The 72089-nt window shown below is 37.9% G+C and overlaps 1 protein-coding gene across 3 annotated transcripts; it reads left to right on the top strand.

Moving 5' to 3' along the window:
• The first annotated feature begins 43489 nt into the window (after positions 1-43489).
• LOC103929079 (indole-3-acetaldehyde oxidase) lies at positions 43490-55539 on the top strand. 3 transcript variants are annotated; one of them, XM_048571263.1, is made up of 11 exons: positions 43490-43819; positions 45912-46076; positions 47559-49238; positions 50339-50595; positions 50739-50948; positions 51200-51418; positions 52311-53276; positions 53806-53901; positions 54081-54179; positions 54566-54755; positions 55028-55539. In XM_048571263.1, exons 1-11 carry the CDS (start codon positions 43657-43659, stop codon positions 55243-55245), a joined length of 4263 nt encoding a protein of 1420 aa, XP_048427220.1. In that variant the 5' UTR covers positions 43490-43656; the 3' UTR covers positions 55246-55539. The 3 variants fall into 3 exon arrangements, with proteins under 3 accessions (XP_048427220.1, XP_048427221.1, XP_048427222.1); XM_048571264.1 differs by having other exon boundaries at positions 43681-43819; positions 45883-46076; XM_048571265.1 differs by having other exon boundaries at positions 43707-43819; positions 45886-46076.
• Positions 55540-72089: the final 16550 nt, after the last annotated feature.

The raw sequence follows: 72089 nt of genomic DNA, 5'->3' as shown, positions 1-72089 counted from the left end.
CCATTTCACACAAGTGGTGTTCGAGCATAAGTAAATTGGACTAAAATAATAGTAAGGACATTTATACCGGAAGGAAAAGTCTTCTACATGAAAAATTTTACCAGCAATCATCATCGTCACGAAACCTTTGCCTCTAAAATCCTAGAGGGCCGAAAAACAAGGGTGACTGGGCTAGAAAATAAAGTTTTGTAAAACATTTTCAAAAAGTGTAACCCCTCATTGTGAAACAAGTATATAGTTTCTCGAAAATATAATAATAATGTGTAATAGTAACCTGTAACACAAGTGAGTCAAATGATGTAGGGTAATACAACATGGTATCTCAACATCAAATCCCAATTCGTTATCACAAGAAATCGATGCTCATTAATTTACGTAGACACACAAGTCCATTGTAAGATATTCAGACTATGGAATAGGCTGATGTAGGTTTTACATTCTAGTACTACATCATGTGAGTTGCATTAGTCATATCGCATACGAGTCCAAAATATCACACACAATGACAGGCTAGCACCTAACTCTGGATCCAGAGCGAATGTAAACGGTGTATGTGAACTACACATGAAGTTGGTCCTTGGCCTAGAACAGTACAAATAAATAAAAGACACCATGCAAACATGTAATAATGAGCATATAAGATGCAAGGATTTCATGCCACAAGTTTATGCTCACAAATAATATTATAAATATAAAGTGTACGAAAAGTCTATTTGTAAAGCTAAACGTGGCATGTCACATTAACTATATGTAAACTGGTATCAAGGAAAACCATACATATATATATATATATATATATATATATAATACTCATCAAAACCAAAAGACCCACTCATAAGTACATGCAGGTCGTAACAGCGCAATTATTTTGCCTGCAGTTTGGATGGTCCTCATTTAAAGTATGACCAAAAAATGGCCGGAGGTGGTCAAAAAAAATATTCCTTAAGGCTCTCAGACAAAAAGGGTTCTTTGTCAAATTCGAGTGGATTCAAACTTGCAATGCTCAGATCCTATGTTTTGAGCCTCGAGGAGAAGGTTTGTGACCTTAAGTTCGACCAAATCGATGTGGTTAGCCGGACTTTGTTCGAGAACCTATAAAGCTTGCCTGAAAAACAAGAGTTAGAGATTTGTCCTTCAAATGTGCTGAAAAGTGCATGTATGTTAGTAAAATATATTGGAAACTCAAGGAAAAGCTTATGGTGGAAATCTCGAGCTTACCGTGGTCGAAGGGTATTGGCGAAGCCACATAGGGGTAAGGATGGGAAACTACCCCTCCACTCACCAAAGATCCTTCCTACAACTCAGGTTTCCGTCCCTCTCCTCTGGTCTTGCTACTCTAGTGCTTAAGTGCTACGCTAGTTTTCTGCAGCAGCGCTACTGCGTTCTATTTTTTTTTTCATCAAATACCCAGGCCAAACGACATCATTTTGGATAGGAAAAAATGGAAAATTTAAATGAAAATGAGTAAACGACGTTGTTTCATTCCAAAATGAATAAATTAAAAAACTAAACAGTAGAGGACAACTCGTCCCCAGTATACACACACCTACACGAATTGAATCCACCCCTTTGATTAAGGAGATATTGAATAGGGGATGGGTTGCATGGGAGGACCAACTTCTACAGATATTGCAGATGAGACTCTATTTTGTAGTTTTAACAGCTAAAATTCCATTTTTATTGTAGAATTTCTAACAAATAAAAATTAAAATGAGATGGTCAAGAAAGATAAAGCATATGGGTAAGGAAGTGAGGCTATAAATGGTAGTTTAAAGGCTCTTTCTCTGGCTTTTGAGTTCTTCCTAATTTGGGTAGTGGAGATGATGGGAGAGGGAAAAACATACAAATACTTAATATATTTTTAAAGTTTTTGTGCTCCCAAAACTACAATGTTAATGGTTAGAAGCAAGGACTTCGACCGTCAAGTGAATTGATAGGACTCACTTTTTGGGTGAGTTGTTAGGGCTCACTTTTTGAGCGAGACGGTATCCTTAACATTCTTTTTCATAAGTTTTTTTTTTTTATCTCTAAATTATGTTTTGCTTGCACTCACATATTTGTGGTGACAAGTACTATAAGATTATGGCAAGAAAGGAGACCATATATAAAGTAAGCTCAAATGTCTACGTAAGATTCCACTTAATTCAACAGGGGCATTTCGCACCCGAAAAACAAAGCGCAAAACTCCAAGACTCAGCCCCTCCACCCGACAATTCCTAGCTTCGCCATTGTCGGAGGGGCGAACGTTTCACCGTCATCCGTTGATTCTCGAAATGGGAAAACTCCGATTTTTCTCCCTCCGTTTTTGTTGTAGCCAGAAGTTAGGTAAAGTGATAGGAGCATATTTAGGCGACTTACTTAGTTTGTTTTCTTGCATCTATGTTGTTAATTCATAGTTATTTTAGTCCTTTATGCTTCTTTTGTGTGTTTTCAGGTTCTAAGGGCTTAGGGAGCAAGAAAGTGCATTTTGAGGCTATTTGGAGCATTTTTGGGCATGGATTGGATAGCTTATCCATGGAGCCAAAAGGATGGATGAAATTAAAGGCCATTGATGCACTTTAGGACATACAACAAAGGGCCTAGCCCATTCTCTCTTATTCTCTCCCTTATAGCCATGCAAAGAAACCATCCATTCCATAAAAAACAACCCTATTTTAAGCCCATTCTAAAACCTTGCCATGCATCACATGCATTCCTTCAATTCAGCCACTATTCATTCTTTATTCCACATGCAATCATCATCACACACCCTAGCTACCATTCACATGCATTCACATGTATCACAACCCCAAAACCATCAAGAAATCTTCCCCTTGCCGTGTACATTCACTCACCACAAACAAGCCACATGCATTACACCCCACATGTCCCTTTAATCCTTCAAACATGCACCCTTTATTCTTTCATTAATTAAACTTCAAATCAGCCACACATTTACCCACATGCACCCTTTAATCATTCAACCATAAAGCCACATGCACATTCACCCCTTTCTCCACACCAAAACCGTGCATACACACTTCATTCCATTCATTCATCATCCCATCTCAGCTGCACCATTTATTCCACCCTAGAGCCTCATTATTCAATCCATCATTCAGCCATCTTCCACCCCCTTTAATCATTTAACCCACATACATTCACACACACCTCACCACAAACAAACCACATGCAAAACAGCAACCATTCCAACACAAAACAGCACCATTCACCCTTGTGCCGTGTATCTCAATCCCTTTCCAGCATTTCACATGCATTTCCACCTTCCTACTTCATCATTTCAGCTACATAAACAACCCACATGCATTTTAATCATTCAACACATGCATTCACACACCAACAACAACTCAATGCCGTGCAATCCCATTACCTTTCCAGCTTGCTTATGCAATTCTAGCATGCATTCACATGCATTTTCAGCATCATTAACACCTTTGCCGTGGCATTCATTCCCCTTTCCAGCTTTCCCTTTCATTTCCAGCTCTAATTCTACATCATTGCTGCCACCTACATTCATTATTCATTAACCTTTCATCATGTAGCCAGAAAATCAGCAAGAAAACATCAATGCCGTGGGCTTTCAATGCAATTCCAGCACATACACATGCCAACACATGCCATTTCCAGCTTTCACATGTTGTCCTAGCTGTTTTTCCATCATTCCTCCACACAAACACCTTAAACAAACAGCCATATAACCTCCACTCCTCCTATAAATACCCTTGCATTCCCATTCATTCAAATCATCTCATTTCATACACAACACACCACAAACACATCCCTTTCTCCCTTGTGCCGTGTAGTCTCCCTTAGAATCCAAAAACCATTCTTCCATTTCCACCACTCCTCATCCACTTCCATAATTCCACACTTCCATCCCCCCAAACAAACTATCCTTAGACCTTGTGCCACAACGAAGAGGAAGATAAGAGGGCCTAAATGTTCATACAATTCAAGTTTGAGTTGTTGGAATGTTTAGGCATTTCTTTGATTTCAATGTTTAATTTCAATTCTCTTTGTTTTGTACGTATGAGGAACTAAACCCCCCTTAGCTAGGGGGTGATTCGAAATATATGTTTATGCTTGCAATATGATTTGATTACTTTTAATTACGTTTCATAAGTTGTGAATTCAATTTGTTTAACTATTTGATTGATATCCTATTTATGTATGTTTATTAAGAATGAACGCTTAATTTCCATGCATGAATTTGACGCTAGAATATAAGTGAGTTTCACGTAATAGTTATGAACTTATATTCACAAGTAGTGGAGGTTGCTTATAAACAATTGCGTTAAACAAATTCTTGGCATAAGTTTCATGCAATCATAGTAACGAATGCCTCGTCAACACTTATAGTTTTCATGTTGCTTAATGATTCTTGCTTGTATCTCTATTATGCAATTCATGTAGGGAACTTGTGAGGAATGCTTTGGGTTGTCGTATGCAATCATCCAATTCATTAACTTAAGGAAAACTTGACGGTTAATTTAAGCGGACCTAATTAACCCGGAGCGTTGAGAATTCATGGTTTATTGAAAAGCAATTAGAAATCTTTTTATTATCCAAGTGTAACATGTGTGGAGATGAACCCCTTGGCTAGCATCCATTCATTCCATTTCATCAATTTCATATTTACATTCTGTTTAGTTTATTAACTTGTTTCGTTATTTCAATTTTCGTCAAACCTCAATCCCCCTTTTGCTTTAATGTTCAATTTAGTTAGAAATCAATTTAGTTTGTGTTTTTAAAGTATTTTGAGTCTTTTGGTTTGTCTTAGTGTTTTAACGTTTAGTTTCACATTCTTTGAGTCTAGTTTAGTGTTTTATATTGTTTTTACGTTTTTTGAGTCAGTTTCCAAGAGATTAACAATCCCTCCTAATCCCCGGTCCAGAACGATCCCTACTTATACTTATACTACAATTGACAAAAAGAGGGTTTAATTTGTGTGCGTATAATTTCCGCATCATAAAGTTCAAGAGGACCTTAGGAAAATTTAGGGTGTTTTTGGGTGCGTTTGAAGGTGGTATTCTGGTTGCCTGGGTTGTGTCGACATAAACAAAAAAGTGCAGGGAGAGGGAGAACTATGGGAGAAAGTTAAGAGAGAAAAGAGCAGAGATAGTCTGTGAGGGAGTGAAATAAGAGTGATTGAGTGAGGTAGTGGAGAGTGCACATGGGGAAGAGGGATAGAACCATGGGGAAAAGAAGATGTGGAAAATAAAGAAATCAAAAGAAATGAATGTAGATGATTAAAATAAGAAAAATTTGCTACAATTCATAGGTAATCATGATAAGGGATTTCAAATCCCAAAGTTAGGGAAATAGACAAAATTGGGACATTTTCTTAATCTTGGGATAGAAATAGGACAACTCGGCCATGCACAAGTCATGCACCTCATGCAAAACTGAAATTACTTAAATACCCACATATAAATACTAAAAATCATCAGCCTATTGCATCACTTTTTTCATTTGGAAGAGAAGGATGTCAAGAGACCTTTATGAGCCCTGAATTTCTGGTTGAGCTCAGATTTTGAAGAGATGGAAGTCCAAAAAGAGGTGAGAAGGGTGAGCTGGAGTTTGGGTTAATCTCATACCTCTAATTTCGAACAAAGGGATGAGAAGAAGAGTTGAGAAGAATAAGCTGGGTTTTGTCCCATATTTTCTGTTGTGGCTTGAAAGTTCCATTTTTTGGCGACTAAAGCTTCGACAGGCATAGTAAGGTAGGGTGTTTAGTTCTAAGTTTCTACATCGATGATTTATGGAATAAATGAGTTGTTTATAAGATGAATTAATACTTAGAAGTTAAATTAAGGTTTGTGTTTCATGTTAAGGCCTATGGGTTGTGGAATAAACTTTACTTTTTGACGTGCTACAAAAATGGGATGGAACAATTTCTAGTTTAAGTGTTCAATTGCAAAAATTTGTGAAATTTTTTTCTTAATGTGCATGTGGTGTGCATATGGTGTGCACAGATACAACTTAATATGAGAAGCATGAATGTTCACTAGTTATAATGCACATACATTGGGCCCTGGAATTTAGCGAGTATGACCACACCCTGGTTGGGCTCGGTCAAAAAAAATTAAGAAAAAGATTAGAAGACATTAAGGGTCATGCTTGTCTATGAAATAACAATAACGAGTATCTTGTTTTCCACATGCACGGTTAAGCGATGGTTGATATACGTAACAAGACTTTTCAAACTACCACTGTAACCTTATCTACGTAATGATTATGTTTTAAGTGTATCCACTATACCATTAAGTTGCCGTTAAAGTTTCTTATTCATGCGAAAAGTAGCTCATTGCTCAATCTTCAATTTTGTGCATATGATGTGCATGTATTGTGCATATAATGTGCATGTGTGTGTGTATAGTGTATATAGTGGTGACATCACAAGTGACGACGTCATTTTTCTAATTTCAAAGAGAGAGTTGTGAGCTCTAGGTTTTTGGGTTAGCTCAGATCTATTAGCATATCATGTGAATGTCATGTTCTAGTCAAAGATTTATAAACTACAAATCTCTAAGGGATTTCTAGAATCTAGTGTAACGACCCAAAATTTCTAATTCGGAAGCTAATTACTTAGATAGGCCCCAAATTCATTTTCTTAGCAAATTTCACTAAAAGATTAATCTCAGGTATTTTATTATGGCTGCATCTAACCTTCTCGTTAGATTGCCTACGTACCTTACTAAGGGATCAAGCCATTAGTAGTTCACATTATGCTTCTAGAACAGCATACTAAAATTTCATTTCGATCCAACGGTCTGATCTCCGCCAATCACAACATTAGAGTGGCGGTCGACGTTTTAATTTACTAACTTGCAAATCCAATTCGGGAAAATCCGTACGTCGGATTCCCGATCCGTAAGTTCTTAAGGTCCTCAAATATTATGTACTATAATGTCTCAAAGTTTGGTGACGATCCAATGGTTGAATGGTTGTCAATTACGAAAAATCGTACGATGGTACAATTATCCAAAAATTTGAATATTCGAATCATCGCATCAAATTTCAACGAACAGACTTTGGATATGGGCTCAGGACATCAAGGATGTCCCATTGACCAAAATCCATGTAAACAAATTCTCCCCCTTGCGTCGCCACATACGCCGCCGCGCGTGGTGGTTTCTGGCGACTGGAAACCCACTTTTTCGTCGAACTCCAAATTCTACCAAAATTTACAAGAAGATAAAGCTCAACAAGAGGAACAAGTTTTATACCTTCAACAAAGTCCAAAAGTGGATGGAAGAAGGTCAATTTAATTGATAAAACCAGCGGGTGCCTCAAGCTTCCCGATGTTGATTCGTCACCCACGGTGGTCTAACAGGATCAAAGCTAGTCGGGATTTACTCCTGGGATGATGGGCTACAAAACCCAGGTGGTGGCATCGGCCATCGCTTTGCTGATTCATCGGAAAAATGAAAAGGGTGGTCGAAGCACCATTGGTTTTCATCGGTTTTTATGGCTTTATACTGCCACATACGGTGGCTTATCAAGGTAGTTCTTGGTTGGATGTTGTAGAAGGGAGTGAGAACTTTAAGACTGGGTCACAAATTGGGTTGGGGTTTCTGGGCCTTTTGGGTCAGTTTTCCTCTTTCTGGAAACTTCCTAATTTTGGCTGTCTAATTATAGAGACTTACTACTAATAGTAAGTCCACTTGACTAAAAGGTTTCACTACTTCCGAGGCTCGTAACTTCTCCGTTCTAACTTGGAATTAAGATCCGTTTGCACCTACACGCTTGTAGGGTCGTCCTCTATTCAAATATATCAAGAATTACGATAACCAAATAGGGCATTTTTCGTCATTCCCCACTTAACGAAAAATTATACGACATAATTAATTGGGTAAATTGCTGTTTACTACTCTCAAGTTTCGTGGTTTTCAACATTTATTACATGAAGTTTTTTTCGTCCCAGAGTCATACCTAAAGTGTTAATTTTGGGACAGTCTCATACATCCGTTAGTGTGGCTATTAAGTTTTCCATTAACTGATGACGTGGCACCCACGTGGACAATGATTAGGCGCCATGTGTCATTAAAAAATTAAAAAAAAACTTAAACTATTAAAATAATTAATTAAATAAAAGTTAAAAAAAAAAAAAAAATTATTCCCCAGATCCCCTTTGTCTTCCCCACCCTGATCCCCTTCCCTTTTCCCTTTGCACCTCTGCACATCCGCTCTCACCTTCACTCTTCGTTCTTTCTCTCTCTCACTCTCTGCTCTCTCACTTTCCGCTCTCACTCCCCAGATCCCTCTGCACCTCTGCATATCCATCATTCTCCAGATCTCATTTGTCTTCCCCACCCCGAGTGACTTGTTGTGACACGTGTGACAATAAAGGCCTTTCTGTGGAAGAGAGGTTCACCGTGCTTCCATCCGAGGATGAGGGACTTGTTGGGTTCCTGGCGAGGTTTTGAGAGTTGAGGATGGTGCATACGGTGTTGAGTTCTTGGATGGTGAAGGGGTCGAGAGGGTGGTGGGGGTGTCGGAGCTGTGGTCTTTGAGGCTGGGTGTTGGGATAGGAGGTTTGGATTGGATGCAGTATTTGGAGGAGCACTAGGTGGATTTTATTGTGCAGTTGAGGAGGTTGAAGTCGTACGGGCGGCGCGTAAGGGAGGTGAGACCAAGTGAAGATGCGGACTAGGCCTATGTAGAGGGAAAGGGAGAAAAAACGCAGGAATCTTCGATCTTCCATGGATTCTGTGTTTCAGAGTTGGAGGGATGGGGAAAGATGGATGTGCAGAGGTGCAAGGGGAGAAAGGAGAGGAGTTGGGGTAGGGAAGACAAAGGGGATCTGGGGAATATTTTTTTATTTTTAGTTTTATTTAATTAATTATTTTAATAGTTTAAGTTTTTTTTTAATATTTTTAATGACATGTGGCGCCCAGTCGTTGTCCACGTGGGCGCCACATCATCAGTTAACGGAAGACTTAACAGCCAGATTAACGGATGTATGAGACTGTCCCAAAATTAACATTTTAGGTGTGACCCTAGGACGAAACATGTACTAAATGTTGAAAACCACGAAAATTAAGAGTAGTAAACAGAGATTTGCCCTAATTAATTCTTAATCTGGAAGCGGGATTTCACATTTTCCCCATTCGAATTTCATAACCATAAATCGATCTATTTCTGATTTCCTCCACCTAAACAATAACATGAATATCCACATAATTTCTAAAATTTTCAAGGTATTACATTCAACCCCCATTAAAATAAATCTCGTCCTCGAGATTTCTACCCTCGAAAAACGAAAAAGGAATTAGAGCTAATTCCACCATTCCGTTTTTACTGAATAAAATCATAACCTAAATCTACGATTTTATTCAAGCTCAAAATAAATAATTCAACGAAGCAAGTATCATGATTCTCACACATATCTCAGATTTCCAGCCACATTAATTGGTGGAAAATTTTCAAAAATTCTAGCCACACACGTTAGCAAAATAAATATCACATCAAGCCATAATTCGCATTGGCAAAATAAATATCACAATCATTGGTAAACTACTTACCATCATTGGATATACGCAGCCATCACCATGATTCTTCCTTGAAATTTCTAGCCACAATCACTGGCGATATCAACATCAGAAAATTTTGCCATTTTCATTCTTGATAAACAAATATCATAAATTCAAACCATAGCCCTCATCAACCAAATAATTATCAAAATACCAAGCCATAATCATAAGTGGCTAAGTGCATATCCCAATTTCAAGCCAAAACCACTCAAATTGGCAAATCAAATATAAGAAATTCCCATCAAATCATTGGAATTTCAAATCACAATCACTGATAAAATCACTTACCATTATTAGTTATACACAGCCGTCACCACGATTCACGTTCAGAATTCGTGTGCCAACATAATCCAACCTGATGACTGGTCCCGCGGCCGATTACCCTCACTTCAATCTGACCACAAGAGCATGAAGTAGGGTAATGAGATTTTCCATTTAATCCTACACCTCAGAACCAAGTACCCTCCCCCACAGGATATGGTACAAGTCTGACCGTGTAGGCCTCCAAAGGTTTAGGGGATCGAAACCCAAGGTAGTGCATGGTGCCTCTCACTCTTAGTAACTCTCAATCTAGGAGTGTCCATTTCCAAAGGCTATACCACATAGACTATCTCGCAGGAGTAGCCTGACCGTATAACACCCTTTGAAGGTTTAAGGGATTGAAACCCAGGGGAACTTCACAGTCTCTTTCACTCTTAGGTCATCAAAATCATCATGGGAACCTGCATTTACAATCCACAGGAACCTGTGCTCGCAACAACACACATGAGTAATCCATCATACATGTATGTAACTCGCATATTCATAGAAATTATGAAATAAGCAACCACAATGCAATCATAATTTCCACCAACTGGACTCCATAATCACAATGGAGTCACACCATATATATATATATATATATATATATATATATATCACATGAATGCTAACTCATTCACCAAAATTGTGAATAATGTATTCACCATGCATGTCACATGAAAGCCACTTCATTCACAAAAATTTTGAGATAATGCATTCACAATGCACATGCAATTCACATAAGTGCCTTATGATGCATAAAACTGATGAAATATTGCAATATCACAGCAATCACATTTCACATCATCAAACACGATACTATATATAAATATATGTATATATATTCCCTCTTTTACTAGTGCGAGATTCAAAACACATATATATCTCACATTAATGCCACATTAATCATAGAAATTATGAATAATGAAAAATCAATGCAAATCAAAATTCACATAGCATATTGTTCACAAAATTTATGAAATAATGCATTCACATTGCATATCATTGTGAACACGAAAAATTCCTGTAAAACAAGAGACAAGAATAACGTGTACAAAATAATATTTTTTTTGTTTAATGATTTTGGGGTTACGATCTCTCAAATTTGGTCATCTGATTCGATCTCCGTAAGATGTAGATTTGTTGATCCAAGGGCCGTCGAGGCTTGATCTTGGATGAACAGTTGTAAGTTTCTTCAAGGGCCTTCGTGGCTTTGATCTTGAAGGTTGATGGAAGTTTCTTCAAGGGCCTTCAGGGCTTGATCTTGAATGTTGATGGATGAGCGGATCTTCAAGGGCTTTTGGGCTTAATCTTGAAGAACGATTAGATGTGTGGATTTGTTGAGGTTGTTGATCCAAAGGGCCGTTGGGGCTTGATCTTAGGATGAACGGATGAACACTTTCTTCAAGAGCCATCGGGGCTTGATCTTGAGTTGGTGGAAGTTCTTCAAGGGCCGTCGGGGCTTGATCTTGAAGGAGGATTTGACGAAGAATGAAGAGTGCTTTCTCCATTCTTCGGGATTCTTAGGAATTTGGGGGTTGGATGCTTGAGAGCTTTAGAGTTTCAAAGCTTCAAGGATTTTGGATGTGTGGGGAGTATTCTCTTCCATTTTGGGAGTAGAGAAATGTATTTGTGAATTGGTATCTTGTGGGGAGTATTCTCTTCCATTTTGGGAGTAGAGAAATGTATTTGTGAATTGGTTTTTTGGTGTCTATTCCTCTTGATGGAGAAGCCTATTTATAGGCTTTGAGAGTGAATCACCACCATCCATTTTTTTGGTGAAGTGAGTGGAGGTTGTAGGTGAAGTGATTGGAGGTTGTAGGTGAAGTAAGTGGATGATGTAGGTGAAATGAGTGGAGGTTGTAGGTAAGGTAAATGGATGATGTAGGTGAAATGAGTGGAGGTTGTTGGTGAAGTGAGGGAATGATATAGGTGAAATAAGTGTTGTATTGGTTAACATTTATTTCACTGAAATTTCGATGTTTACAAATGCCCCCACTTCAAGGCGCGTCATAGACATGTGCTTGTCACGTGTAGAAGATGCATTTTGAAGTCCCTTAATGTAGATGTCAACCCAAGGGCCATCGAGGCTTAATCTTGAATTGGGCTGGAAATTTCTTCAAGGGCCATCGAGGCTTAATCTTGAGTTCGACTGGAAGATTTTCTGGTTTCCTCCAATCGTTGATTTTCCACAGGCTTAATCTTGAACTGGGCTGGAGGATTCTTTTGGTCTCCCCCGAAGGTCTGAACTTACTCCTTTTATCTGGAGTTGAATTTGGTTCAAGGGTGGTGAACACTTGATTTTGAACCGGACTTGTGATTTTCTTCAAGGGCCATCTAGGCTTGATCTTGAGTTCGACTGGAAGATTTTCTGGTTTCCTCCAATCGTTGATTTTCCACAGGCTTAATCTTGAACAGGGCTGGAGGATTCTTTTGGTCTCCCCCGAAGGTCTGAACTTGACTCCTTTTATTTGGAGTTGAATTTGATTCAAGGGTGGTGAACACTTGATTTTGAATCGGACTTGTGATTTTCTTCAAGGGCCATCGAGGCTCGATCTTGAGTGAAAATAGGACCATGAGCGGTTTCAGGATTCAGACACATGGCAGGCAAGCACGAGGTGTGATGCGAGATTTATACGCGCACAAATTAAACCCTCTTTTTGACAATTGTAGTATAAGTATAAGTAGGGATCGTTCTGGATCGGGGATTAGGAGGGATTGTTAACCACTTGGATTTGACTTCAAAAACGTAAAAACAAGTTTAAAACACTATACTAAACTCGAAGAATGCAAAACTAAAAGCAAGAAAGATTAAGACTAAAACTTAAACAAAATAAAGGGGGATTGGATTTGGACGAAAATTGAAATAAAATGGATACTTGGAAACAAAATAGATTGTAAAGATGAATGTGACGGAAATGAATGGATGGGAAGCTAGCTAAGGGGTTCATCTCCACACATGTTATACTTGCATACAAAACGATTTCTAATTGCTTTTCAATAAACCATGAATTCTCAACGCCCCGGGTTAATTAGGTCCGCTTAAATTAACCGTCAAGTTTTCCTTAAGTTAATGAATTGGATGATTGCATACGACAACCCAAAGCATTCCTCACAAGTTCCCTACATGAATTGCATAATAGAGATACAAGCAAGAATCATTAAGCATCATGAAAACTATAAGTGTTGACGAGGCATTCGTTACTATGATTGCATGAAACTTATGCCAAGAATTTGTTTAACGCGATTGTTTATAAGCAACCTCCACTACTTGTGAATATAAGTTCATAACTATTACGTGAAACTCACTTATATTCTAGCGTCAAATTCATGCATGAAAATTAAGCGTCGACTCTCAATAAACATACATAAATAGGTTATCAATCAAATAGTTAAACAAATTGAATTCACAACTTATGAAACGTAATTAGAAGTACTCAAATCATAATGCAAGCATAAACATATATTTCGAATCACCCCCTAGCTAAGGGGGGTTTAGTTCCTCATACTTACAAAACAAAGAGAATTGAAATTAAACGTTGAAATCAAAGAAACGCCTAAACATTCCAACAACTCAATCTTGAATTGTATGAACGTTTAGGCCCTCTTATCTTCCTCTTTATTGTGGCACAAGGACTAAGGGATAGTTGGTTGGGGGGATGGAAGTGTTGGGAAATTATGGAAATGGATGAGGAGTGGTGGAAATGGAAGATGGTTTTTGGATTCTAAGGGAGAGAAATTCAAGGCTAAGAAAGTGTTTGTGGTGTGTTGTGTTGTGAATGAGATGATTAAGTAGGAAGGTGGAAATGCATGTGAGATGTTGGAAAGGAATTGGGTTAAAGAATGGGAGTGCATGTGCTAGGTTGTTGTTGTGATAAGTGATAAGTGATAGGTGTATGGTTATGATAAGTAGATGAGTGTATGGTTATGATAAGGAGATGAATGAATGATATGTTAAGTGATAAATGAATGATATGTGGTGAGTGATAAGTGAATGTAAGTGATAATAAGGCTAGTTTAAAGGGCTAGGGTTTAAGTACATAGAATGGGCCTAAAATAGGTTGGTTTGCATGGCATAATATGTTTGATTGGGCTAGAGGTTTTCCATGGCTCAAAGGATTTGTTTGATTGGGCTAGGCCCTTTGTTTGATGTCCCCAAAGAGTATACAAGGCTTCAATTTCGTCCATCATCTTTGCTCCATGATTAAGCTATCCAATCCATGCCCAAAAGTGCCCCAAATAGCCTCAAAATGCACTTTCTTGCTCCCTAAGCCCTTAGAACCTGAAAACACACAAAAGAAGCATAAATGACTAAAATAACTATGAATTAACAACATAGATGCATGAAAACAAGCTAAGTAAGTCGCCTAAATATGCTCCTATCAAGGTGGATGTGATGACCTGTTTCTTTGTTCAATCTTTCCAATTCGTATTGAAGAGGGTTAGAAGATGACTCAACATATATAGTTGTTGCGTTTGCTGACGATCCATAAGATTGATGTTTCATTGTCACTCGTGTTAGCTGTTTTCCAAGCAGATGTGGTCCCTTCTTTGGAAGTGTATCAACCGTTGAAGATGACTACTCGAGAGCAACGCTAGGTAAGCAACCAGGGAATAGATTCCAGGAAGTCGGTTCCAGATTGGAAGACTGACTCCAAGTGCCGGCTGATTGCTCTCTTTCTCTTTGCCATGCGAGTAAAAACAAGGACAAAGGAAAAGACAGGGAAAGAGCATGATATAAGATACCTTTGCTTTCGCCCTTGATGATATGAGATACTTTTTCTTTTGAAGAAGCAGCGAATGAATCAGCACATATATTTGTTGCGCTTGTCTCCACATGCTTCGATCTACCGTTTCCTCCTGCCTCATCTGTACTCCAGGCATCTGGTATCTTCTTTGGGGGTACATCAATGGTTGAAGATGAGTACTTGAGAGCAGGGCTGGATAAGCAATCAGGGAAAGGATTCCAGGCAGTTGGCTCCAAACGGAAAGCTTGATTCCAAGTGCCGACTGATCTCTCTGTCTCTCTTTGTCTTTCAGGGAAGAACAAGAACAAAGGAAAGGATGAGGGAAAGGCATGCTATGAGATACTCTTGCTTTCGACCCTAATGATATGGGATACGTTTGCTCTCGAAGACTTGGTTGAATAGGTGTTCTCAAGGGAAGAAGAAAACTGAGCATGTTGAGAGGTTTGGTTGCAGCTACATTCTCGGCCGAGAAGAAGAGTTATGCGTTTTTGGATGTATGCCTTGCCATGAATGTTGACGTATATAGGAATTTTAATGGCAAGTAGTAGTGCGGATGCGGCTTTGTCACCCACGCTTGTCGGCAAAAGTGTGGTAGTTGGGATAATGACCTCCACGCATTTTCAACTTTGTCAGAGATCTTTGACAAAGTTGCACGCGTTATCTGAAAAGCCAAGATTGCGGCTTTGTCACCCACGCTTGTCGGCAAAAGTGTGGTAGTTGGGATAATGACCTCCACGCGTTTTCAACTTTGTCAGAGATCTTTTGACAAAGTTGCACACGTTATCTGAAAAGCCGAGATTGTGTCTGAAAAGTGTTGACGAACTTTACGCAGGAAAATCCGGCTTTTAAGATTTGAAGAGTGGTGTCTCTTCAATTTTTTTTTGAATCGGTGGTTGTGTCGCCTCTCCTTTTATAGAGGTATCGATCACCTCCAACATGCACACTTTGAAGATTGCCCATTCGTGAAAATCGTCTCCGGCCCTTTGAGATTTTACTCTATCCAACCCTTCTCTTTTAACATCTTTGAAAATGGCTAACCCATCTAACATTTGCTTAGATTTAAGTCTCAGCAGTGATACGGGTGCGCCGCGTCAGGGTAATGTATGGTGCCCGTCTTTCTTATCTTCTAATGGCCCTCTTACAAGTGAAGACTCCGTGATGAAGGATGCAACAACAGCTACGATAGTAGCTAGGAACCTCCTCACTCCTAGAGATAGTAGGTTGCTTTCAGGACGGTCCGATGAGTTGGCCATTCAAGAGTCCTTAGCTCTCAGTGTTCAGTGTGCGGGCTCTGTGTCCAACATAGGCCAACGCCTACTTGCTCGATCTCGTCAAGTTGAATCATTGATGGCGGAGGTGGAAAATCTTAAGCAAGAGATCAAACAGCTTAAGCGTGAGAATAGAGGTTTGCACATGCTTGCAAATAATTATTCGACGAGCATGAAGAGGAAGCTTGATCAGCTGCAAGAATCTGAAGGTCGAATTCAAAGTGACCGTCAAAGGCTTGAGGCTTTCTTCCAGAGGCACCTTTTTCCTTCGTCATCTAGCGTTCCACCAAGTATTGAGGCCTCGAATGATCTATCTTCGATGCCTCCCGCTCCTGGAGTTTTGCCAAGTAGTGGGGCTTCACGTGAACAACCTTTGTGAAAGCTCCATCTTTCTTTCTTTTTTTTTTTTTTTTTTTTGTACGCACTTGTAATTTCTCGGAGATCAATGGACATGCTTTATTTTATTCAGTGTATTGTGCTAAATATAGAAACATATATATCACCAAGATGTGTTATTTCCTTTCTTTCTTTTTTTTTTCTCTTTTTTTTGTTCTTTTTTTTTTTTTTTTTTTGGGTGATTTTGATGATTATTTTGCCGTACACAGTTTATGCTCTTGCGGGCCAGGAGCGTTTGGTGCCGTTTGCAGTTTCAGCTCGTGCAGGCAAGGAGCGTTTGGTGCCGTTTGCAGTTTCAGCTCGTGCAGGCAAGGAGCGTTTGGTGCCGTTTGCAGTTTTAGCTCGTGCTGCAGGCAAGGAGCGTTTGGTGCCGTTTGCAGTTTCAGCTCGTGCAGGCAAGGAGCGTTTGGTGTCGTTTGCAGTTTCAGCTCGTGCAGGCAAGGAGCGTTTGGTGCCGTTTACAGTTTCAGCTCGTGCAGGCAATGAGCGTTTGATGCCGTTTGCAGTTTCAACTCGTGCAGGCAAGGAGCGTTTGGTGCCGTTTGCAGTTTTAACTCGTGCAGGCAAGGAGCGTTTGGTGCCGTTTGCAGTTTCAGCTCGTTCAGGAAATAAGCGTTTGGTGCAGTTTGCAGTTTCAGCTCGTGCAGGCAAGGAGCGTGGTTGTCACCTTTTAGGCTCGTGCGAACGAGGAGCTTTTTGAATTTGTCAAATGATCTTAGAGAGGCATTCCTTGCAATCTTCATAGCAAGGAGTCTTGACTGAGTGATTGAAGAAGTCTTTGGGGAAGAAATCGCGCATCGTGATGGCAACGGACGATCTTTGTGTCGTAATTTCATCATCCTCAACACTTTCATGTAGCTTTGAAGGTTGACGGTAGCTGCTTTGCCCCCTTTCCGATTGGTGAACTTGTGCAACCAATAGACACGACTTTCCTTCAGACATCCATGGTGCTGATGAAGAACCCCATTGGCCATTTTGGGGTGTCATCTTGTGCGCCTCAATAGCATGCTTTGGTGCCCCCAGCAAGGTCAGGTTGATGACCGACTCGCGCCTTTGATGCTGCTCTTGCTTGCTTAGCGGTATCTGTTGGAAATATGCCCTGAAAGTCAATCTTTGGAAGAAACCTTTTAGGACAATGAATTGATGTATATATATGACTCTTATACATCGGAAGGCAAAGATACTAATTAGGACTATCTCAAAGAACAAAATATGTCCTAAATAGTGAATCCATGGACAATGGATCGATGGAAGAAGTAACCTAATGATGTTAGATTACAGAGACCTTCTTCTCATAACCATCATGTCCATAAAGGTTCCTGGTCATAAGGATTGTCGGAGGGATACTGACAATCCATAGACTGGTACATACTATGTCCGCTTCAATTGGAAGGATGGAAAGTCTCATCCCATTCGTGTAGCGACACTAAGACAAGCATGTAGGTGCTCATTAAGGGAATGAGTTCACTGAACACAATCGAACGAGAGTACTTGCATGGAGGTCTACTCACATGTCAAGCAAGTAACTCTAATGGTTGGAATAATGTAAGTAATCCTTTGACCTGAGGCATCGTCGTTGTCTTGTGGTTAAGTACTTAATCTTTGATTATGTTAAAGTCATTCCATTCGCGAGTGTCCAAGGCATCGTTGGGGTTAAGCCACTTAGCCATGAAGGCAAGTGAATGCGCAACAAGGAATCTCTAATCCTCGATAAGAGAGGATGAATACACTAAGATATGATTCGGGAATCTTCGGCCGAAGTATCAAGCGTAATAAAGGAAAGCGTTCCTATACGTCTCAAATGAATCGTATAAGAAGGAATAATCACATTAGGGGTTTGACATTATAAATCCATACCCTAGTAATGTGATTAAGAGTATTGTTTTAGAGAAGGATCGAATTACATTGTAATTCCAATTGAATAGGTTCTCCGAATAACTTCTACATTAGCTTGGGTAGCCATGATATATGGTTAGATGTCACTCATGGCTTGTGAGTTCTTCTAGATGATTAAATGTAGTCATTAAAAGGAAGGTGAATTAAAAGTAAGTTTTGATTCGCTAAGTGATTGGATAATCAATTGGATTGGTGCCAATCACCTCACTGCCTTGCTGATTAGAACCTAAAAGATTGTTCACCAATACACTCTTGTAGTGAGTAACTAATGGATGAAGGAAATAATTAATTGGATTAATTAAGTGTTTTGATTAATTTAGAAAGTCTAAAGAAATCATAAAAGCGATAAAGATCGTTTTGGGCTTAAAGAAACGTTCGGGTTTAATTAGGCCCATTGGGCCAAAACCCATTGGGCTTTTATTCAAGCATTGGATGACTTGAAATAATTAAAAGCCCAAAGCCCAAACCAAACACAAAGGGCCGGCCACCAAGGGAGAGATAGGTTAAAATGTTGACTTGTTTCTTTTGTCTATAAAAGGAACTTTATAACATTTTGATCATTAAGGGTTTTTATGTTCTAAAATAACAAAAAGGAAAAAGAAAAGCTCTCTCTCTTGAACACAAAGGGCCGGCCACCAAGGGAGTGATTTAGCTAATCATCTATACACTCTTTTGTTTATTCCTTCATCTTTCTCATTACAAAGTGGGTGAGGATCTTTAGAGGTTTTCATATCTTTGGAAACTTGAAGAGAACCTAGGAGCACTCATTCTCAACAAAGTGGAGGAGGCAAGGAGGGAGGCTATGCTCAAGGAGTTCAAGGAGCAAAGAGCTTGGAGGTGGTCAATCCTTGGTCTAAGATCTAGATCAAGAGGTACAAAACTACTCCTAAACTTTGTTCTTCAATAAATTGTTTTGATGCATCATATATAAACCTATGCATCTTGAAGGGGATTTGCATGACTATAGCTTTGATAAAATGTATGACATGCTTCCGTTGCTTTCATATATAAATTTTGAATTGTATATGCATGCTAGTCACTAGAAATCCCACATAAATCTCATATTTTCCCTTCAGTATCAACTTTGCAGCGGCATGTTGAGGAGTGGTTGTGGTACCAATGGATGCTCCATTTGTGGCGGAAGTGCTCATGCTTCTTCCCTTGGTGGTTGCAAGAACGGCTTGTCCCTTGCTTGATGCCATTGATTTTGGAGGTGTGCTTTGGTTTTCTTGAACGGAGAAAAAGATGAGAGGTAGAGATTGTCCCACCGAGCGTGCCAAATTTGTGAACACGAAAAATTCCTGTAAAACAAGAGACAAGAATAACATGTACAAAATAATATTTTTTTTGTTTAATGATTTTGGGGTTACGATCTCTCAAATTTGGTCCTCTGATTCGATCTCCGTAAGATGTAGATTTGTTGATCCAAGGGCCGTCGAGGCTTGATCTTGGATGAACAGTTGTAAGTTTCTTCAAGGGCCTTCGTGCTTTGATCTTGAAGGTTGATGGAAGTTTCTTCAAGGGCCTTCAGGGCTTGATCTTGAATGTTGATGGATGAGTGGATCTTCAAGGGCTTTTGGGCTTAATCTTGAAGAACGATTGGATGTGTGGATTTGTTGAGGTCATTGAGCCATCGCTTTACGCTTTTGGTGCGAGAATTATACGCGCATAAATTAAACCCTCTTTTTGTCAATTGTAGTATAAGTATAAGTAGGGATCGTTCTGGACCGGGGATTAGGAGGGATTGTTAATCTCTTGGAAACTGACTCAAAAACGTAAAAACAATATAAAATACTAAACTAGACTCAAAGAATGTGAAACTAAATGTTAAAACACTAAGACAAACCAAAAGACTCAAAATACTTTAAAAACACAAACTAAATTGATTTCTAACTAAATTGAACAATAAAGTAAAGGGGGATTGAGTTTTGGACGGAATTAAACTAAATGAACAAATTGCAATTAAAACAGAATGTAAATATGAAATTGATGAAATGGAATGAATGGATGCTAGCCAAGGGGTTCATCTCCACACATGTTACACTTGCATAATAAAAAGATTTCTAATTGCTTTTCAATAAACCATGAATTCTCAACGCTCCGGGTTAATTAGGTCCGCTTAAATTAACCGTCAAGTTTTCCTTAAGTTAATGAATTGGATGATTGCATACGACAACCCAAAGCATTCCTCACAAGTTCCCTACATGAATTGCATAATAGAGATACAAGCAAGAATCATTAAGCAACATGAAAACTATAAGTGTTGACGAGGCATTCGTTACTATGATTGCATGAAACTTATGCCAAGAATTTGTTTAACGCGATTGTTTATAAGCAACCTCCACTACTTGTGAATATAAGTTCATAACTATTATGTGAAACTCACTTATATTCTAGCGTCAAATTCATGCATGGAAATTAAGCGTTCATTCTTAATAAACATACATAAATAGGATATCAATCAAATAGTTAAACAAATTGAATTCACAACTTATGAAACGTAATTAAAAGTAATCAAATCATATTGCAAGCATAAACATATATTTCGAATCACCCCCTAGCTAAGGGGGGTTTAGTTCCTCATACGTACAAAACAAAGAGAATTGAAATTAAACATTGAAATCAAAGAAACGCCTAAACATTCCAACAACTCAAACTTGAATTGTATGAACGTTTAGGCCCTCTTCTCTTCCTCTTCGTTGTAGCATAAGGTCTAGGGATAGTTGGTTGGGGGGATGGAAGTGTGGAATTATGGAAGTGGATGAGGAGTGGTGGAAATGGAAGAATGGTTTTGGATTCTAAGGGGAAGTGTTTATTTGTGGTGTGAGAATGGAGAGATGGAATTGAATGAAATGGAAGTGTGGGATGAATTGAATGATGCAAATGAATGAAGTGTGTGTGGTTTATATAAGGAGAGAATGGATGGGAGAGCATGTGAATGATAGCTAGGAGAATGATTAAAGGGGTGTGAATGGTTGGAAATGCATGTGGGTGAATTGGTGGTGCAATGATGAAAGAATAAGTGCATGTGCGTGTTTTATGTTGGAATGAATGTGGATGCATGATGAAGAGTTAATAAATAATGCATGTAGGGTTAGCTAGGTTGGCTTTGTTTGGGTGCATGTGAGTTAAAGAGGGAGAATGTGGTGAAATGATGAAGTAGGAAGGTGGAAATGCATGTGAATGCATGTGAGTGCATGTGTGTGTGAATGGGTGTTTCTTGATGGTTTTGGGGTTGTGATGCATGTGACTTGTTTGTGGAATAAAGAATGAATGGTGGAAATGTGAGTGAATGATGTGCATGTGTGTGAATGCATGTGTTGATTTAAAGAATAGGTATGCATGTGAATTAGGTTGGAAAGAGGTGGGTGTGCATGTGAGTTGAAATGCATATGTTTGAAATGTGTAGATGATTATGAGTATGATAAGTGATAAGTGTATGATAATTGAATGGAAGTGATAAGTGATAAGTGTATGATATGATAATTGAATGATATGTTAAGTGAATGATATGATAAGTGTTTAAAATAGGGAACAAAGCCCTTCCTTGCATGGCAAGGAAGGGAGACACAAGGAAACACACGACAATGTCCTAAGGTTGCAAGGAATGTTGTTTTTGTGTTCTAAAATGCGTAGGAGTCTTCAATGATGCTTAAACATGAGGTCTTTTAGGATTTAACTTTCCTACTTCAAGTCTTTAATTTCGTCCATCCTCTTGGCTCCAAGCATATGATATCCATTCCAATCTCTAATTTGCTCCAAAAGGCTCCAAAAGGCATCCTTTTGCATACCTTGCCCTTAGAACCTGAAAACACACAAAAGAAGCATAAAGGACTAAAATAACTAGAGAAACATAACGTAAATGCACGAGAACAAGCCATTTAAGTCGCATGAATATGCTCCTGTTAGCTTTGCCGATTGGATGGGCTACAAAATCCAAATGGTGGCATCAGCCATCGCTTTGCCGATTCATCGGAAAAATGAAAAGGGTGGCCAGAGCACCACTGGTTTTCATCGATTTTTATGGCCTCACACCGCCACATACGGTGGCTAATCAAGGTGGTTCTTGGTTGGATTTTGTAGAGGGGAGTGAGAGCTTCATGATGGTGGTGGTGGCTTTGAAAAACTCCACCGGAGTTGGCCGGAATTGGCGTAAAAAAATGGGATGTCGCAGGAGTCAACTGGGTACACGAATTGGGTTGGGGTTTCTGAGCCTTTTGGGTCAGTTTTCCTCTTTCTAGAAACTTCCTAATTTTGGCTGTCTAATTATAGAGAGTTACTACTAATAGTAAGTCCACGTGTCAAAAAGGTCTGACTACTTCTGAGGCTCGTAATTTCTCCGTTCTAACTCGGAATTAAGATCTGTTTGCACCTACATGCTCGTAGGGTCATCCTCTATTCAAATATATCAAGAATTACGATAAACTATATAAGGAGAAAATATGTCCTCGTATAGTTACACTAAACGAATAGGGCACTTTTCATCATTCCCCACTTAACAAAAAATTATACGACATAATTAATTCTTAATCCGGAAGTGGGATTTCACATTTTCCCCTTTCGAATTTCATAACCATAAATCGATCTATTTCGGATTTCATCCACCTAAACAATAACATGAATATCCACATAATTTCTAAAATTTTGAGGGTATTACATCTAGGCCCCAACATATCCTCCAACACTGCCAATTGCATGATGCATGTTCACCACAAAATCGATCTCGTTGCACGTATTGATACATATAAAAAATTTGGGATTTTTTTCAAACTTCGAGGTAAAAGGCGTTCATCAGCAAAGGAGAGAGAGAGAGAGATTGCAACAGAAAAAATAGTGTCTTTAGTTTTCATAATGGATTTTCTTTCAAATTTGAAAAAAAATTAGACTGCAAATTGGTTTGGACCCAAATGGGTTTTGAATGGGATTTCGAATTTGAGGAAGAAGGTGATGATTTGAGGAAGAAATTCTCAATCTGCAACTGCAAGTCATAAATGTGTTCATTTATCAAAAGGGCCAATCAGCAAACACCAACTATCTCCAAATAAATCAAATCTTCCAACTAGGTTGCAAAGAAGCAAAATTTGGTTGTTGTATGAATTTCAGAAAAATTAGAGGGAGGGGGAGGGAGGCAGAGAGAGAGAGAAAGAGTAAAGAGGGAGTAGAAAGAGGGAGAAATCAGAAAATGGAAGGAAATAACTCATTTATATACGAGGGCAATTTGGTCATTTCAAGGTGTAGAAAAAATTTTATTTATTTCCGATTGTTGTGCATGGAGTGTACATGCTGTGTGCATATTAAAAAAAAATTCTATTTATGTCTCATGATTAAGAAAATGTCTATTTTGTCGATTTCCCAATTAAAATTAAATGTATTGAATTTATTTCTTTTAAACGTAACTAAATCATATGGACTTCGAATTTGGTTCCACTCGTGCCCACACGATGACGACCACTACTAGAATACGTGTGTGTGTCTTCGGGTCAAGCCCAAATAATACTTAATTAGGCACGAGGCCTAATTAATAAAAGGGTGACTTTGGATGCGGTCCCTAGCTATCAATATTTTTTTACTGAAGCCTTGCTGGTTTTCAATTTTTTATCGAAGTTCCTGAAATTAATGTGATAATTTATTTCTACGTATGTTACTATATTTTTTAAATTAAAATTTGAAATTTATAGTTGTTTATATTAATGAGATTTTAAATAAAAACTCATAATTTGTGGGATTAAAAATATTAAAATATAAATTATACTATTGTGTGTGTGTGTAAACATGGGTACATTCATCAAAATTAACAAAAAAATTATTGTACCAAAACATGGGTAAATTCTTTAAAACCACAAAAAAAAAAAAAAAAAAGGGATATTAGGCTTAATAACATTAGTAAATTTCTTCGTTTAAACTTGACATGGATACATTCTCAAATCAAAGGAAAAGAATGTCCCCATTTAAGTTAAAAAATGGAGTAGAGAAAAATTGAATAGATTTTAAATAAAAAAAGGGTACATTTTACATATAACAAATTGGTATATTTAAGAAAGGGTACATTTTAACATTAAAATTTGAAAAAAATTACATGAAGGATGCATGTAAGATTAAAAAATTGAAGAATATTTTATAAAAAGCTAATGGCTACAAACTTATTCTAATTTTTTATTTATTTTGGAAATGTTTTGAATTGAAAATTAGTTAGGAGTCTAATAAAGGTGTGAGTATTAAAATTCTATATCAATTATTAATTTTTATTTTAAAAAATTATGTAACATGTTAATTCATCATTACATCTTGGATCAAAATCTGAAAACCAATATGATTTCAGTCAATGAACATTAGTAACTAGGGGCCAGCTACTAATTTTTCCTTAATAAAATACTAACAGAGACAGGCCTACTTGCCCACTTGCCCACTTGCTTAACGAACCCAACGAATAAATCATTGATATTACATTCTGCAACCCGTAATACTGGCAACTCACTGTTGTTTGGATAAACAAGTAATGGAATCCCGATGGTGCAAAATTATCATTTTGCCCCTCTTTGGAAAAAGAGCATAAATCGTCCAATTTACACCTCCTTCGTGCTCACGTGTTCATAAGGACACGTACTACCTAGAAAGACGTGAAAATGGACAGAGAGTGATAAAGACTCAAATGTCCACTTAGGATTTCCACTTAGCCAACCAAGGGCATTTTTTAAAAATTTTTGATGCGTTACGAATGTGACACACAAATTAAACCCTCTTTTTATCAATTGTAGTGAAGAATGCAAGTAGGGATCGTTCTGGACTGGGGATTAGGAGGGATTGTTAATCACTCGGATTTGACTCAAAAACGTAATAACACAATATAAAACACTATACTAGACTGAAAGAATGCAAAACTAAACTTTAAACACCAAAACAAACCAAAAGACACAAAACAGCACCAAAACACTCAAAACTGCCTTAAAAACACAATCTGGGCAGTTTTGAGCACTTTGGTGAATTTGGACAAATTTGTGTAATAAATTGAATCAAAACACTTATAAACACAAACTAAGACACTTTCTAACTAAATTGGACACTAAAGTAAATGGGGATTGAGGTTTTGACGAAATTAAACTAAATGCACAGATTGTAATAAAGGGCAGATTCTAAATATGAATTTGATGAAAATATGGATGATGGAATAGCTAAGGGGTTCATCTCCACACATGTCATACTTGCACACAAAACGATTTCTAATTACTTTTCAATAACCCATGAATTCTCAACGCCCCAGATTAACCGTGAATTGCACTAATTAACCCTCAGATTTTCCTAACGTTATTGAATTGGATGATTGCATACGACAACCCAAAGCATTCCCCACAAGTTCCCTACATGAATTGCATAATAGAGATACAAGCAAGAATCATTAAGTTCTTTGAAAACCATAAGCATTGACGAAGCACTCGTTACTATGATTGCATGAAACTTATGCCAAGAATTTACTTAACGCGATTGAGATCATCAACCTTTACTACTTGTGAATCTAATTCCATAACGATTAGGTGAAATTTTCTTATATCCTAGCATCCAATTTATGCATGATAATTAAGCGTGCACTCTCAACCAACATACACAAATCAATGTAACTCACATAGATAAGTAAATTGAATTCACAACTTATGAAACGCAATTAGAAGTAATCAAATCATATCGCAAGCATAAACATGTATTTCAAATCCCCCCTAGCCAAGGGGGGGGGTTTAGTTCCTCATACGCACAAAACAAAGAGAATTGAAATTAAACATTGAAATCAAGGAAAAGAAACACCTAAAAATTCCAACAACTCAAACTTGAATTGTATGAACGTTTAGGCCCTTCTCCTCCTCTTTGTTGCGGCACAAGGTCTAAGGATAGGTTTTGGGGGTTATGGATGGTGTAGAATGATGTGTTTAGGATAGGGATGGATGTAGGGGACTTCAATGCTTATTTTTGGGCAGAAAATATGAAGAATGGTGAAGTATGGATGTGTTATAGAGAGGGGATGAATTTCTGGCATGAATGGTGAATGAATGAATGGTTGTTTTGTGGCTGCAATGGATGTTTATTTATAGGTGGATGAAAGATTAAAGAGGGAATATGACAGCTAGGTTGGTTGGTGGCTGCCATCATGAAGAGTGCATGGATGTGGCTGAATGGGTTAAAGAGGGAATGATGATGGAAGAGCATGTGGGCGACAGCTAGGTTGGTTGGTGGCTGCAATGGAGGTGTGGAATGATGATGGGAGAGCATGTGAGTGAATTATGAATAGTGAATGCATGTAGGGTGCTGCTATGGTGGGAAATATTGGGCAAAAAATATCCTAAGGCTTTATTACTTAGTTTAGGAAAGGATGTAACTCCAAATTCTCCTTTAGGTCTTCAATTTCGTCCATTCCTTTTGCTCCAAGCATATGCTATCCATTCCAAGCCCAATTTTGCTCCAAAATGCTCCAAAATGCATCCTTTTGCATACTTTGCCCTTAAATCCTGAAAATACATAAAACTAGCTTAAAAGACTACTTTACTAAGGAAAAACACTTTAAATGCACAAGACAAGCTAAACTAAGGTGCATAAATATGCTCCTATCAAAATCCCCCACACTTAGCTTTTGCTAGTCCTCGAGCAAAACAAAACGATAACAAACAAACAAAACGACACCAAACAAGTAAAACACAACCTAAACCTTCCAACAATCGTCTTAGGGATTTCCAATGCACATGACATGTTAAAAATCATTATTCCCACAGATTTTAGCCATCTTTACACTCGAGCACATGCTTAATCATAGTCACTACTTACTAGTTCACAAATAACCACTTAAAACGATGTTTTGAATGTAGTAACATGCCTTAGAGAATTTGCTCAATTCCTTACAAGATATGCACTCAATTTTCACTCAAATTTTCTACTACACACCTTAATCTAGTTATATGTGAGAAGATTAATGAAAACGAGCACTCACATATATATATATATATATATATATATATATCACAAAGAAAGCAATTTCTGGAGTTAATAAGCATGTTTAGATATGATCTCATGAATGGAATGCTACGACTTAGATGCGAGAACCAGTGACACCATATGCTCATACCATCTTCAAACTCCACAAATTGAAATGCACAACACTCAAACTAGAAGTCAAGGGTTGTAATGGGGCTTGGGATATTGGTTAACAATGGAAGGATAAAGGAAAACAAAGGTTCTTAAAGCAATAGCAAGCGAAGTAATGAAATTGAGACTTAGAACTCACTTTAAAACACAGAAATCAACTTTTAACACAAAGGGAAGATCTAAGCAACACTCAGGGCCATATTCAACATTTTGGACCCTTTCTTCAACTACCACAAACATGTGAACTTATTTTCATTTATTTCATACTCTTTTTTCTTTCTTTTCACAACTTTTTCTTTTCTTTTTCTTTTTCCACGAAATTCTTTTTTTTCTTCTTTTTTTTTTCTTTTCCACCCTTGCCTATGGCACACTAACTCACATGAAAACTACTTCCCCCACACTTGTTTTCTGCCATACATTAATCAAAAGGAGTTCAATTCAAATCATGCTTTACTATGCTTCAAGAATAAGGGTGTGGATGGTCCTAATCTAGGCTAGGTGAGGATAGTGTGGGTTAACAAAGAACGTAAGCTTAACAAGGCTCAATGGGGTTAACTTAAACATATAATGAAGTAGGATACACGGCAATTTGGCTTTGGTGGTGGTCACTACACAACTTCTTCTTAAATATGTGTTATGCAAATCAATAACATGCTTTGAATGAAATGGGCATGAGTTCTAGCATTTGGAACTATATGATGAAACGCCTTCTAAGTAGTAACCAAGCAAAGAATAATGAGATCATGCAACGACTTTAGAGAACAAATGCACAGATTTTAACTCTCCAAATAACGTTTAGGCTCAAGTCTCACAAGGTTGTAGCGTTTGTTTGAGTTCCTTCCTTCAAGCATGTTACAAAAACTAATTTTTCTTTTATGATTGCATGTGAAGTCATACATTATAACCATAACCAAGCATATACCAAGAGTAAATCAAACTTTTCTTCATGTTTATAACTCTTTTTAACAGTCATGCAATTAAAAACCAAATTCTCATCATCGTGTTGGAAGGTATCCTACGACACAAACACACAAAAACGACTCAAAACACTCTTTTTAGGCTTTTCAAAACATGTTTTTCAAATTTTTATGTGATTTTCGGAGTTATAAAACAAAACACACTAAAACACTCCAAATCAGCTTAAAAACATTTTAAAACAGCAAGGAACAACACTTGAAGTTATGGGTGATAAAATCCAACGAATTTGCATCAACATACTTAGTTACCCCCCCACACTTCAATCAAACATTGTCCTCAATGTTTTAAGCCTAAATTCACACCAAACAAAAGTAAACACATAAACAGCAACTAAACATACTAAACATGGCAGAATGTATCTAACAAAGAGAAGAGTTTAGGGATGCAAATCTGGTTATGGAGTGTAAATTCCATCTTCTCCTTGGTGATTGCATTAAGGCTTGATCGTGAGTTTTTCCACAGGCTAATCTTGAACTGGGCTGGAGGATGCTGACACATGGCAGGCAAGCACGAGGTGAAGGTTATGACCTGTTTCTTTGTTCAATCTTTCCAATTCGTATTGAAGAGGGTTAGAGGATACTAATTAGAAAGATTGATTTTTCATTGTCACTCGTCTTTCTCCAAGCAGATGTGGTCCCTTCTCTGGAAGTGTATCAACCTTTGAAGATGACTACTTGAGAGCAACGCTAGGTAAGCAACCAGGGAATAGATTCCAGGTAGTCGGTTCCAGATCGGAAGACTGACTCCAAGTGTCGGTTGATTGCTCACTTCACTTTGCCATACGAGTAATAACAAGAACAAAGGAAAAGATAGGGAAAGATCATGATATGAGATACCTTTGCTTTCGCCCTTGATGATATGAGATACTTTTGCTTTTGAAGAAGCAGCGAATGAATCAGCACATATATTTGTTGCGCTTGTCTCCACATGCTTCGATCCACCATTTCCTCTTGCCTCATCTGTACTCCAGGCATCTGGTATCTTCTTTGGGGGATACATCAATGGTTGAATATATGTTCTCAAGGGAAAAAGAAAACTGAGCATGTTTGAGAGGTTTGGTTGCAGCTACATTCTCGGCCGAGAAGGAAAGTCATGCGTTTTTGGGTGTATGCCTTGCCATGAATGTTGATGTATATAGGAATTGTAATGGCAAGTAGTAGTGCGGATGCGGCAATGACCTCCACGCGTCTTCAACTTTGTCAGAGATCTTTTGACAAAGTTGCACGCGTTATCTGAAAAGCCGAGATTGCGGCTTTACCACCCACGCTTATCGGCAACCTCCACGCGTCTTCACCTTTGTCAGAGATCTTTTGACAAAGTTGAACGCTTTATCTGAAAAGCCGAGATTGTGTCTGAAGAGTTGGCGAACTTTACGCAGGAAAATCCGGCTTTGAAGAGTGGTGTCTCTTCAATTCTGAATCGGTGATTGTGTCGCCTCTCCTTTTATATAGGTGATCGATCACCTCTAACATGCACACTTTGAAGATTGCCCATTCGTGAAAATCGTCTCCGGCCCGTTGAGATTTTACTCCATCCAACCCTTCTCTTTTAACTTCTTGAAAAATGGCTAACTCATCTAACCCATCTAACATTTGCTTATATTTGAGTCTCAGCAGTGATCCGGTCGCGCCGCATCAGGGTAAGGTATGGTGCCCGTCTTTCTTATCTTCTAATGGCCCTCTTACAGGTGAAGACTCTGTGATGACGGATGCAACAACAGCTACGATAGTAGCTCGGAACCTTCTCACTCCTAAAGATAGTCAGCTACTTTCAGGACGGTCCGATGAGTTGGTCGTTCAAGAGTCCCTAGCTCTCAGTATTCAGTGAGCGGGCTCTGTGTCCAACATAGGCCAACGCCTACTTGCTCGATCCCGTCAGGTTGAATCATTGATGGCAGAGGTGGAAAATCTCAAGCAAGAGATCAAACAGCTTAAGCACGAGAATAGAAGTTTGCACGTGCTTGCAAATAATTATTCGACAGGCATGAAGAGGAAGCTTGATGAGATGCAAGAATCTCAAGGTCGAATTCAAAGTGACCGTCAAAGGCTTGCGGCTTTCTTCCAGAGGCACCTTTTTCCTGCGTCATCTAGCGTTCCACCAAGTATTGGGGCCTCGAATGATCTATCTTCGGTGCCTCCCGCTCCTATGCCTCCCGCTCCTATGCCTCTCGCTCCGATGCCTCTTTCTCCGATGCCTCTTGCTCCTAGAGTTTTGCCACGTAGTGGGGCTTCACGTAAACAACCTTTGTGAAGGCTCCATCTTTCTCTTTCTTTGTTAGATACATTTTTTTTTCCGACTTGTAATTTCTCGAAAATCAATGAACATGCTTTGTTTTATTCAGTGTATTGGGTTGCCTCCTAAGTAGCGCTTTCTTTTACGTCTTACAGCCGGACGAGACCTTCTTAGGCTCAATTGGAACCCACGGCATGGAATATATCTTTGAATGGAAGGTGATACTTGAATTGATCCGGTAAAGGTTTAAATTCAAGATTGGGTGCCTGAATCATCAACAACCTGTTAGTATAAAAGGAAATTGAAATTCGGGGAAGTGGCTTACCTATGTGCTCCAATAAGAACTCAAGGATAAACACATCTTCTTTGAACGTTTCAGGGACTTTGCACTCGGCCAGATGTGGTGTGAGGATTGGTCCTTGTCTTGTGTCATAAAATTCAACTTCTTTGGGTTATTTGCCTCAAGAACATCCTCTTTGACGAATTCTTGATATTCCATACTTTGCACCTTTGGAAGGGCTTCCAAGATGTCTTTTTCACTTTCTTCTTCCTTGGAATTCATGAACCTGCAAGGAATAGGGACATTGGGTGGAATGGGGTTAGAAAGAATTAAATTTGGAACAACCTTACCTGAATTGGATGGCGTAGGAGCAATAAGTGCATGCGGCAAAGGTGTTTCCAGCCTTGCCGTGTGTTGGGTGTGTTCCTCTTCCTCAAATTGCAATCTTTCATCTTCCTTGTGATTTGATTTTGATGGTTGAGGGTCCGTTCCAACCTCCTTGCCACTTCTTAACGTGATAACATTGGTGGTTTCAAATCCTACCTTCGGATTTACAATGGTTGAACTAGGGAGTTTGCCTTGGTCACGAAATTGTCCTACGAACTCCGCTATCTGCCCAATTTGCTTCTCCAAGTTGTCCACCCTCTTGTCTTGGATTTGCCTCTCTTTGCTTTGAGTTTGGACTTCCTGCGTCCAAGTAGTAAGTAATTGAAAAATCTTATCATTATCACTTGAATTACCTACATTGCTTTGGGCAGGTTGTGGTGGCTGCTTAGGTGTTGTATAGAACTCCTTATATGGTTGCCAATATTCTCCTTGTTGAGCCTCTTCGACTTGGTTTTGTGAGCCCTGCACCGAAGAAATTAATTCATTAAGAACTTTATCATAATCTATTGACAAACCTGAGTTTGGTTGGGCATATTGTATATGAGGTTGTGGTGGCTGTATAGACGTTGAATAGAACTCCTCATATGGCTGCCAATAACCTTCTTGTTGAACATGTTGAGGTTCCCACCACATAGAGTTTGAATGATCACTCCAATCCGAATTGTAAGTATTGGAAAACACGTCGTTCCTTGATTGATTATGATCAAATGTACCAACTCTTTGCGTTTGTGACAAAAGAGAAGTAAGATTTGTTATTTGAGCTTGAATATTGGCAAGTGCCATGTCTTGCTTCTCTAGTACCTAAAATCAACAAAATAAAACAAAACACAAAATAAAAAAAAACTTTAACAAAATAAAACTAAACAGAAAATAACAATCCAAGGGATTAGCAACTTTGCTAATCCCCGGCAACGGCGCCAAAATTTGATGCGTTACGAATGTGACACACAAATTAAACCCTCTTTTTATCAATTGTAGTGAAGAATGCAAGTAGGGATCGTTCTGGACCGGGGATTAGGAGGGATTGTTAATCACTCGGATTTGACTCAAAAACTTAATAACACAATATAAAACACTATACTAGACTCAAAGAATGCAAAACTAAACTTTAAAACACCAAAACAAACCAAAAGACTCAAAACAGCACCAAAACACTCAAAACTGCCTTAAAAACACAATCTGGGCAGTTTTGAGCACTTTGGTGAATTTGGACGAATTTGTGTAATAAATTGAATCAAAACACTTATAAACACAAACTAAGACACTTTCTAACTAAATTGGACACTAAAGTAAAGGGGGATTGAGGTTTTGACGAAATTAAACTAAATGCACAGATTGTAATAAAGGGCAGATTCTAAATATGAATTTGATGAAAATATGGATGATGGAATAGTGAAGGGGTTCATCTCCACACATGCCATACTTGCACACAAAACGATTTCTAATTACTTTTCAATAACCCTTGAATTCTCAACGTCCCAGATTAACCGTGAATTGCACTAATTAACCCTCAGATTTTCCTAACGTTATTGAATTAGATGATTGCATACGACAACCCAAAGCATTCCCCACAAGTCCCCTACATGATTGCATAATAGAGATACAAGCAAGAATCATTAAGTTCTATGAAAACCATAAGCGTTGACGAAGCATTTGTTACTATGATTGCATGAAACTTATGCCAAGAATTTACTTAACGCGATTGAGATCATCAACCTTTACTACTTGTGAATATAATTCCATAACGATTAGGTGAAATTTCCTTATATCCTAGCATCCAATTTATGCATGATAATTAAGCGTGCACTCTCAACCAACACACACAAATCAATGTAATTCACATAGATAAGTAAATTGAATTCACAACTTATGAAACACAATTGGAAGTAATCAAATCATATTGCAAGCATAAACATGTATTTCGAATCCCCCCTAGCCAAGGGGGGGTTTAGTTCCTCATACTTGAATTTAAACATTGAAATCAAGGAAAAGAAACACCTAAAAATTCCAACAACTCAAACTTGAATTGTATGAAGGTTTAGGCCCTTCTCCTCCTCTTTGTTGCAGCACAAGGTCTAAGGATAGGTTTTGGGGGTTATGGATGGTGTAGAATGATGTGTTTAGGATAGGGATGGATGTAGGGGACTTCAAGGCTTATTTTTAGGCAGAAAATATGAAAAATGGTGAAGTATGGATGTGTTAGAGCATTCCCACCGTAGCAAATTGCTCGAAGGACAGTCTCCAAAACAAAGGCCCGAGGGCCGGTGGTTGGCCTCCAGCGTGAGGCAGCCCTGTGGATAGGGAAGGCCCGAGGGCCAGGCCCGTGAGGGATTGCCAGGCCTTGAGCCCGAGGTGGGGATGACGCCATGCTGACGCCAGGGTGGCGTCAGCGTATTATTTAATTTTTTTTGTGTCAGGCGCGTGCACCCCACCCGCGCGTGGGGGCGCGTCCCGACACAATAATCAGAAAAAAAATTAATTTTTGTCAGTTACCGTTGGGAAGCCACGTGGCTTCCCACGGTGCGTTAGATCCTAACGGTCACTTAATGTGGACCGTTAGATCTCAACGGTAAAAAAAAAAAAAGTGTCAGATTTAATATCCACCGTTCGATCTAAGATCAACGGTGGATATTAAAATGCTTTATAAATTAAAAAATAAATGAAAAAATAGTTTAAAAAATCTGAAAAGTTACCGTTGTGACACGTGGCACAATCTGGAGCGTTGGAATTCAAATTTTTTTATATCCAACGGCAGAGATTAATTAATTGAATAAAAATTTAAAAAAAATTGTAAAAAAGTCAAAAAAATTCAAAAAAATGTCTGAAAAATCTGAAAAAAATTGTAAAAAAAATTGTTTTTACTTTTCTATAAATACCTTCTCATTATCATCTACCTTCACAACAATTTCATATTTTCTCAACTACTTTCAATCACATTCCTTTCTTTGTCTCAAAGTTTGAATCCATTTTTTTCAACAAAATGACCACTGGTGCAGGTACGAATTGGTCGCTTATTAAAGATGTTGCGTTGTGTACTAGCTGGGTTGAAGTTACTCATAGTTCGCTTACGGGTAATGAGATGCAGTTGCGAGAAATGTGGAGTCTTATTCATACCAATTATCTTGAGAAAATTGGTGGGAAAAGAACCAAAGAATCGATGTGCAGTCGTTGGAAATTACTTAGCCAATCGTTTAGTACGTGGAGAGACGCTTTGGCACAAGCTAGTAGTAATATTCGAAGTGGGGAAAATTACTCGGATATGGTAACAAGATATTATTATTTATTGTTTGTATTATTTATTTGTTACGTACAAAATTTATTATTTATTGTTACTTATTTGTTACATTATAATTATGTTGTTTGTTACATTATAATTATGTTGTTTGTATTATTAATTTGTTTGTTACATTATAATTATGTTGTTTGTATTATTTATTTGTTACTTATTTTCATTAAAATTAATGTATAATATCACTTACATTAAGGAAAAAAAAATGTGTATATTTAAGGTTAACATGACATATATATATATATATTTATTTGTTAATTATTTTCATTATTTACTAAACTTGAAGCCTTCTTACTTATTTTCATTATCTTTGTTACTTATATATATATATGTATATATTTGCTAGTTACTTATTTTCATTATAATTATTTATTTGTATTATTTATTTGTTACTTATTTTTATTGTGTAGGAACTTCAAGCACAAGCTTGGTACGCTGCCAAAACCAAAAGCAAAAATAAATCATTCAACCGGTGGGAATGTTGGAATATTATCAAAGATTGTCCTAAATTTAGAGTTGTGCCAGTTGGTCCAGAAGTGCACATGAACAGCACCCCTCTACACTCTACACCCGATCATGAGATAGCAGATGATGCAGAAGAAGTGCCCGAAACGCCCCTCCCTGAACAAGCGTAGGGTTTGACCCGTTTTCCAATTAGGCCTCAAGGTAAGAAGGCTTCAAAGAGAAAAGGGAGTGCTTCCAAGAACGATTATGCAAAGTTCATGGAAGAACTTACTCGCCAAGGTGAATTGACTTTGGCGAGGGAACTGGCGAAAGATGAGGCTGATAAGGCTGATAAGGCATCAAAAGCAGCAGCTGTTGAGAGAGAATTTTATGCTAATGAGAGAGAAAGAGAGCTACTTAGGCAAGCAAGGGAACATGTTAGAGAAGAAAGACGAGCTCAACAAGATCGTGAGATTATGAACATGTCTTTAGAAGGGAAGTCTCCAAATTCTAAATTTTTTTGGAAGTCAGAGAAAGCGGACGTGGTGCGAAGGAGGCGTGCAAGAGAAACAATAGCAAGCCAATGTGGTTCTAGCACCGCAAGAGAAGATCATCCTAGCACCACAAATTGGTTAAGTGATGATGAATAGAGTACTTTTTGTAATCGGAGCCCATAATTTTCCAATCACTTTGGGTTGTAATTTATTATTTATTGTTTGTATTATTTATATTAAGAATTAATTTGGTAAGTTATTTAATTTGGTAAGTTATTTATGTTGTTAAAAGTCCATTAAAAGTCCATCGTTCTAATTAAAAGTCCTTTACATAGATTACATATACTAAGAATTACATAAACATAAACATAAAAAAATTACATAAACATACCAAATAATAAAACACACCAAATAAAATAACATAAACATACCAAATTCAAAATAACACACTAAAATGAACTTAATTATCTTCAGCTTGTTTCAATGCCCACTGGTGCTCTATCAAGTCAATTTGTCGGGCATTGTGCATGTCTGGCATTTGAAATGCAGTATATCGTTGAATGAGCCTTTCATTGTAACGTCCATCCCTTTGTAATGGCTCATGTTGCACGGGCTCATCGGTGGCATCATGAGCACAATATATACGTGTTCTTGAATTGTTCATCGGGTCTGGCTCATATTCATCAACAGCTTCATAATCGTACTCATCTTCCACAATCATGTTGTGAAGAATGATGCACGTCATCATGATGGATCGAAGCGACTCTACATCAAACAATCTAGCAGCACCCCTGACGATCGCCCAGCGAGCTTGGAGGATACCAAAACAACGCTCCACATCCTTCCTGCACCTCTCTTGACAGCTTGCAAAGTGTTTTTCCTTGGCACTCCGCGGACGCGGCACTGTTTTGACAAATGTTGACCAGCGCGGGTAGATGCCGTCAGCTAGGTAGTATGGCCCGTCGTACATACGTCCGTTGACCTCATATGTAACTTTTGGTGCCTTTCCTTGCAAGACATCGTTGAACACTGGGGATTGGGCAAGGACGTTGATGTCATTTTGAGCTCCCGGGACCCCGAAAAAGGTGTGCCAAATCCATGTATCAAAAGATGTCACCGCCTCCAGAATGATACTTTTTGCCCCTTTTCTGTCCCCGTAAGCGCCTTGCCATGCACTTGGACAGTTTTTCCACGTCCAGTGCATACAATCAATGCTTCCAATCATTCCCAGGAAAGCCACGCATCTCCGTCTTCTTCAACAGCTGCTCCAAGTCCATGTGTGTGGGTTTACGGAGGTACTCAGCGGTGTAGATAGATTCGATTGCTCCGCAAAACCTCATCAGGGACTCAAGAATGGTTGATTGCCCCATCCTCGTTATCTCATCCACTTAGTCTGCAGATGCTCCATATGCAAGCATCCGCAAGGCAGCAGTAATTTTTTGCTCCGGCAGTAGACCCATAGCACCAAAAGCATCTTTTTTTTGCACAAAATAAGAATCATGGTTGCAAACAGCAATCATGATTTTGTTGAACAAATGTCGTTGCATTCTAAAACGACGTCTAAAGTACGTATCAGGGAATGCACTATTAGGAACAAAATAATCATCCAAGAGTTCTATACCTCATCGTTGCCTGCTTCTATCAAGGTTTCTAGAATGGCTAGGCCTGCAGATCTGAGCCGCAGCTTGGATGACTCGACGGGAATGTGAGGCTTTGCCCCTTCTTACGTCGTCATCTCTCATTTGACGCTCCTCATCTTCTTCCCTCTCATTTCTTACCCCCTGGTGATTGAACATTGATTCTGATTGGTTAAACAAGTCTTCCTCTTCCTGATTCAATTCCCACATCATCCTTGAGGAAGAAGAAGAAGACATTGAAAGAAAGAAACAGAAACTATGAATATTGATACTGATTTTTTGTGAATAAGGAAGCAGAAATTATGAATAATGATAGAGATCTTGAGAATTTTGGTGTGAGATTTGTGAAGATGGATGGTGGATTATATAGAGGATTCAGAAAGGATTACGTTCTGCATAATGCCACGTGGCATGCCGTCATTCGTTAAAAATCTGATGGAAATCTATCATCAAAGATTGTTAACAGATTATGACACGTGGCATGCCGTCATTCGTTTAAAATTTGATGGAAATCTATCCTCAAAGACTGTGAACCGATTATGACACGTGGCGCGACGTGATTGGTTAATAATCTTATCAGAAATCCATCACCAATAATTGTATTATTTTGTATTATTTAATAATACTTAGGATAATGACACGTGGCGCAACGAGAACGATTAAAAATCTTATCCGATATTACATTTAAAATTATTTTGTATTAATTTTATAAATAAAAAAAATACTAATATTTTATTGCCTATTGCCAGGGCTATAGAAGTGTAACGGTGGAGATGCAAAATCTATTGCCAGGGCTACTTACTGTTCATTAAGGGCAATTACTGTTCATTAGGTGGATTGAATAGTGTATTGCCAGGGGGGAGGGCTCCAACGCTGGAGTTGCTCTTATAGAGAGGGGATGAATTTCTGGCGTGAATGGTGAATGAATGAATGGTTGTTTTGTGGCTGCAATGGATGTTTATTTATAGGTGGATGAATGATTAAAGAGGGAATATGACAGCTAGGTTAGTTGGTGGCTGCCATCATGAAGAGTGCATAGATGTGGCTGAATGGGTTAAAGAGGGAATGATGATGGGAGAGCATGTGGGTGACAGCTAGGTTGGTTGGTGGCTGCAATGGAGGTGTGGAATGGTGATGGGAGAGCATGTGAGTGAATTATGAAGAGTGAATGCATGTAGGGTGCTGCTATGGTGGGAAATATTGGGCAGAAAATATCCTAAGGCTTTATTACTTAGTTTAGGAAAGGATGTAACTCCAAATCCTCCTTTAGGTCTTCAATTTCGTCCATTCCTTTTGCTCCAAGCATATGTTATCCATTCCAAGCCCAATTTTGCTCCAAAATGCTCCAAAATGCATCATTTTGCATACTTTGCCCTTAAATCCTGAAAATACATAAAACTAGCTTAAAAGACTACTTTACTAAGGAAAAACACTTTAAATGCACAAGACAAGCTAAACTAAGGTGCATAAATATGCTCCTATCAATTTTCAATGCTAGGGAATAAAATATGATTAAATTTGGGATGGGATGTGATAGGTTATGATGAATTTGGATGCCCTAGGTCTTGTTTCTTATGTTTTCAATCTATTTTCATGTGTTAAATTTGATGCTTAATAATTTTCAGTTTAATTCAAATTTTCATTCCACAAAGCTTCTCAATTAGATTTGTTAAAATTTCTGTGGGAAGATATTTGTAATTAATTATTATATTATTATTTCATCGTATAGTTGTGAGCACTAATTTCGAGATTAATGAGGTTAATTTGTGTTATTTTTGGAAAAGAAGATACTTTAGATATTTAAACAGTTAGATCTTAATTTTTTTTATTTTTAAACAAATATCTAGTAATTAAAGGTTTTTTTTAATTAGCACCCCATATTAATATTTAATAATAATGAACCCATAAAATTTAGGTTTTAACTCAAAAACAATTGTCCTCCTCTAACCCTTCTGAGTTAATTTAGCTCGATATTATTAAAGAATGAATTTAGAATAATTTTTTTCTTAATGTAACTTTTTACAAAAAAAAATTAAATAAAATTACGTAGACTATTCTAATCTATTCTAATCTAATTTTATGAACATTTTAATCTAAAAATATTTAGATTCTACTAAATATTGAAAAATGTGACAGCCCGTTCCTAATTTGAAGATTTTATTAAATTCTAAATGAGTGAATTGACAAAAACGCCCTTAGTGGCGAGATTATCAACTTTCGTTGACCATCATTACATGATGAGTTTTTATTTTACCATATTCTCGAAGTACTTGATGGTACAAACGTATAGGTACAAGCGAAATCAAATTTAAAATTACGATGGAGATTTTACGGACTTACGAACATGAAACACGATTTGGTAATTTTACATTTTGCAGGAGATATTTTCTGTTTCTCTTTTATGGCCTTGTTTGTGAGCCAATGGGGCCCACACCCCACTCTCCTCCCTTACACCTGTGTCTCCCTTACTTTTTCCCCTATTTTTTTTTTCTTTTGAAACACTCTCATCTCTCTCTTAGGTGCAGTTTAGGATTGAGGTGCTTAAAAAAAAAGCTACTATGAAAAAAAGCTATGAGAATTTTTGGTGTTTGGTAAACTTTGAAAAACAGCTTTGTTTCAAAGTTTGGGGTGAAAAAAAGCCCAAAACCTGAAGCTGACAAGAAGCTGCAAATAGCAGCTTCCAAAAATAGCTTATTTTCAAAACACACGGGTGAACAGTGTAGGTTTAATGAAATATTGAATAACCCAAAACTGCCTTTAAATCCAATGGAAATCTGGCCCTTGGTCCCAGCATCCTTGACATAAATCTCGAAGTAGTAGACGAGCCGCTTGACCGGAGCTGGGTTGTTAGCCTGAACTACGCTGATGTCGTGGCCGTGAAGATTGACGCTGGTGTACTTGGCGGAGAGCTTATCAGGGGACATGATGATGAAGCCGCCGGAGCTGTTAATGGTGTTGAGCTCCGTGGGGGAGTCCTCGTCCTCGTCGGTCAGCCCCCGAGCAGAGGTGAGTCGCGATTGCTCGAGGAACCACAAGCTGAGATCTCGGTCGCTGTGGTGGTGGTTGGTACTGTTATTGGAGTTGGCGGTGCTCATTGTTTGAATCTGAAACCCTATAATTCAACTACCATTTGGTGGAAAATCAGAGCGGAACGAAGAAACCTAAACCCTTTTCGTCGATTTGGAGGACTGAAGGAGGGAGGAGAGCAAGAGATATGGGAATGATCTGTTACTGCCCGTAGAAGGAAAGAATCAAGAATCTTTATTTATTTATTTTTAACAAACAATGAGCTTAACCTCAATAGCACATCTAGTATTATACCCTTTTTGGTCATTTCACACAGTCATAGCTGTTTTACGAAAAAGTTTACCAAACACTATCATACTGCTTTTTTTTTTCCAAAAGCACTTTTACAAAAAAGTTTACCAAACACTTTGCTGCTTTATTTCACAGCCGCTTATTCTCACAGCACAGCCGCTTATTCTCACATCAGCTTTTTTTTCAAAGCACAGCAATACCAAACCAGCCTTTATTCTCCCCTATTATATTCACTCTCTCTCTATTCTGCAACTCTCTCATCTCTGTAAACACAGAGACTCGACAGCGGTCACCACTGCCTACCTCCTCTAGCGAGCTCCCCAGGAAATGCTAAACCACACCAGACCACCATGTCATATCCCCCTCTGTCTCTCTTGTGTTCTACACCTCTCTCCCTTAACCTCTCTGTTGTCTCTTTCACCCCTACAACACTGGACAGCCTTGAGGCTGAGATCATCATCATCGCCACTTCGGCGAACTCCAGACCACCACTGACTACCAGACTCTCTCCCACTTTCCTTACCTCATTCTCTCGTCCCTCCCTCTAAAAGTGCAGAGAAAACACATCATCGCCACATCAATTTTCCTGGCAAAACTCCAGTGTGCAACCATGGTAATTATCGAAATCCTTCAGATTTTTTCTTTCAAACATGATCTTGTACTGTTTGTAACCTCTATACTTGATTTGGAGGATAGTTGTTGCAGAAATGGCTAAGGGGGAGACTTCCCCAGATTTTTGGAAACCTAGAACTGTGACCACCTGGCCACTTTTAGGCCATTTTTCCGGCCAACACATACCATAAATAGGCCCCACTTTGGTATATTTTTGTTCCCTACATTTCTAGCTTCAAATTTGCTTTTGAATCATCAAGTTTGGTGAAGAATTAAGCACGGAATAAGCTCTCGAATTTAGTTAAAAAACCTGCAAAAATTTGAAAATTGCGATGACCGGCCCATGTGCAGCGCATGGCTGCCTGTGCAGCCACCTTGTGGCGGCGCGTGCGGTGATGTGTGGAGGAACTCCAGATTCCTCCTTAGGTTTCTCGACGTGCCGAATCCAAATCCGCCGATCGTTTTCTAAAATTCAACCATTTTAAAGTAGTTTCTTTATTAACCGTACTTTGTACAAAAACGTGTATATACGTTATATATTTATGTGAATGGTTTCGCTTCTAGGTGAAATGCATCGTAAGGATCTTTGATGTCTGGGGCTATTCACGTGTACATTCACATCGCACTGTAAGCTCACTTTAGATCCATTGTAGGTGCCAGTCTTGTCCTAGATTGCTATAAGTAATTAGGACTCATATGTGATGCGCATAGTGGAATATCTCTACATGAACTCGTGTGTCAGCATATGTTGATGAGAACTCGATATGATATGTTTATTCTGCGAGATATTGTAATTACTAGAAGTTATATGCTTATTTACGAATTGTTATGAAGTATTGCATTTTTTAGTTATTGCTGACTACGATAAGTACTTTCATGCTATACGTAGTATATTATATTTGGAAACTATACTTGTTTTACGGCGATGGGCTATTATGTTTTCAAAAAGGTTTCTACAAAACTTTATTTTTAAGCCACTCACCCTTATTTTTTCGCCCCACCAGGATTTAGTGCCAATGTTCGTGTCAACAAGGATCTCTAGGAAACACTGATATTGGAGCTACTTCTGATGGTATAGTTTTTATTCTAATTTTACTATACTGTACTTATGCTCTGACATCATGTGTGAAATGGATCAATTCCCACTCATATGTGCACTCTTACATTTAGGCACTTTTAGGTTTAAATTTATTTACATTTTTTCACATCACTACACTTTATGGCTTCATCACCTTCCTGTGTCGGCCAACAAAGCTAATTCGGAGTCCAAGTGGACATTTCAAATTGGGATGAAAAAATCACTAAGCCAACACCGTAAAATTGTGGAACACTATGAAGGAATATGAAACATATGAAATAATTTTTTTTAATTACTTTAACTGTTAGATTTAAATTTGGACTGTTAGATTCTTTGTTTTATCGTTGGATTTGACTATATTAGATCTTAACAGTTGGATTCAATGAATTTATAAATATAAAATTAAAAAGAATACACGTATATGATGGCCAGCCCCACTAACCCTGGAGGAATCTTAACCTAAATTTGTTCCATAAATGAGTTTTGGGTTAAAACTCATATTTGCCCTAAGAGTTAAAGCAAGTTGGTAAGTTTAGGACCTAAAATTTGAGTTTTACTACAAGGGTTGGAGTAGGTCTAATATGCAATGACAATTTCCACCTTATAAGGTTTAAAAAAAAGGAGTTTTAACGAAAAGCCCATAGTACTGTTCACTTTATTGAAAAACCACATTTTTACACTAAAAAGTCAAACATTATACTATTTACTTTACCCTTTATTTTGTCCTTATTGTTAAAACTCAAAATTTTCAAGTCATTTTCATTAGTTTTCCTTTAAAAAAAATACTAAATACATCCCAAATCACTTTTAACATGTATTTCACAAAATTATTTATCTTCTTTAACTCTCTAAACCATTCTCACTCTCCATTATAGAACAAAAGTCTAACTAATGAAACTACAAACACATTGATTGAAAAAAATTATTTTTGATGAATAGAACTTCGAAGCTTCGCCTTATTCAAAATGTACCGTTAGAGGTGAATAAAGGTTAAACTTCATTGGTGTCAAATTACAGCCCTCACCTTCTTTCTCAAAGAAGATAATGGTGATGCTTTTTCACATAATCATGTTCTAAAATCTGATGATCAGATAATGGTGAGGTGTATGAGTATGATATGTGATGCATAAAATATCATTTAGTGTGCATCTGAAGGGCAATACTTTATACTGTCGAATTAATATAATAAGCCTAATTAAAACACAAAAAGCCAAATATTCTGAAAGACGATTGAGTATTTAATTTTTTTATTTTTTGTCAGACGGTCAGCTTTTTAGTTTTTACCAATGGTATACTATTCTCTTTGGATTTTCTTTGTGAAAATCCGAAGAATCAATTAATTGAATTCGTTTATCGTACATCTTGTAATTAAAAATTATTTTGAATTTTAAATTTAAATTAAATATAAATAATACTTAATGAATGCGATACTTGCACTAAAATACAGGTGCCGTCAGTAAATGAAGTTCTTCTGAAAATAAAATATGCCATTATTAATTTTCAAATCGTCGTTTTGTTTCTTTCTTTTTCATTGTTATTGGAATGGTTGTTGGGTTAGTTTAATTTCGATATATGAATTTGGAGCTGAGTAGCATTGCCTCTGAAACAGCAGCTGGGTTCCTCTCGCTTTGCTCAAAGAAATGGCCAACGAAAGAGACGCAGCGGCAGGAAGCGGTGGCAGCCTAGTTTTTGCAGTTAACGGAGAGAGGTTTGAGCTCCCGACCGTTGATCCTTCAACCACTCTGCTCGCCTTCTTGCGTTCTGAGACGAGATTCAAAAGTGTCAAGCTCAGTTGCGGTGAAGGTCTCTCTCTCTCTCTCTCTCTCTTTCTAACTTTGACTGTGCTCTGCGTGTATGATCATGAATTTCTGTGGCTTTTTGATGTATATTATAAACATGATGATTGATGAGTATCATTTGTGGATTTTTGGACGACTTAGTCGTACGTACTATGAAAGAAAAATTGCGTGTTGCTATGAAAGAAAAATTATGAAAGAAAAATTGCGTGTTGCTAAAATTGCGTGTTGCTATGAAAGAAAAATTGCGTGTTGCATGCTATTGTTGAAAATGAGTAGAGCATAAATCTTGCATAGGCTTATAAGACCTACTTCAACTTTTAGAGTAGAACTTAAATTTTAGGTTCTAAATTTACTTCAACTTGCTCTAATTATATAGTGGGGCAAGTCCACCATATATGTATATTATTTTTGGTTTTATATTTATAAATTCATTGAATCCAACAGTTAAGATATAATTTGATGAAATCCAACCGTAAAAAAAATATCTAACGGTCCAAATTTAAATCCAATGGCTAAAGTAATTAAAAAAAAATTCTTTTATGTGTTTCATATTCTTTCATAGTGTTTCACGAGTTTCATGGTATTGGTGAGTGATTTTTTAATATTTGTCGGAATCTAAATATTTTTGGGTAAAAATGTTCATAAAATAAAATTAGAATAGTCTACATAATTTTTTTTTTCTTTTAAAAAGTTGTTTTAAGAAAAAAAATTAGTCTAAATTCATTCTTTAATGATCTGGGAAAATTTAACACAGAATGGTTGCAGAGAGAAAACTGTTTCTAGGCAAAAAATTTTAGGTCTTAGCCTAAGGGTTGGAGATGGTCTAAGAGGTTGGACTACTTTTTATATTGCCAATTGATTTTATGGTGGAACCTCAACTTTCTTTATGGTACTAGAGCTGATTGTCCCACGTGTGAAGCCAAACGACCACATGTGCTCCAGGTCACCCTGTTATGTTGTCCACGTGTTAGGCTCGAAAAATTCACCACATGTGAGGAGACGTGTTGAGAATGAGCTCTACGTCACCTCGTTATGTTGTTAAAACTCAAAATTTTCAAGTCATTTTCATTAGTTTTCCTTTAAAAAAAATACTAAATACATCCCAAATCACTTTTAACATGTATTTCACAAAATTATTTATCTTCTTTAACTCTCTAAACCATTCTCACTCTCCATTATAGAACAAAAGTCTAACTAATGAAACTACAAACACATTGATTGAAAAAAATTATTTTTGATGAATAGAACTTCGAAGCTTCGCCTTATTCAAAATGTACCGTTAGAGGTGGATAAAGGTTAAACTTCATTGGTGTCAAATTACAGCCCTCACCTTCTTTCTCAAAGAAGATAATGGTGATGCTTTTTCACATAATCATGTTCTAAAATCTGATGATCAGATAATGGTGAGGTGTATGAGTATGATATGTGATGCATTAAATATCATTTAGTGTGCATCTGAAGGGCAATACTTTATACTATCGAATTAATATAATAAGCCTAATTAAAACACAAAAAACCAAATATTCTGAAAGACGATTGAGTATTTAAATTTTTTTTTTTGTTAGACGGTCAGTTTTTTAGTTTTTACCAATGGTATACTATTCTCTTTGGATTTTCTTTGTGAAAATCCGAAGGATCAATTAATTGAATTCGTTTATCGTACATCGTGTAATTAAAAATTATTTTGAATTTTAAATTTAAAATTAAATATAAATAATACTTAATGAAAATTGGTCACACGATATATAATGAACGAACACGATTAAATGATTCCCGAATCTCAAAAAAAAATGGGAGAACATTCTCGTCCTTTACCAATCACAAAAAAGAAGGAAAGTCAATATTGTGATCTCCACTCCTAAATTCAAAGGACCATGTGAATGCGATACTTGCATTAAAATACAGGTGCCGTCAGTAAATGAAGTTCTTCTGAAAATAAAATATGCCGTTATTAATTGTCAAATCGTCGTTTTATTTCTTTCTTTTTCATTGTTATTGGAATGGTTGTTGGGTTAGTTTAATTTCGATATATGAATTTGGAGCTGAGTAGCATTGCCTCTGAAACAGCAGCTGGGTTCCTCTCGCTTTGCTCACAGAAATGGCCAGCGAAAGAGACGCAGCGGCAGGAAGCGGTGGCAGCCTAGTTTTTGCAGTTAACGGAGAGAGGTTTGAGCTCCCGACCGTTGATCCTTCAACCACTCTGCTCGCCTTCTTGCGTTCTGAGACGAGATTCAAAAGTGTCAAGCTCAGCTGCGGTGAAGGTCTCTCTCTCTCTCTAACTTTGACTGTGCTCTGCGTGTATGATCATGAATTTCTGTGGCTTTTTGATGTATATTATAAACATGATGATTGATGAGTATCATTTGTGGATTTTTGGACGACTTAGTCGTACGTACTACGAAAGAAAAATTGCGTGTTGCATACTATTGTTGAAAATGAGTAGAAGCATAAATCTTGCATAGGCTTACAAGACCTACTTCAACTTTTAGAGTAGAACTTAAATTTTAGGTTCTAAATTTACTTCAACTTGCTCTAATCATTGAGACAAATATAAGTTAAAACTCAAAACTCATTTCTGGGCCAAATTTAGCCCAGGATTCCCCTTGGGTTAGTGGGGCTAGTCCATCATATATGTATATTATTTTTGGTTTTATATTTATAAATTCATTGAATCCAACAGTTAAGATATAATTTGATGAAATCCAACCGTAAAAAAAATATCTAACGGTCCAAATTTAAATCCAATAGCTAAAGTAATTAAAAAAAAAAATTCTTTTATGTGTTTCATATTCTTTCATAGTGTTTCACGAGTTTCATGGTGTCCGTTAGTGATTTTTCAATATTTGTCGGAATCTAAATATTTTTAGGTTAAAATGTTCATAAAATAAAATTAGAATAGTCTACATAATTTTTTTTCTTTTAAAAAGTTGCTTTAAGAAAAAAAATTAGCCTAAATTCATTTTTTAATGATCTGGGAAAATTTAACCCAGAATGGTTGCAGAGAAAAAACTGTTTCTGGGCAAAAAAATTTAGGTCTTAGCCTAAGGGTTGGAGATGGTCTAAGAGGTTGGACTACTCTCCATATTGCCAATTGGTTTTATGGTGGAACCTCAACTTTCTTTTATGGTACTAGAGCAGGTTGTCCCACGTGTGAAGTCAAACGACCACATGTACTCCAGGTCACCCTGTTATGTTGTCTACGTGTTAGGCTTGAAAAATTCACCACACGTGAGGAGGCGTGTTGAGAATGAGCTCCACGTCACCTCGTTATGTTGTCCACGTGTTTGGTTTGAAAATTTTTTGCCACACATGAGGTGCGTGTATTGAGAATGAGTCCCACATTGATGGGAGAATGGACCTTGTATGAGCTTATTAGAGGTTAGACTACTCCCTATATTGCCAATTGGTTTGATGGTAGAATCTCAACTTTTTTCAATTATGATCAGACTTTGGGTTTCTCATATAAAGAATTCTGAATTTTTGGTTTACCATCCTGAACAATTGTTGCAAAATAAAGTAATTCAGAAAACGAAACTAGTACTCACCTCGCTTCCGAGGTGACCAACTGATGCTTAAAGAGGTTTCTTTTTGTGACGTAATGTCTGTAATTTAAGGTGTTTTTTCTGCAGTGATCATATTAAATGAGATTGTAGTTTGGGTTTCAAAATTTTCAAGGAAAACTACGTCTTACTGTAAGTCTTTGGACACGTTTTATGATATGCACTTATAAAAATCGGGTGCAGGTGGTTGCGGTGCTTGTGTTGTGCTACTGTCCAAGTACGACCCTGTTGTCGACGAAGTGAAAGATTTTACTGCAAGTTCATGTCTCACTCTGCTTTGCAGTATAAATGGATGTTCAATTACAACATCCGAAGGCCTTGGAAATATCAAAGACGGGTTCCACCCAATTCACCAAAGGATTGCTGGTTTCCATGCTTCTCAATGCGGCTTTTGTACTCCTGGCATGTGTGTTTCACTCTTTGGAGCTCTTGTCAATGCTGAAAAGGCGAATAGACCTGATCCCCCTCCTGGGTTCTCCAAGCTTTCTGTTTCCGAAGCTGAAAAGTCTATTGCAGGTAACCTCTGTCGATGTACTGGGTATCGACCAATTGTTGATGCCTGCAAGAGTTTCGCATCTGATGTTGACATGGAGGATTTGGGGTTCAACTCCTTTTGGAAAAAGGGAGATAGTAAGGAAGTAAAAGTAAAGAGTTTGCCTCTATATAACCGTAATGGTGACATCTGCACATTTCCGGACTTCTTAAAAAAAGAAATTTGTTCTTCCATGTCTTTGGATCCTACGAGATATGGTTGGTACAATCCTCTTAGAGTTGAGGAGCTTCAAAACTTATTGAAAGATAATGATTTTGATAATGCAAACGAGATGAAATTAGTTGTTGGAAACACAGGGGCGGGCTATTACAAGGAGCTAAAGCGCTATGACAGATACATTGATCTCAGATGTGTTCCTGAATTATCAATGGTTAAGAAGGATCCTGTGGGGGTTGAGTTCGGAGCAACTGTAACAATCTCTAAAGTTATTGAGTCTCTGAAGAAGAAAGATAGCGGTGGATCTCCATCAAGAGGTGGTGATGTGTCAAAAAAAATTGCCAATCATATGGAGAAAATTGCTTCAGGGTTCATCAGAAATACAGGTAGTATAGGAGGGAATTTGGTGATGGCACAGAGAAAATGTTTTCCTTCAGATATTGCTACAATACTTCTTGCTGTGGATTCAGAGGTAGATATAATGAATGGTGCTAGATCTGAAACGGTTATGTTAGAGGATTTTCTGAAAAGGCCTCCATTGGATCCGAAAAGTGTACTTTTAAGTGTTAAAATCCCAAATTGGGAAGCAGTTAGAAAAGTTTCTCCAGAAACCAACACCATGTTGCTTTTTGAAACCTATCGAGCTGCACCAAGACCCCTAGGAAGGGCATTAGCTTATTTAAATGCTGCCTTCCTAGCAGAGGTTTCGTTTGGTAAGATTTCCAATGCAATTATGGTGGATCATTGTCGTCTGGCATTTGGTGCTTATGGAACTAAACATGCAATTAGAGCAAGAAAGGTTGAGGAATTTTTAACTGGAAAAGTGCTGAGTCCTGGTGTTCTATATGACGCTATTAAATTAGTTAGGGATGTTCTGGTTCCTGAAGAAGGAACTACGAGCCCTGCTTACAGGTCAAGCTTGGCTGCTGGTTTTCTTTTCGAGTTCTTTAGCCCCTTAATTGACAGTGAAAGTTGCAAAGGATTCTTGGGAAATACTTTGTTGGCCGATGCTTCCAAGTTAGAAAGGAACAAAGGTGCTAGCGATAAGATGAGAACTGTTCTGTCATCTGGTAAACAGGTGATTGAATTAAGTACAGAGTATGATCCGGTTGGTAAACCAATTACAAAATCTGGAGGTCTCATTCAAGCTTCAGGTTAGTTGTCCTTCACATACATGATTATACGGATGTCTACTTACTAAGCATCCTTTTATTTTTTTTTATGGTGGTGGGAGGGAGGGCTAGCACACTACAGCCCGAACAAACTAAAAAAAAACAACCTAACTCTAAAAACTGCTAACGAACCAAGAGATAGCAGCTTTCCAATAGCTCCCACGAAATCTTCAAAAATCCTTCTATTCCTCTTCATCCAAACCACCCAAAACAAAGTGAGGATCATAGTGCCCCACATAACCCTAGCTTTCTTTCCCTTCCAAACCATAGTGTGAGCCCCACATAAACTTAGCTTTCTCTCCTTCCCAAACCAGCTTCAGCCAAGAGACCCAAGTTAAACAAAGTGAGGATCATTGTCTCTTTTTTTTGGTATTGGACTTAGTTTGCAGGCCTGTTCTCTGCTCCAAAATGTTCCCTTTTATCTAGTTGAGAAAATTGTAGTATGATTTATTCGTTAACAATTATGTTTAGGATTAGAATGACTGGTTCTTGTTTTTTTCCCGCGGGTCGGTCATGTTAAATACCTAAAAGTAGTGGGAGTTTGAATTATATACTTATGATATGCTTATAGAAAGGTCTCATTTTCTATCTTTTGAGATCATTCTTTTATATAAGAAACAAAATCTTAATGAAACCAAAATTGACAGAATACAAAGTGATGACCAGTTGTGGGCAATTTGTTCACCTCTATATAGTATTGTGTCCTCCCACTGTCTCTCACTCTTTTGCTCTCTTGCTTTCCCTGGAGAGAGAGAGAGAGAGAGAGAGAGAGAGAGATATTATATATATAAAATTTCTTAACAGATCATGTTTCAAATGATTCTCTTTGTTTCTTTATGGCACCAAGCTTTCGTTGACCTATTGTCCTTTTTTGTTTGAATTTGTTTTGTTTCCTCGTTTGTAATAGTTATTGACTGTTTTCACAAAACAGTGGGTGTGCTACAACTTCAGTGTTAATTGTTTCTTCTATAATTCTTTTGTTTCAACTGACTATGTATCTTTTCCATTTTTTTATGTCTTCTTGAGTGCTTCTAGCTCGTGACACAAAAGTACTTATCTCATTCATGACCATCAATTTGTAGGTGAGGCAGTCTATGTAGACGACATTCCATCTCCGAAAAATTGCTTACATGGAGCGTTCATTTATAGTACAAAGCCTTTGGCTAGAGTGAAGGGAATAAAACTTGAACCTAAATCACATCCAGGAGTTACTGCACTGATATCTTTCAAAGATATTCCCAAGTCTGGGGAGAACATTGGGTCTAAGACTTTTCTTGGTACAGAACCTCTGTTTGCTAATGATCTTACAGAATGGGCTGGTCAGCGTCTTGCTTTCGTGGTAATTCAACGATCTTGTGATTATATCTAACGATCTTAGTTGGGATGAATGCCAATCGTTATCCGTAATTGTAGACTATACACATAATTTTTCTGCTTTCTTTGGATGTGTGTCAGTTTACTCATCAAAAGAAAGTTTTGTAGGTAGCAGATACGCAGAAACAGGCAGATATGGCTACAAACTTTGCGGTGGTTGATTATAACATGGAAGATGTAGATCCACCTATCTTATCAGTCGAAGACGCAGTTAAGAGAGCAAGTTTTTTTGAGGTCCCTCCTTTCTTGTATCCGAAACAGGTCGGTGACATATCAAATGGAATGGCTGCAGCTGATCACAAGATTATTTCTGCTGAGGTACTTGAAATCAATACGACATTCTTTCTTTGTTTCCCGGTCTCCTTCCCACACTAATGTTCTGCCCTTTTTGTACTTTTCTATGTTCCAGTAATTTGGATTTTGGATATTCAACTTTGTTCCTTGGGTTTATTTATATACATAGAAAGGACTTGTGAAATGGGAGAAAATACGAGTATAAGAGAATGTTGGCTTGGTTTTCAAGTAGAACCGCCCACTAACTTACAAATCCATGCATATCTTGCTTTCAGATCAAACTTGGTTCACAATACTATTTCTACATGGAGACACAAACAGCCCTTGCTGTACCAGATGAAGACAACTGCATGGTGGTTTACACTTCAAGTCAAATGCCTGAGTCTATACACTCTACAATTGCAAAATGTCTTGGTATTCCTGAAAATAATGTTCGTGTAATTACAAGAAGGGTCGGAGGGGGCTTCGGTGGAAAGGCCATGCAATCAATGCCTGTGAGTATAATACCTACATAAATCTCTATATTCCTTCTTTATTACTGTCTATCTAATCGTGGACGAGATTGTCCGTTTAACTGTAGATTAAGCACTTGTTATCACAGTGAACATGAATATAATATTTCTGTTAGACAATGAATGGAACCCAAAAACTTAAGCTGCTAGGAAGCGGGGCAACATTGGGTATTAAGCTAACATTCTGCGTACATACAAAATGATATTTGATTCTGACCCATATAAGTTTTTTACCAGCGTACCAATAAAACTTGATCATGGTGTCAAGTGGGAGATCTTAGGATCCTGCAACTACAACCTCCCTGCGAATGTTGAACTCTGTATGATTTTAAAATGATCAATAACGTTCATGTTAAAAAAATTTTGTTGAATATAATGTCTTGGCTCTCTAGTGGTGCAGAGAGGTGTACACGTGAGGCGAAGTTTTAGAAAATAAAGCAATAGTTAGCATTTAGTGTCGGTCCTGGGAATAGTGGTAAATCAAATTGTTCTATGTGCTACTAGAGTTGGAGACCTTCGATGCATATCATTCTGATCATACTACTCTAAACCTCCAACATTTTTTTAAAATTTCAGATCTTGAGCTTTCTAGTGGTGGGGAGAGGGTGTTGTGTTCTTTAGCGGTGGTGAGAGGCCTACTAGAATATAAATGATTGCTGGTGTGTATCCTGATAAATTACGATTCTTCAGGATCAATAGTAAACCAATAAACTTTATCTTACACATGCGTGCAGACACCAGACACACTCACACACACATAATATATACGTGCATATATATATATATATATATCACTTGCTATGTTTATGGTTTTTTCAGTACTTGATTCCCAATGCTCAATAGAATATAAAGCTGCTGCAATTCTGATGTTTAGGTCGCAACTGCATGTGCTCTTGCAGCACACAAATTACATAGACCTGTACGGATATATCTCAATCGCAAGACTGATATGATAATGGCTGGAGGAAGGCATCCCATGAAGATAACTTACAGTGTGGGATTCAAGTCTGATGGGAAGATTACAGCTTTAGAACTTGAGATATTGATAAATGCAGGGATTTTCATAGACTTTAGTCCATTATTGCCATTAAGTATTGTGACTGCACTTAAGAAGTATGACTGGGGTGCTCTGGCTTTCGATATCAAGGTGTGCAAAACAAACACTCCAAGTAGGTCTGCTATGCGGGCCCCTGGGGAGGTGCAGGGGTCATTTATCGCTGAAGCTGTAATTGAACATGTAGCATCCATCCTTTCTATAGAAGTAGATTCTGTGAGAAGCGTTAATCTTCACACATCTCACAGCCTTGATTTGTTTTACAAGCAGAGCGCTGGTGAACCCCTGGAGTATACTTTACCATTGATATGGAACAAGTTGTCCATGTCTTCAAGCTTTAACCCAAGGACTGAGATTGTAAAAGAATTTAATAGGTGTAATAAATGGCAGAAAAGAGGAATTTCTCGAGTACCAATATTGTATGAAGTGTCATTGAGGCCAACTCCGGGAAAAGTAGGCATTTTAAGTGATGGGTCTGTTGTTGTTGAAGTTGGAGGAATTGAACTGGGTCAGGGGCTCTGGACGAAGGTAAAACAGGTGACAGCTTTTGCTCTTGGTTCGATTCATTGTGATGGTAGTGGAGATTTCTTGGATAAAATACGGGTGGTGCAATCAGATACATTGAGCTTAATTCAAGGGGGAATGACTGCTGGGAGTACTACATCTGAGACAAGCTGTGAGGCAGTTAGACTTTGCTGCAATATTTTGGTTGAGAGGTTAGCAACTCTCAAGGGGAGATTGAAGGAGCAAATGGGCTCTATTAACTGGGAGACTCTTATTCAGCAGGTATTCTATTTGGATTGAGGGGAGGGCTTATTTTCACTTGTGTGCTCCTTTGTTGGAATGCATACCATAATAGCATGTTATTTGCAGTCTCCCAGAGGAGTGCTGGGAGCAAAAATAGCAATCACCATGAAATTATTGATGCATCATTTTATTCTTTTGAAAAATTTAATTAACTTATTGATTTGTTTCAAATCCATGCCATGGCGCTCCAATAGTTCACACACTGAATCTGGAAGAACCCAAGAAACTCAACCCCAGACAGAATAATTGACATTGAGCCACAAATTTCTTATGAGTACAAATAAAACTTATTGAGTGATCAAACTTTTAAGCTTGCCCTACATCCCAGTGGCTTCTCCTTATAGCTTTTGAAGGCCACTGAAACACCAAACTCTCTCCAAGAAATATATATAAAACATAAATAAAAATCAAATAAAAAAATAAATAAAACTCTCTTTAACTTGCATTTTTCTTTATTCCCAAATTTAATGTAGTTGTTGCAGTTTATATTTCTTCTGTCAAAATGCAGGCATCCTTGCAAGATGTGAACTTATCAGCAAGTTCTTATTATGTCCCTGATTCTGCTTCGATGGCATACCTTAACTATGGTGCTGCTGTGAGTGAGGCAAGTTTGTGTTGACCGTCTTACTCCTTCATTTTCATTCATGTGTATTGTTGAATTTTCAGCAAGATGCAGATTTACACAATGCAGAGCAAATCATAGTGCAACGTCACAGTCATAGAGACCAGTTTTTTCTCATTTAAAATTTATAGATTAATAACATTGAAACTACTTGATCACAGGTGGAGGTAAACGTTCTGACTGGACAAACCACAATTCTGCGATCGGATATTATCTACGATTGTGGTCAGAGTCTCAACCCTGCTGTGGATTTAGGACAGGTTAGCATGATTGAACTTGCTACTCAGATTTTTATAATGTTTACCTACATTTTTTTATTTTTTGCATTTTCTTTTAATTAAGCTCTACCTAGATTTTGTTTTTTGCATTGCTAATCAGTAGGTTCTGCCTTGGAGAATTTTTCAAATTCCATAGTAAGAAAAAGTTAGTAGTTCGGTTTATTTTATAAATTTTTAGGTACTTTCGTTATTTAACGTCTTTAGGCTTTCTCTATTCGAAGAATTGTAGCATTTTCATCATCTAGTCATCTTTGGAATAAGAATCCTAGTTTTCAACTTTTCTACAATCTGTTAAGATCCATAATGCCAGTTCACTGGGACGTAGTTAATGTGGTTTAGTTAAGTTTGACATTACATGTTTCTTGCAGATTGAAGGTGCTTTTGTTCAAGGTATTGGGTTTTTCATGCTTGAAGAATACTCGGAAAACTCTGATGGGATGGTGATTTCAGAAGGTACATGGACATATAAGATTCCTACGGTGGACACCATACCCAAACAGTTCAATGTTGAAGTATTGAACAGTGGGCATCATAAAAAACACGTGCTCTCTTCAAAAGGTCTGCCATGCCGTGCCTTGCATACTTCTACTTATCCCAACTACAACTGATACCAGAAAAGTATTTTGTGTGATTAAAAGTAGGCGAATTTTGAAAAAATTGAGATTATGTTATTACAAAAATTGAAAAGTCGAAAATTTTGTGTTATTACATAAATTGGAAAGCTGAAAATTTTATGTTAGTATGAACATTTCAATTAAAGAAGAGCATGTTTCATCATAAAATTTGAAAAGTGTTGTGTGAAACTCACACATTGAAAATCTTTTGCGCAGCTTCTGGTGAGCCACCATTACTTCTTGCGGTTTCTGTTCACTGCGCTACAAGGGCTGCCATTAAAGAATCAAGAAAACAGCTTCTTCAGTGGGGCGGCCTAGATGGATCGGCATCAATATTCCAGTTAGATGTTCCCGCTACCATGCCTGTTGTGAAGGAGCTGTGTGGACTGGAAGCTGTGGAGAGGTACTTGGAATGGATTGTAGGCAGAGAATAAACGTACGTATGGCTGGAAGGCATGATCATGCTAGTTAATTTGTCCATCACAGCCAAAGAACCTAAAATGTGAGTCAATCGCCATCACTTGATCTCAATAAGGATACGAATATAGGTTTTTCAACAGATTTTAGGTCTGTTTATAGTGCAAAACCAATAAAAAAAGGAGAATTGGCAATAGATGAACCATTCCATCTCACGTTACTTGTGTTTAAGTTCGTTGTCCAGTTTTTGAACAGTACTGTTGAATAAGCTTTTATCTGTAAGACAACTAAATACGAACCATCTTATTATACCTTTTGTGTTTGCAACTTGTATTGAGACAAATTGTGTTAGACCAAGGTTCATTCGACCAGAGAATGGTTCGTAATCTCGGAGATTGGGTGTTTTCTCTCTATATTTATATTTGAGGAAAATTCTATGCAGTGAGAGTGTTTAGAATTGGGGTCATTATTGTTCAAACACTCACCCCCAATAGTGCTGAATTAAACCCCTATACCGTGAAATGGTGTACTAGGTTGGTGAAGGAACCCGGTAAGCTGCAGAGAATAACAATAATAGTAAAACATAAGAGCATTTGGGCTCCTTAAATGAGCTCCTAGCTATAATTTAGGGAGGATCTCAAAATAATCAACTCTATTCATGCTCTGTATCCACCTCTTAGGGATGCCTAGGAGCTAGGCGGTTGACCACTGCAACAATTATCCCTATCTATTTATAAAAATAAGAAAGAGCGCCTAGATCTTCCTAGATGCCTGTCCAGTTACCTAAGCTGCCTAGCCCGCCTTGGCGAGCATACATTTTATCTTTTCAATAAATTGTAGGAGACTTGTTAGATACTTGTATAAACACTCATTATATCCTTGTTCCCCATATTTACAACATGATCTAGTACTTTATAATTCATATATTGTTGGAAATAAAATAGAGAGTAAGAGAGAATACAAAGAGACAAGTGAGCAAGTTGAGGAGAAATCAAAGTCTGTCTCCTTTCTCATTAGAGTGCCTATTTATTGGCGTAAGATTTACATAGAAAGGTGTTCAACTATTAAGATATTACATATTTGACCCAGAATTGAACAACATAATAAATATTGTTAATAACACTCCCCTTGGGTGTTCACCAATCAATGGTAGTTGCCTTGACAAACCTTACTTGGAAAACCCAGTGGGAAAACACCTAAGCAAACTAGAAATCAGGCACCACGATTATGAAATATTGGTATGGTGTTGGACATGTATAATGTTGCCTCGCTAAAATCTTGATAGGACAACCCAATGGGATAAAAATTTGGTTGAAGGGAAAAAGAGCACAACACGCTTATATGTCTATTATAGCATATTGTCGAAGCCTCCGTCTAATGAATAACTCCGGCGAATACACGCCATATACACAAATCGCTTTATAGACTCTCCAAAAGTTCTACCATAACTCTTAACTCTTTCAAGAATATGTTGCAACAATAATTTTAGTTCAAACGAACAAAAGTACTCATTGAGGTAATATAAGCCAAATTTATCTAGAATAGGTATTGAGTACATATTTTGAGCTTTATGCTCTTAAATTGAAATCTTTGGATACAAATTTTATGGCATTTTCATACTTTAAGAAATGGCTTTGAGAGATAAATTCTCAAGTGGTTAGTATGCAATCTCCACATGGCATAAGTCTCACATCTAAAGTAACATTGTACTTATAGAAATATGGCTACATATATGATGACAAAAAAATGCTCATATCTATTATGAAGCATCATGCCATACTAGTGAGTTTATTTCACTAATTACAAACACCCAAGAATAATTTGGTGTATATATTACAGGTTTCTTATTCCACGTTTTTCAATAGCTCAAAAAATTGGTGACACACCCCGACCCTGATATCGAGCAAACACCAAAATCGTGGTGTGATGGTCATCACCCAAATGGGTGATGAAGCCATGATATGCATGAAATCTACCGAAATTTGGAAGAACTTTCCCTAAAATAGGGATAAACTCAAATTGAGACACTTACAGTAACGACATTAATTTCAACATATTCCTGGAGTGCCACACTTTATTAGGTATCCGACCCTCTATCACATGCATGAGAATGGGTTCAAAGCATATTTAACCAAACAAAAATCCTATGAATATATTGAGTAAATAACATACACGGTGGAATATGTCAGGGTTGCTAGAAAGTACCTTGACACCGAATGTGATCACTGCTACATCTACTGAATCTTGAGAGGGTGAAAAACATTCAAATGTGAATGGACGAAAAAAAACAAAGTTTTATAAAACATTTTATTTTTTAAACATACAAACCCCATGTTTTGAAAACACATATAATTTCTGAAAAGCTAAGCATGCCATACAACTAAAAACTGATATATATACTTGTATATAATGAGAGCTGGTGAGTACATACATACAGAGCTGATAATTACTAATGGCATGGCATACAATGTCATTCACTAGTTGTAAAGGAAGCTGGATAATATAATCATGTCATTGCCCTGTAATCTTGAGGCAATGACAAGTTGAGAATATAATTGTGAAATCATGTCATTAGTAGGTAATCTCGAGGTAATGACAAACTAAGAATATAATCATATAATCATGTTATTACCGAGTAGTATCAAAGTAATGACGAGCTGGGAGAATAAATATAGTACCCCAATGCACGTGTAAGATGGTATATAAAATTCCATTAACTGTAGCTAATGAAACTTAGAAATATACTCATGTCATTGCCAAGTAATCTTGATGTTGTGGAAGTAGTACAATACTCTAAGTCTATATGATGTATGTGTGCCACAAGATAAGTATTGATAAATAAATAACCATCACGAAGTCGTCATCGTCATAAATCATGATCATGTATCATGAGTCTGATAGTAAACCATCGAAATATGGCTAACTCATAAATCATAAATTAGAGTAAAAAACATAACTCTGAAGATATATCATGAAATTAGTGTAATCGGTAAAATATAACTAAAATTCATTTTTATCTAGGCATGCTTAGAATTTAGATAAGTAAAACATTTCTGAAATAACAGTCCACTCACAAATCATTAACGAAGTCCTCTTCTAGTTGGGTTTGTCCTCTAGGGCCTCTGGAACTGCTCGCATTTAAGCATATAAAATGACCTATTAGCGAAGAGTAATGCTATTCATACTATATTTTTATACCACATTTATATACCACCTTAGGTGGCATTTGATATGGACATACACATCATTTGAAAAATTTGCAAAACCCAAAGAAATGAAGAAGAAGGACTCCTCGTATACCACAATCATCATTTAATTAACTATTTTTTTCTTAATTATTAGTTTATTAAATAATAAACTAAATTTAAAAATCTGATTAATTTAAATGATGTGGTTGTCCACATCAAATGCCACCTAAGGTAGTATGAAAATATGGTACAAAAATATGGTATGAATAGCATTACTCATTAGCAAAACACATTTTAAATAATTGAATTTGGAAAGACATTGTGCGAATTCAGAATCAACGGTCGCCAGAAAACCAGTTAGATTATGAAAACATTCTTCGAAAAAGTTCAAAGAACTTTCCTGGCTTCGTTCTCACTCAAATCTCAAACAAATCATGGGAGCCATATGAAAAATTCATCTACCCAACGAGACAAACACAAAGACAATGGTTTTAGGGCTTACCTCCATCGGAAAAGGCAGGAAACTCGCCAGAAAAAATGACTCGTGGTGGAGTTCTGTGAAACAGCGTCCAAGCTTTGTATTTTAGGAAACGGAAACCACTATTGAACTCATGGTGACGAGAGGAAGGTGATGGTGGTCTTGAAAGTTTGTTTTATCGAAGATTTTAAGGTGGTGGTTGTGTGGGTGTCGTCAGGAAGAAGAAAATCGAGGGAAAGGGAATTCTCCAGAGCAGTCAAGGAAGAGAGAATGAAAAGAAAGATTCACCCATGGATACCATTAAGCCTTCAAAGCAATGAAAATTTTCCGAAACAGATCAAGTTTACAAAAATGTAATTCGTTTTAAGTCCAAATCTCATTCCGCTTGTGCTCATGCGTTCGTAGAGACAAATACTATTCAAATATACTAATTACTACTTCATACATGTCACAAAAAATAAAGTCAACAAAAGTCAACACGAACCCTTCTAGGGGTTTTTGGTAATTTCACATTAACAAGGACAAACTACAGGAAAATTAGGAACGAATTGTAACAAATGGAATTTGCATCTTTCTAATTAGGCCAACCCTTTTGCAATTTTTCAACATTTAATGGTAAAACATGATTGAATAGCCCTTGGTTGACACACCTCAACTCGGAATGTCCACTTAGACTCCGAATTAAGATGTGTTGGCCGACACAGAAATGTGACAAAGCCAAAAAGTGTAGTGAGGTGGAAAATATGAGTAAATTTAAACCTAAAAGTGACTAAATGCAAGAGTGTACATGTCAGTGGGATTGAACCCATTTCACATGTGATGTTAAAGTATAAGCAAAGTATAGTAAAAGCAAGATAAGAATTATACCATCACTGTCCTATACCAACATTTTCCAAGAATCCTCAACGGCACAAAAGCTCTACCACCAAAACCTAGAAGGGCGAAAAGAAAGGGTGAGTGGGCCTAAAAATAAAACTTTGTAAAACCTTTTCGGAAACATAATAACCCATTGCCGTAAAATAAGTATAGTTTCAAAAGATAACATACTATGTATAGTATGAAAATACTTACTGTAGCCAGCAATATCTCAAGAATGCAATACTTCACAATATTTCGTAAATAAACACATAACGTCTGGTAATCACAATATCTCGCATAAAAAAACATATCATATTGAGTGCTCATCAACGTATGCTGACACACGAGCTCATGCAGGCATATTCTAACATGAACAGGACTGGGTATAATAATGATAATGATTTATGCTTTAGTACTACAATCACGTGGAGACTAACACTAGGTGCATCAGATACGAGTCCTAATTACCTATAGCAATCTAGGATAGGACTAGCACCTACAATAGATCCAAAGTGAACATGCGATGCGATGTGAACATACAGTATGATGCAAGTACTAATACCAGTGTAGTACACGATAAGCAGATAACGTAAATACGATCATGCAATGGTGAATCTATAATTCTAGCCAATAAAATACTATTCATGACCCCAACTATAATTAAGGCATCCTACTATAGGGCGTATACCTATGCATCCCGCAGGATTATTTCATAATTCCAATCAATACGACATTTCTTATAAACGTTAATTTACTTATGGCATCACGTAAAAAATTCATTATTAAGTATATATGGAAACTTAATATATATATATATATATATATATATATATATATATATATTGGGGCCTATTAGTAAAACTCAACTAAAACGATTAAATTTGGAAAAATGGGGCGCAGATTTGGAATCAGTGCATCGAAATACCCTAAGAAGGGTCCTTGGCAATTTCCATAAAAAGTCAACAAAAAATCAATGGTCAACCTCAAAAAGTCAACCGAGACATTGAGCCGGTCAACTACGTTAGAACTTCGAAATTTCACTAACTGGATATCAAAAACGAATTCAAGGCATTGAAATTAGTCTAAAAAGATCCCGGAAAAATTTCGTAATAATCAACATGGGGAATAATATTCCTAGAATACTCCATCCATTTCGAAAATAGGTCGAGTCAGATCCTGGGTTCGAATTCGGTTCAGCAAGTCTGGCCGCCAGTTTCTAGGAATTTTGGCCGAGAAACTTCCCAAGCTCCGATTAGCTTCAAATCTCAACCATTTTTCACATTCTACTAATCAAAATGAAGTTTAAAAGGAGAGGAAGATAATATACCAACACAAGGTCCTACTGTAGCAGATGGTTGAAAAATGGCTTGAAGGCCATCAGATTCTCACCAAAAAACTAAGGAGAGTTTCCCCCAAATTGATCTGCACTAAAACTTCAACATTTCTCTCAAATAAGGCAAGAATCATATACAAACAGTGATCTAAGATGATTGACATCAATTTCTGGGTCTACCTTAGTCGAAATCATCGACAACTCGCTGGTGGTTTGTCAGAAGAAACATGAACAGGGGCCTCTGCCACTGTCAGGGTTCTAAATTTTTGGCCTGTGTTCGAGACGGGGAAGAAAGTAACAATAGTGGTACTGGTTCACGAATAAGGGTAAAACTCGATGTCGTCGTCAAAGCATCAAGGTGGTGATAGCATTGTGTTGTTGCGTATGAGGGATACGGGGGATGGGTGAAGGAAAAGTGAGGGAGAAGAGAGAGAGATCCGAGTGTGTGGGAGCAAGGGAGACATATGGTAGAGGTAGGGAGGATAGCTTGGGTGAAGTATGGGTCCTATGGTACTCTACACTTCTAAAGCTCTTCTCGATGTACAAACTAGATATCTGAAGATCAAGAACTTAATTTTGGTGCTAGTTATTACGGCTCGGAAGCTCAGACCATATTTTCAAGCTCATACAATCATCGTCATGACTCAATATCCGCTACGATCAATCCTACATGGTCTAAATGTTTCTCAATGAGTAATGAAATAGGCTTTAGAACTTGGCCAATATGGCTTAGTTTTTCGACCTTTCATAGCGATAAAGGCCCAAGCCTTAGCGGACTTCATAGCAGAATTCACGTTTAACCTAGGCAACACAACAAAGTAGCCCAAAGACGCCCTAGAGGCAACCGAGCACACCCTAGCCACGTTTGCTTCACCTGATGGAGACTTCTAGCATTTGCATGTCGATAGCGCATCCAGCTACAAGGGGTCGAGAGCAGGCGTGGTCCTAATCACCCCAGATAGTTTAATGCTTGAGCTGGCAATCACTTTAGGCTGCAAATCATCCAACAACGAAGATAAGTACAAAGCCTTACTAGCAGGCCTCTGATTGGAAAAAGGCTTAGCGGTGAAAAGGCTTGCAATTCATTCTGAATCCCAGCTAATCACTAGCCAGACTACTGAGGAGTACACGGCAAAACATCTGAAGATGGCGCAATACCTAGAAAATGTACAAAAGCAACTTGAGGCATTTTAGACTTACATCTTCAAGTTCCACGAGTAGATAATGCCCACACGAATGCGCTAGTCGACCTAGGCTCTGCCCTCGACCACCAACTCAAACGTTATATTTTGGTAGAGTATCTAGACAAACCAAGCATAAAGGTAGAGCCAGCAGCCGAGGTATCACTGGTTAGTACAACTAAAAACTGGCAAGATTCCATTATAGACTACCTAGTCAATGGCACACTCCACATGGAAAGATTGGAGTCTTGAAAGCTCCAAACAAAGGCAGTATGTTACTACATATGGAACTGCATTCTTGTCAAAAGATCATACAGTGGACCATATCTCCGCTGCCTAACATCTCCTAACGACCTGAAAGTTCTAAGTTTAATCCAAGAAGGTGTTTGTGGAAATCACTCTGGATGTCGATCCTTAGCACATAATGCTCTTAACGCAGGCTACTACTGGCCTACTATGCATCAGTATGCTAAGACATTAATACAAAAATATGACTGCTGCCAACACTACAAGCCGGTACAAGCACTACTTGCCAGTGAACTACACCAACAGACAAGTCATTGGTCGTTCATGCTATGGGTAATCGATTTGGTAGGGCCAATGACGCCTGTTATTGAGGGTAGAGGCATGATGATCATGGCAACTGACTACTTCACTAAATAGGTAGAAGCAAAACCTATGACAACCATAACTCAGACGAACATAAAACATTTCATATGGAGAAACATCATTTGCCAATTTGGCATCCCTCAATCCATTGTCACAAACAACAACCCACAATTCGTAGGCAAAGATTTGACGAAGTTCTTCCAGAAATATGGCATCAAGCAGAACATGTCCACACCGAGGTATCCTCAAGGAAATGGGTAAGCCAAAGCATCCAACAAGATGATTCTCAACTGCCTCAAGAAATCCCTCTCTGACAAGAAGGGAAAATGGCCAGACGAACTTCTCGGATGTCTATGGGCGTATTGCACAACCAAACTACAAGCAACCAGTGAGATTCCTTTCTCTTTGGCATTTGGTTCAGAAGCAATCATTCCTCCCAATGTCATCATGCCAAGCATCAGCACTCTACTGCCAAGTATATAGCAGAACAGAAAGGAGATGGCCACAAACTTAGATCTGGCAAAAGAGAAACACGATATGGTCATCACCCGTATCACAGCCTACCAGTAGCAACTCTTCTCCAGCTACAACAAAAAGGCCAAGATCCGGAAGTTCCAACCCAGAGATCTAGTCCTAAGAAAAGCCTTCATCACTGTCTACAAAGAAGACTCCAAAAAAAAGGATCCCATATGGGAAGGTCCATATAAGATCAGCAGAGTAGGAAGCAAGGGTAGTTACGCCTTTGCCACCATGAACGACAAAGAGATTGAAAAGCAATGGAATGCCTACAATCTGAAGAAGTACCAAGTGTGACATCCCGCTACATCAAAGCTCGAAGACTTAAGCAACTAGACGAGCACCACCTCGTAAAGCCGACGACTATCCAGTTGTTATGTAGTTCCTACCTCACAGCTAAGTTTTCGTTCGTTTCACTCATTTTTCAATGAGGAATTTAGAAGTAATTTACAACTTGGCTCGGCTGCATGCTTACAATAACTGATCACTCATGCACTTCAAAAGAAGACTACGCCTTTCTTAGGAACTTATCGCAGGAATTATACCCCCTTAGGGACCAACCATGCTCTCTAGTGTGAAAAGGTAAACCAATTCCCCGACACCTACATGGGTTTACTCTCCAATGTAGGAGGATAAACTTTACACTCCGAATATGCAGATGTGGATAAGTCGGGCTACCCTGGTATAACTAAATGCACGATAACTTGCACCAGGATTCCTAGAAGTAGCCACAATGGTCTTTTTCAAGGCTTAGCTAACTGAAGGATTTTGGGTCTCTTGGCCTAATCCGTGGGGAACCGGGCCTCAGAGACAGCAAAGACAGAGGAGGCACGTTATGCAGTACACCCTATAAACGGTTGCCCTGGAACCTTAAAGTTGTTACCGAGTGCACTAAAGTAGCCTACGGTTTCCAGAAGACTGCCTACGACTTGCCCTTCGAGTAGTAAGCCATGTTAAACTTATACAACCACACATTTTTTATGAAAGGTTAAACAAGTTAGTGTGCATATACGAAGCTTTATCCACTGCTGACATGCTACACGTTGATAAGTTTCACCTCTGCCAAAGCACGAGATGATCGCTTAGATTTACACTAATTTTTAAAGTGTTGTGATACTTGCTACGCAACCCACAGAATTGGTTACATAAATAGCAAAGAGTTCTCTCGAACCTTTGCTTACAAAATTCCATACAATCGCATACTTTTGATACGAAAGGTTAGTGAATTTCATAACCCAAAAATCTTTAGTACATTGTGATGCAGGCCACACAGCTCAAAGGATTAAAGAAAGCCAAGGTTAACAGCCAAGTGGTTACACAGACTCGTATGCTTCTGTAAGTAAGGCGTCTGGCCATCGACCTTAGGGCTAACAACTTTGCAAAAGTTCTACACCAACAGTTGCATAAGCTACATGGGCTTGTCTGCTTATAGAAAAATAACACGCTTGCCACTGGTCTAAAGGTCAAAGGTTAGGCATGAACAAAAGAAGCGAAGATGAAGAAAAGTGAAGGAAGCAAGTTTGTTAAATTTTCTAGCAAAATTGATAAATAACTAGCAAAGGCCAAAAGAGTTCAAGCAAAGCAAAATGCAACAAGGAAAACAAAGAAAATCCTAAAAGCTATCTAAAAGACTACTTTTCAACAGCTTAGACATCCTACGACTACTCGATCACCACACCTTCAATAGCCACGACACTCTCAAAAGCGGCATCATCTAGCGCTTCACCCCCGGATGCCCTAGCCTGGGCAATAACTTCTCTAACTACTTTACCAATGGAAGCCTCAAAAGTAAAGGCAAGCAAGTCTTCTAGAGAAATAGAGAAGGTCTCAAAGTCTTTCCTACCAAACTCAAAGTCAGACGGTTTACCAAAGAGATAATCTACATAACCCAGCTTGTAGAAATTGGCCTGACTTTGAACAAGCGAAGCCTCAAACCCAGCTTTCTCACCCTTTAGTTACTCGTTCTCCTCGAGCAGACCAACATAGATGCACTGCAGCTCATCTGCTTCCTTCTTCAGACTTTCATTGATCTTTAGTACACCTTGGAGTTCCAACACTTAAGGTTCAAGCATGTCGACAATCTTCTTGAAGTGGATCACTTGATTATAAACAACAATCAACTCTTTATCCTTTATGTTAATAGCGGAACGAAGCTCAGAAACGGCACGTTCAAGATCTTGAATCTGAGGTATGTAACATCCAATCTCCTTCTTTGCACTTTCATACTTAACTTAAATCATGTCAAGCCTAGTCTTCAAGTCAACAATCTTTTGGCAAGCGATCTCAAGACCCTTTAAAGCAACGAAATCATACTCCAACCTTCTGATCTTCTCGACAGAAGAATAAGTTTCAGCTGCCATAGTCTTTGCCACCTTCTTGGCAGCCTTGGCATCCTCTTGGTCAAGGAACGTAGACTCGGTTGCTAGAATTGTCGTTTTCTCCATCATAATAAGCAAAGCAATCCTTATATATTCGGTCGTATGCTTTACAAAGGACCTTGGTCAAACAACCCCTCTAACACCATCAACAAGCTTGGTATATGCGTTCATGTCTTCAAGTAGATCTAGTTTCAAGAGCACATAAATCTCGGCAGCCTCCCCATAAACACGCTTGGTGTATTTCTCACAACTGCCTACATGAGTAGTCTTATCTTTCCCAGCATGTGAATCAGTCTTAGTAGCAAAAGGATTGGGCTTTGGCGCCACTTTAGCAGCAGAGTCCACTTTATTACTCTTTACAGTGGTAAACCTCTTCTAAGGTGAAGCAGACTTAGGTCCTGACGGACATCTTGGCATAAATTTTTGCATTAGGGGCATGACGGAACCGCTACACTGAGCAATCCTATCAGCAATCGTATTAGCCACATTTAGCATGGTAGATGTCATCGATTTGGATCTAGTAGCCTTATCTTTCTTCCCATTGTAAGAATTCAAGTCAATCATAAGTCTATCAACGACAAGCGAACCCTCACGAGCAACGGATGAAGTCACTAGATTTTTCTCAACCGGCATATCTTGAGCAGGCAGAGAAAATCTCTTCTTTCCACCTTTATTCACAGCAAGCTCCACGATAGCGATTGAACGAGCAAATGCTTCTGCCATAATCCACTTTATTTTCTCTCTTAAGGGCAACCCACATTTCTCCCGGCGAAGAGAACTAAGCAGCCAATGCCATTCATGGTACTCATAAGGGATGCCTAGAGCAACATGCACCTTATTCATATCCGGAGAAGTCTTGGGAATTAAGCAAAATTTCGAGTCTACATAAGCAAAGGAAAACCTACTTACTAGTGATGAAAATTGTCGGAACACGTAGCTCAAGGGAAGAATCAGACTTCCACTCTCCACTTATCTCCAAAGTCTCATTAGGCCAATCATGATCTCCCTTGCTCGAACGATCGAAGAGCCTATGGCGGGATCGCAGCTACCCAACTCCTTCAATGCTGTCTATGTCAAAGAAGTACCAGAATTCGTTGACGGTTAAATCCAAGTCAAAGAATTGGCTTAGATTGAGGAACCCTACCATCACACGAACCACATTTGGAGAACATTGAGCGGGTGCACAATTCATGAAGCAAAGCACTTTTTGGAGGAAAAGTAGCATGGGAAAGGTAAATCCTAACATGTAGTAGTAGGGGTGAAACTTGGTAGCTCTTCGAGCCCCACTACATGGCTCACGACTGTTACCCTCCTTGAGATGCTTCACATGCACCCTTGATGGAATGGCATGCCTATACGCTTCAAGAAAATCTCTAAATGAGTCATCGGAGCTAATTTTGAAGTGAACAACCTTGAAGTAGCCCACTTTATTCAAAGACCCACCTTGACGATACAACAGTGGCACACCATCATCACCCTCGTGGCTTGAAGGAGACATGCTAGAAGAAATTCTACAAAGATGCAAGGAAAAAATTCATTAGATGGATGCACAAAAATAAAAAATAAAAAATAAAAAAAATCAAGCTTTGCGCCCCAAAGACAGTATCCAAGGGAGCCCAGCCCACGCTGGCTCCCATTTCCCTCTCTCGGCCCAATGGCCTTGCAGCCCAATCCAAATGAGGGGGCTAGTGCCCCTTTGCCTCCTTCTCTCTCTCCTCTCACACACGTGCCCGAGCCAATCTATAGGATTGTGGTACCAAGTCTGGAAACTAAAGTCTTCAGCTTTTTCTTTGTTAAGTTTTGGATAGCGTTTGCAAATATATCGGTAATTAAATACATAACGAATATAAATTGATTGATTTTAACCTATTTGATCTGGGTCTTTAAATCAAATAGCACCACCCACTATTTTTGGCAAATTCTATATCCCTCATTAGCATTCGAGAGTTTTGGAGGAAACTCTTAGTAGGGTATGGGAGGCTCACTATTACCAAGCCCACCTCATAATGATATGATGCTGGCTAGCATCAATAATAATAAGAGAGTATGCTTACTCATTTACATCTCATGTAATTACCCATCTTATTTGGCCTTTAGAGAATGATGCCTCACAATGATATAGTGTTGGCGCCATGGCACTTAGTTAAGTCATTCCCACCATGCAAGTTCGGGTAGGGGTTCAAGAACAACCTCACAATGATATGATGTTGATCATTCTTGTTGCCTACCGTCACAACTTCATGTATGTGTATAAAACTCCTCCTGAGTGTAAGCACATACTTTGTACTCCTCCATGATAGGGTGAAGTCGGTGTATGAGTAACAATCGATTTGAGCCTACCACGGTGGAAGGCCATTAAAGAGTGTTCAAAGCACTCTCACGCTTGTCAACTTAATAACGGTTTAGTTGAGGGTTTTTAGGTCTCATCACATATAAGCATGCATTTTAATCTCATTTAAACAATTTGGTCCTATTACAACTATTGGTCCATGTGATTAATTTAGTAGTATATGATCCTCCCACTATGCTTGTAAACCGATTTTTAAAGCAAAGAGTATATGGTACTACTAACATAAGCTTTGCATTCATTGATGAACTATATAGTTGCCTTAGGGCCTTAAGATGACTATGAACCTTTGATTCGATCCAACACGAGCCTAGTGTTAGATCTCAGTCTAGGGATGGTGATTGATTTTACTCACGCATTTAATCACATTAAGGCGTGTTTTCTTATTGGACGATGTACTAAACTACTACAATTTCATGCATATCAAATAAAACAAGAGGGGAGTACTTCAAAGTAAAGAAGAGCTTATGCACTTTTACAACATTTGATCAAATCAAAATACTTTAAAGTAAAGAAGAGCTCATACACCTTTACAACATTTGATCATATCAAATTACAACCAAAAACTAATCTACACATTCTCATGGTTCAAACAAATTTGAGAGACGGCCTTTCACATAACTGAATTATTGTAAGCTTAGGTTTATAATCACCCCTTCTTTAATTAATTAACGCTTTAACTAATTAAACTTGAATGCAACATTGTCATTTAGTTTTTGTATCCATAAAATAGATTTAAATGGAGCTAAATGAAATGAAAATCCAATTCTCATTTAAAGAGACAAAACTATTTTGTTCTCAACTAATTTGGGCCAAAATGCAATAACCTCAACTTTTGGGCTATATTGCAAAATACAAACTTTTGAGGTCACTTTATAAAAACACAAAAGTCCACTACTTCATGTAATTAAAACTAGAACCCAAAAAATTCAACAAATACAAAAACTTCATTAAAGGAGCAAAACAATTTGTCCTTTAGTGATTTTGGGCCTTCACTTAAAAACATAAACTTTCAAGTCAAAGTGCAAATCCACAAAAGTATCAAAACTTTATGTAATTGCATAAAAGCCCCAATAGTACCCCCATTATAGGGGTGGCCAGTCATGGTGAGTGGTGATGGTGTGTGTGAATTGATTTGTGTATTTGAAAGGTGATTGAAAGTTGTAAGTAATTGGTATGGTGTGAATAGTAAAAAAAAGGTATGGGTGTTGTTTGAAAACTCATACCATCCATCACTAACAAAACAAATAAACAACCAAACACCTTTTTTGAATCATAACAACAAACTTTTTGTTCTTGGTATGGACAACAATAACAAAGCAAGAACATAGAAGAACATCCATGAAAATCCATAAAAGCTCCATGAATGTTTTCACTCAATAAAACTCAAATTTTCACTACTCAAAAGAGGGTTAAACATCCTAGGGTACTTAGGGATTCCTAATGTCACTTTAAAACACTTTCAACAAGACAAACAACAACCCAAAAATCCACCCCTTGGATTTGGCCGAATTTCCCCATAAACATGGCACAAAATTTTAGCTCCAAAATTCATGCTTAAATGAACTACATCTACAACTTTTGAGATGGAAAATTTTCTAACAAAATTTACATTCAAAGAAGCAAGAATAAAGCTTGTAACAATTATAACATTCAAATCATAAACTATAAAAATACAAAACCCAAAAGGATTCACCAACAACTAGACCTAGGCTCTGATACCATTTGAAGGAAAAATTTGTGAAAACAAGTTCATTTGAGCAACATCTATGCATGCAATTAACAATTAAAGGCGGAATCATGCTTGTATGCACTCAAAAACAAAACTTTACCCATGAAATTCAAGGCCTATTATTTGTGGTGAACCAAAACTCAACTCAAATCTTGAAGAAAAGAGTTGAGAAACTTTTATACCTTTGAAGCACCTCTTTGCTTAAGGGCCTTATTTCCTTTGTCTCCTTGTTCCTTGGCTCCATGGATGTGGATGGACGAACTTTGCTTCTTGGCTCCATGACTTCTTGGATATGGAGGAAGGAATGGATTCTCCAAGTTCCCAAGAAAGGGAACCTCTAAGTTTCCACACCAAGGAGAGGAGAAGAGAAAGCCTTTTGGTGTTTTTCTCTTTTCTCTCTAGAAAACCCTTATGAGGGAATGGATTATAATTTCCTTTCTATAGCCACTTACATTGAGTGGCATAATTGAAATTAAAACCAATTCTCCCTCACACTCTCTATGGCTGGCCATGTGGGTTCATCGGGCTTTCATGCTCTTTGTGTTTTCAAGTTGTCATACAACTTGAGTTATTGGACTTGACATTCGAAGCCCATTGGGCCTTGAGGCCCAAAACTAACCCGATGTCTAAAACAAACTTATTTGTTTGATTAATTAACATATTAATTAATCCTAGCCATAAATAATTAAACCATTTAATTATCCTTACTCATCTCCGTTGTTTCTTCAGTCTCTACCTTACACGGTGTACGATCCATTAGGTTCCCTTTAGCGAGGTAGTGGGCAATTAGAACTCTTCAAATTGATTGTGAATTGAAACTTACTTTTCAATTCTCTTTTTAGTGATTATACACCTTTAGGCCTTCTACAAACTATAAGTGACACCTAATAGTATGTTATGGCTACCCAAGCTAATTGAAGAGGTGGAGAACCTATTCAGTTTGGGATTACAATGTAATACGGTCTTTCTTTAATACAATACTCTTGACCACATTGTTTGATTTGATAGTTTATTCATGTCTACTATCCAATGTGATTCTCTTATTTATATGATTACCTTGAATGTGATCTGGAAAGAATTCCTAAATCTCATTCATACTCTGGCTAGAGATTCTTAATCATATCATAGAGTATTCTCCCTCAAATAGTTTGAAGGTTAAAGTTCCCTTGTTGTGCATTCACTTGCCTCCATGGCTAAGTGGCTTAACCCCAACTATGTCGTGGACACCCTTTGACGGAATAACTTTGACATAGTCAAAGATCAAGGACCTAACCATAAGACTACTATAATGCCTTAGGTCAAAGGACTACTTGCATTATCCCAACCATGAGTTTTCATGTGACATGAATATGAGAACTCCTTGTTGATCGTGTTCAGTGGACTCATTCTCTATTGAGCACCTACATGCTTGTCTTGGTATCAGTCAGACCAATGACACGAGACCAGTCACTCTCTCTAAGAGAAGACATAGCACATTCTGATCTTAACGGACTGTTAATGCCCAATTGGCAATCCTATGATCAGGAATGTTTAGGATATATAGGATATGTATACGAAAGAGAATGGTCTCATGAATCTAACTTCTTTAGATCACATTCTCCCAATTGCATATTCCTTGGACTTATCATTTAAGCATATAACATTTATATGAGACGGCTTTAAACAATAATCTTTGCCCTTTATATTAAACTAGATTAGTTTAACATGTGAAATGTCTGTAAAATATCATCATATGTTTGGCTTTAGGGCACATTTCCAACAATCGTGGCTCCCCAACTTGTTTTTGACACATTCTCGACCCTCATCGAGCCAAATTTCAAGCCCTGAGGCTCCCAAAAATTACGAAGACAAGGAAAATTAAAATTTTTCTTACCTTGATGCGGCGTGAAGACGAAAAAAGCAACGAATGACGATCCTTTGCATGGGGCAGGTGTAGAAGATTGCTAGCAGAGGGGGAATAAATATCCTCTAGCTTTCTCTCTCTTGTAAGGTAGAATAAATTGCTCTCTGAAGTTGATTTAATCATCTACTTGAGGTAGACTTAAATAGACTTTGGAAGTAATTTATTTCCCTTTCCTAGAAGCATCTAATTTCCAATTAATGTGGGAATCTAAATCAAAATAGGAAACAATATTATGTTTCCTAAAGCAATGGAAGATCTCTACACCTGCTGTCCTTTTCCTGCAAGCAAGCAGCCCAACAGGTACGAGGGCATTTATGGAGCCAAAAATAATCAAGAAA

This window comes from the organism of the source record quoted next, unplaced genomic scaffold (genome assembly GCF_019419815.1).
Source record: "Pyrus x bretschneideri cultivar Hongxiangsu unplaced genomic scaffold, Pyrus_bretschneideri_v1 Contig58, whole genome shotgun sequence".
Classification (NCBI taxonomy): domain Eukaryota; kingdom Viridiplantae; phylum Streptophyta; class Magnoliopsida; order Rosales; family Rosaceae; genus Pyrus; species Pyrus x bretschneideri.
Note: the sequence above shows the minus strand (reverse complement) of the source record. Positions and strands in the feature narration are given on the sequence as shown.

What these genes read in the sequence shown, in the direction of transcription:
- LOC103929079 (XM_048571263.1), top strand. Translation starts at nt 43,657, where the DNA reads ATGGCCAACGAAAGAGACGCAGCGGCAGGAAGCGGTGGCAGCCTAGTT. An exon ending in GTCAGCGTCTTGCTTTCGTG is followed by an intron (nt 50,596 to 50,738) that starts GTAATTCAACGA and finishes AAAGTTTTGTAG; the next exon opens with GTAGCAGATACGCAGAAACA. An exon ending in CTGCTGTGGATTTAGGACAG is followed by an intron (nt 54,180 to 54,565) that starts GTTAGCATGATT and finishes TGTTTCTTGCAG; the next exon opens with ATTGAAGGTGCTTTTGTTCA.